Below are 72089 nucleotides of genomic sequence, written 5' to 3' on the forward strand. Positions count from 1 at the left end.
GAACGTCTCCTACCCCCCCCCCCCCCCAGTGCAACACAATAAAACAGATACACAGAAAAAATAGTGCAAGTCAATACAAAAAGAAAATTAGTAAAATAGTAAAAAGTGAAATAGTGCAATAAGAGTCTATACAAGGGATTGGAATATGATATATTAAACAAATCATTTCTAAGTAGCAGCCAGATTAATGCTATGGATGTTATTTCAAAGTTCAGGTGTTTAATAGGTTTATGGCCTGTGGGATGAAACTGTCCCTGAGTCTGGTGGTTTTAGTCCGGATGTAAGATACAATAAGATAAGATAAGATGGGGTCAAAGGGGTCCAGCTTGATGCCGATGACAGACCCAGCTTTCCTGATCACTTTATTGATCCTGCTGGTGTCACCGTCTCTGATGCTTTCTTTAAGGTTAACCTGGTATTTTTACTCCACTACATTTATTTTAGTTACTTTACAGATTCTGATTAATGATGTGAAATATAAACAACCCTTAAAGCAGACTTTAGTTACACCTGAGTAAAATTCAGGGAAGGTGATTGTCAAGTGCCAACAATCAGGAGAGATATTTGATTGGAGGACTGGCTTATCTAAAGCCAGTTGAGTAGCACTTGAAATGTTTTTGCTCTATGAAGCCTGATGTACTTTATGATTCTGTTTTCTTCAAGGTTGTATTTTGTTGGTCGAACGCACTTATTGTAAGTCGCTTTGGATAAAAGCGTCAGCTAAATGCAATGTAATGTAATGTAATGATTGTTGGTGCTTGAGAAGACTACATATTTATCTGCAGATCCCTATAAAGTATATACATTACTCGTTATTCTCTACAAATTAATTAGTTAATTAAAAACTGTATATAATTGCTATTTTGGACATCCCTTTTCAAGATTTCAATATGACTCTAAACGTGTAATAACGTGCTTTAACCAGTAGGTGGTTTGGGTTAAAAAACTGTCAAGTTTACAGTGTTAACAAAATAAAATATACTGCTGTTTCTGGTTTAGTTTACGACGGATATATTTAGTTATTGTTTTGATATTTGTAACACAAAAGCGATGGAAAAACCCCACAGCAACACAGAAAAGATAGTCTTAACATGAGTAGTTAATAAAAAACAATAATATCAAACAAATTATTACTACTAACTTTATTGTGAAATTAAAACAAAACGGTAAAAGAATAGTTTCCGGTCTATTTTGAGGCCAGATCTCTGTAGATCAGGGGTGGGGAACCTTTTTCCTCTCAAGGGCCATTTACATTTTTTCAACATCCTCCGAGGGCCGTACAAATGATTGACCTCTGCTTAAAAATACTAAAATCACAGCCCATTCATTTGGCCTTTCTTTCATGCTGAAAAAAAAAAAAGCAACCTCTTAATCCAGATATTTTACCATGACTTTCCTATCAATGTAAACATGATTTAAGTGGGGGGGGGAGATTTTTTTTTTTAAATGTTGAAGTTAAAAGCACCAATCTGGTGCACTTTGAGAGCAAAATTAAGAGATCTATGGATACATCTCTCAACACCCATATGAATCAGAACTGGAAGCAGATTTCTTTTTCTTTATGGATATTTTACAAATCACTCCCCTTTCAAACTGTATTCTTGTTCATTTATAAGAACTTTTTTTTTACTGTCATATAGTATTTTATACCTGTTTTTCCTTTAGTCTCTTATTTTTTTAGAACTATAATGATCATATAAAGATGTGCCTTTACCTCACTGGTTGTAGAAAAAGCTTCTTATATTCGTTAGCATAGCTAGCTAACCAGATGCTAATAACAACAAAGTTATTGACTGTATGATCAGTGTGACAGATGAACAGATCGCCACTGGGCTTTCAACTAAAGACACAGACACGCAGAAACTGCGGCATGTGTACGGCTCCTTATGGATACTGCGATTTGTGAAGTCCCGGCCCGGAGCCGCGTTCTGGTGCTCTCCGTCAGAACTGCATCCCTGTCAGACGAGACATATATCACGTGATGACACGTTAGGCTCGTGTTGTGTTCAAGGACCCTGACCGTGGCCAGGAAAAACAGGTACTCGCTTGTTTATTTTTTTTTGCGGTCTAGATTTCTTTAATTTTTTTCTTTTTTCGTGTGTTTAGAAATTACCTCGAGGGCCGTACCAAACGGTCTCGCGGGCCGTATACGCCCCGGGGGCCGGAGGTTCCCCACCCCTGCTGTAGATAAAGAAAGAACTACGACAGGTGTACTATTTACAATGCATTCATGTGATGACTTTCAAAGAGTAAAGCAAGCACTGCTGAATAAAGTATGATTTATCTTTTACGAAACGTTTTTTTTCATATGGAATGCAGTTGGAGGTCAACCAATCACAGAGCTTGAGGCAACGCCGGAACAATAGCTGAGGATTCTGGGTAGTGTAGTGTCTTCGGCCATCCTAAACTGAACAAATCTTTGTTTCTCCGAATCGAAGGGGAAAATTACAAAAGTATTGTACACAACTTAAACCAATCAATGTTGTGTAATCAACAAGGATAATCTGGTGTTTTTTAGTTGATGAGTCGTGCAGATATCACTGTGACATCAATCGACAGTAAGGATAATACTTACTTCCGGGGTAAAATTCTCCGTTATCCAATGGGAATGGATGCTCACATTGCTCTCCGTAATACAATAAAGGGGACATGATCAAATTGGAATATAATGTTCTTTTAAAAAACGTTAACTAAAGGGAACAATCTATTGGACACGGCTGAAGCTCTGGCCTTCCTTAAAAACTAACTAATTTAATAAAAATCACAGTTGTATTACACACAATGCACTGTTTTTTTAGAACAAAAAATCGTAACTAATGCACCATAATACATTCTGACGAAAAATAAAAATTATTATGAATACAAATAAAATAAAAGAAGCCTCCCGCGAGTTACTACAAGCTATAAAGTATATATTAAAAACGTTTTATAGAATAAAAGCTCCCGAAGGACGTTGTAGAAATGCGTGTGTGCACCAGGAGCCTCATTCACTTTACATTGGGCTTGTTTGCGTGGTGCTGACACGCAAATGTAACAAAGTTCGTGAGTCCACCACGCATTGTGGTGTTAAGGAGTCGTGGTGGAGTCACGCATTCTGGTGAGATCAGGTTGGTTTTAAATGTGTGTTTCCTATCGCCTAAACCTCTAGGGATGTACACAGTTTAATACTGGCAACTTCTTATTATGGGAAATACGAAAACGTCTTTTAAAACTACAACTCCCAGTAGAGACGTGCCATAGATAGAGAACATGTTGCGAAACAGAATAGCCAGCATGTGTAGTCCTGGGGACGGGGTGGGGGAGGGGGGGACGCGGTGGACCCGTTCAAATCCAGTTTTGGACAGTCTGCCATGGTTCCATCCCATTTCAAGTGCTGTTCGAAGCTCGGTGTAACCCTCCACACTCTCCAATCACAGAGCTTGAGGACTATCACGGGGTTTGTAAAACAGAGCACATGGTGTAGTCCAAACGATAGCTGGGGATTCTGGGTAGTGTAGTGTCTTCTGCCATCCTTTACTCCGAAAAAATATTTGTTTCTCCGAATCGAAGGGGAAAAATACAAAAGCATTGCACACAATTTAAACCAATCAATGTTGTGTAATTAACAAGGATAATCTGGTGTTTTTTAGTCGATGAATAGTGCAGATATCACTGTAAAATCAATCGACAGTAAGGGGAATACTTACTTCCGGGTGTACAATTCTCCGTTATCCAATGAGAATGGACACTCACATTGCCTTTAAGGGCAGCTGACACAAATGAATGCCGTGCTTCCATGAGCGTCCATAGAAGCATATGGACATCCCGGAAAGCTGAAAATGGACGCTAAGGGCCCCCCCCCTTGCGTTTAAAATGGACGCTAAGGCCCCCCCCCCTTGCGTTGGAAAAAGCCGACACAGGGGACTTGACATAACGTCAACATAGGCCGACCTGGGAGTGAGAATGTGTTGGCCATTCATAATAAATTAAATGTTCACAAAAAACGCATTTGTGACTTTTCCTGCATATATCATGACATTGGAAATACATTAATATGTCACAAAAACAAATGTATCAATGTAAAAATTACTTACGGCACACTATGGACAAGATATTTTAATTGTAATCTCTTTTACACCAATTCTCATTGTGGACATCATTGACCTTGACAGACGAATCTGATTGTTAACTATTATGATACTAAGCTTCTCAACATTATAAAATAGACCTTACATAAAACAATGATATTTACAGGGTAAAGCGAATGCCCACAAAATACATTGAAAGATTCCTTATTATTCCTTATTATACTGACAACATTAAAGTTACGAGTATTATGAGTAATTACAGACATTACAATTAGAAAACTGTAACACATTACCATGTAAATTAACTTTAAAATGAAAACGTATACATGTGCATCTACTGTGTTTACGTAATCCAGTTTTCTGCTGTTATTACATCACAATCCAGTGATGTCTTAATAGATCAGTCATGCATTTCTCATCTTTGTGATCCTTGATATTTAAAGACAATTACTTTACCTGCTTCACCTTTGCTCACTTAACCACTGGAACCATCCACTGCCACATGTCTTACGTCACCTTATCTGATTATTATGTTAACAGTAACAGTGAATACCAGTCTCTCCACTTATTATTACCAACAGTCCATTGCGCTGACTTTCAACACAACACATGCACATACATACACTCAAAACGTCCACACTTATTTTCCTCATGCATCCAACACAGCTGTTCGTCTCAGTCTCTCTTTGACTCGGAGGAACTCTGGGCCCTCTCGCTGTTGTCCCTTGTCTCTCTCGAACTATGGAGATATTAAAATACATTATGCAACATATTAGTTAAAAAGCACTGTGTAGCCTATGCTTGTTTATGAGTACGATACATCTTAATATTTCATATAACAGTTCATATCGTTCATATAACTAGAGCCTGGCGCCAGGGCTGGACTGGGACAGCAAATCGGCCCTGGCTTTTAGACCCAGACCGGCCCAAATCCATAAAACAAACGAATAGTAGCGGTTCCTGACAAGAAGAATAACTCAGTATAATTAAAAAAAACGCTATTATTATCCTTTTTACGTACCAGGGGCAAACTAAACTAATACATACAACAAGTATGTGTAACTATCAATCATTAGAAATTAGACCTTCAAACCCTCTCACAAAGCGAACAGTGACCGAGCACTAATAGGAGGGTCTGATGGTGGTGGAGGCGGGGAGGGAGCGGATCAACAGCTTGAGCAGCTGTCAACTCAACATTGTAAATAACCAACCAAAAACGATCACCGGTTCATCTTGTTTTTCGCGTGTGGCAGCGTGAGAGCGTGAGATTGAGAGCGTGTGGGTGAGAGTTGGCAACCTTGGTTTACCTGCTGCAGGTGCGGCCGACCAGTTATACAAGAGGGAGATAATAGATGTACTTATTTTTTAGTGAGCCACATGCCATGATGCACCAACTTCAGACTTCCTTACAGAGCCTCTCCTCCAACACACACGAACGCGCACATGACCAATGAGGGCACGAGATAAGTTTGTGCACAGATGGAAGGCTGACAGGCAGGTAGGCCAACCCAAGTTCCCATCAGCAAAAACACGTGGGTTTGCTATCCTGGCTCCAAAATGGTGGAATGAGCTCCCCATTGAAATCAGGACAGCAGAAAGCCTACACATCTTCCAGACTGAAAACTCACCTCTTTCGACTCCACTTCGAGCGATAAAATTACCAACAAAGCACTTATATACTAATAAAGGACTGGCTTATCTAAAGTCAGTTGAGTAGCACTTGAAATGTTTGGCTCTATGAAACCTGATGTACTTATATGATTCTGTTTTCTTCAAGGTTGTGTCTTCCTGGTGGAACGCACTTATTGTAAGTCGCTTTGGATAAAAGCCTCAGCTAAATGCAATGTAATGTCTGGGGGGTATGCCTCCCCCCAGAAGAAAAGTTTAAAAAATAACCCCTTAAATGATGATTGGGGGGGGGGGGGGGGGCCCTATAGTGCCCTGCCTCCCCTTTCTATGACAACACAATAGAGATAGGACCAGATGAGTCTACAGGGTGAGTCGACGGCATCTTTACTTGGGCTTGTTTCTCCCACAGATTGACCCTCTGATATGACTCCCTGATAAACACTGCTATGTCATTGATTAGGTTGAAAAGTGTTCCACATTCGATGACAGTTTGGGTAGTTTCAGCCAGGACAAGATTAAGAACATGAGCATAGCACCACACATGGACATGAGTGGGTGACTGGGAGGTCATCAGTGCAGAAAATCCTTTGTACCGGCCTTGCATATTGGATGCTCCATCTGTTGCATTACCTATACACATACCCTTGTCCAGTTTCAGATGCTCTAAGACCTCTGAGAGCAAGTTCACAAAGTATTGTCCGGTGGATGCATGGCACTTCACTAAACCCACAAGCCTCTCTTGTACAGTCTCATTGACATATTTTAAGATGACTGAACACTGATCCTGAGAAGTTATGTCTTGTGTTGTGTCCAGCTGAACAGAAAACATTCTTCTGGACATCACTGGAGATACTTTCTTTGATTAGACTACCAACAGTTTCTATTATGGAGTTAACAGTAGTTTTGGAGAGTAGGGTGATGAGAGACCCTCTACCCTTTGTTCCACTGGATTGGTGCAATGTCTTGCTCTTCTCTACGCAATCATCCAGATGCTCTTTTAAGCAGACATCATACTTTCCTAATAAAAGGATGAGCTCCAGAAAGTTACCGTGGTCCACGGTGTTGTCAGCTAGCATATATCAGGGTTCTTACACCTTTTCCAAAGTCAAATTCAAGCACTTTTCAAGCATTTTCAAGGTGCATTTTCCAGCTTTTCAAGCAGCTTACAGCTGTTGTAAATTACATATTTATATACACATAGTCAAATGATTATTTCTCTACCTCACATTAAATCAGATGTTCTTTATGCTATAAACAACCAAATGTGTGTTTCGTGATAGCATTCTACACGAGGATGAAAAATTAAAGAAAATAAAATAAAGTTTAATATTTCAAAATGAGTGACCTGTACGTAGACTGGGCATCCCATTTAACCTGTCTGAGCCAATATAAAACAATCAGCCAAATAACTTTTCAATACATTATTGATTACTATTTTTGAGGTACTTTTAGGTTGGAAGTGAACATAAGTCAGAGGTAAATGGTGTAATTTTACTCCACTACATGTATTTAATACCTTTAGTTACTTCACAGATGTGGATGAATGATGTGAAATATAATCAAGTGTTAAATCAGACTTTAGTTCCACCTGGAGTAAATCCACCAGCTACCCTGCAGCATACAAAGTCATTCAATAGCTGCACCTTTACCAGCTTTGAGAACACTTTCATGATCAATCTTTATAAAACATATCATATATATTATTCTGAAATGGACCAATCTGCACAACGACTACTTTTACTGTCGCTACTTTCACTATGTTTTGATGAGAATACATTTCTACTTTCACTTGAGGAACATTTTGAATGCAGGACTTTTACTGTAACAGAGTATTCCTACACTCTGGAACTAGATCTGAGTATTTATAATTTCACTACAAGATCTGAGTACTTGTACCTTTACTCAAGTACAAGATCTGAGTACTTATTCCAACTCTAGTAGCGTATTAGTCTGAATTGTAGCCACAAAATCACACAGAGCTGAATAAAAATAGACTCACAATGGTAACAAGTGGAAAATAATATTTACAAATGTGTACAATGATTTGTAGGTAATTTTGACTACTCAAGACACCTGACTTATACATCTTCAAAGGAAGACTGTGTTCATTCTACAATCACATGGGATTAAAGCAAAATGTAGTTTTACTTGTATAATACTTACATTTTATATAAAAGACAGTTTGTTTTCATCTGTTTTCAAATAAACAAAGTATTAGCTTTCAGAATATTAAACTTGTTTCGGCAAATTCAGATGATAAATACAACTTTGAAGCTTCGGCATAATTACAAGCAGAGAACGGACTAATGTAACGTCACAGCAAGCATAACAACAGCCGGTGTTTTTTGTGAGTGTTTCCCCGGTACGCAAACGCAAAAATACACAAACACACTCGCGAGCTTCCCCGAGACAGGGCTGGACTGGGACAGCAAATCGGCCCTGGCATTTAGACCCAGACCGGCCCAAATCCATAAAACAAACGAATAGTAGCGGTTCCTGACAAGAAGAATAACTCAGTATAATTAAAAAAAACGCTATTATTATCCTTTTTACGTACCAGGGGCAAACTAAACTAATACATACAACAAGTATGTGTAACTATCAATCATTAGAAATTAGACCTTCAAACCCTCTCACAAAGCGAACAGTGACCGAGCACTAATAGGAGGGTCTGATGGTGGTGGAGGCGGGGAGGGAGTGGATCAACAGCTTGAGCAGCTGTCAACTCAACATTGTAAATAACCAACCAAAAACGATCACCGGTTCATCTTGTTTTTCGCGTGTGGCAGCGTGAGAGCGTGAGATTGAGAGCGTGTGGGTGAGAGTTGGCAACCCTGGTTTACCTGCTGCAGGTGCGGCCGACCAGTTATACAAGAGGGAGATAATAGATGTACTTATTTTTTAGTGAGCCACATGCCATGATGCACCAACTTCAGACTTCCTTACAGAGCCTCTCCTCCAACACACACGAACGCGCACATGACCAATGAGGGCACGAGATAAGTTTGTGCACAGATGGAAGGCTGACAGGCAGGTAGGCCAACCCAAGTTCCCATCAGCAAAAACACGTGGGTTTGCTATCCTGGCTCCAAAATGGTGGAATGAGCTCCCCATTGAAATCAGGACAGCAGAAAGCCTACACATCTTCCAGACTGAAAACTCATCTCTTTCGACTCCACTTCGAGCAATAGAATTACTATCAAAGCACTTATATACTAATAAAGGACTGGCTTACCTAAAGCCAGTTGAGTAGCACTTGAAATGCTTGGCTCTATGAAACCTGATGTACTTATATGATTCTGTTTTCTTCAAGGTTGTGTCTTCCTGGTGGAACGCACTTATTGTAAGTCGCTTTGGATAAAAGCCTCAGCTAAATGCAATGTAATGTCTGGGGGGGTATGCCCGGACAAGATTAAGAACATGAGCATAGCACCACACATGGACATGAGTGGGTGACTGGGAGGTCATCAGTGCAGAAAATCCTTTGTACCGGCCTTGCATATTGGATGCTCCATCTGTTGCATTACCTATACACATACCCTTGTCCAGTTTCAGATGCTCTAAGACCTCTGAGAGCAAGTTCACAAAGTATTGTCCGGTGGATGCATGGCACTTCACTAAAGCCACAAGCCTCTCTTGCACAGTCTCATTGACATATTTTAAGATTACTGAACACTGATCCTGAGAAGTTATGTCTTGTGTCCAGCTGAACAGAAAACATTCTTCTGGACATCACTGGAGATACTTTCTTTGATTAGACTACCAACAGTTTCTATTATGGAGTTAACAGTAGTTTTGGAGAGTAGGGTGATGAGAGACCCTCTACCCTTTGTTCCACTGGATTGGTGCAATGTCTTGCTCTTCTCTACGCAATCATCCAGATGCTCTTTTAAGCAGACATCATACTTTCCTAATCGCTTACCGCGAGTTCTCCTCCCTCTCCCCACTCGCGCTGATCTCTCTCCCTCTCATCATCTTCCTCACCACCAATAACGGCCACGGGTTAGAAGAAGATGGACCTGCACCTGTACTAAACATGTCGGTTATTTTGACACAAGCGGCAGCATCAGCACGAAGGGCCTGCTTTTTTCTTGCCCGCAATCTTGCCCGAACTTTTTTTTCTCTCGAAAAAAAGGCAGTTTGGCTTCAACGGCCGGCTCACCTCCTGGGGGCGTGATTTAATGATGCACACCGAGCGGCCAAAGGGGGAGGTGATTACAGATTTGATTGGACCGGCCCAGTGTCAATTACTAAAAACATTTAAACAGAGGGCCAATCTACCCGTCTTATGGGCCGGGACTTCAGAAAAAAAAAAAATGACGTGTCGGCCCAAAAGGCACGTCGGCCCACCGGGAAAATGCCCGGTATGCCAGATGGCCAGTCCAGCCCTGCCTGGCGCTGACTAGAGCATTATGAAGTCATGATCAATGTTTTTTTTCTTGTAGAAGCTCAGGCTGGACTTCTGCAGTGTCTGAGACAATGCCTGCACTGCCCCCCACTGCAGAACTACATGATGCTCTTATCAATGTACTATCTTCTGTGAGGAAATACTGAAAATGTAATATATGACACTCTCATGTTTGGTTTCAGAATATGTAAAGAAATTCAAAGTGAATTCAAAATGTAATTGATATATTATGATGTTGAAAGAGTGTTAGGAAAATGAGAAGAACAAGTTAGAGGAGGAAGAGGAAGTTTAGAATTTGAAGAATAATGTTGAGAATACAATGACAATGTTTGAGAAAAAGGTTGAATAAAGTTGACATGAGAATAAGGTTACAGTATTAGTGCCAGCTAGGACAACAAAAACAAGCTTTTTAAGAATAGAGTTGAGAACTCGAGAAACTATACTCAAACATGTTTTTTAAACAAAACAAGAAAATGCTAAATCAATAAAAAAACGTCCTTGACCCATTTGCTTCACCTTGTGCCTGGCCCTACTGTATACTCTTCCTTGGATTTGATTGATAGATCTTGACAAGATATTTGTTTAAACTGTTAACTGCGGTGTGCAAACCTTTTCTAGCCTCTGTTGTCTTTTGAGCAGTTCCTGATGAAATGGTGATCTGCTCCTCTTCGCTTCTTCCTGATCCCTGCTCGCTTTCACCCTTTGTTCCCATCTTCTCTTTTCTAAAGCCCTCTGGAGTTCAGTCTTTCCTTCTTGGTGCACTCTGCTGACAGGAACACAGAAGGACTTTATGATTCATAAAACAAATGAAGGTGAAGTGTGAGTGTTTTTACTAGAGTCTGTGTTACTTTAACAACCTGTTGTGGGTCATCCGCAGTTCATTGTGGAGCTCCTGGTGGCTCTTGGAGGCTGTTAAAGGATTGAGAGGTTTTTGGGGTCTGATGAGATTACTGTTCTCCTCCTCACTCTGTAGTTGGGACAGAGAAGCCTGGAGCTCCCAGTATCTGTTTTGCTGTTCAAGTTTTTGTATCTGCATTACTGAGGCAAAAGAGAAAAAAACATACAGACTATATATTTTCCAGTACGATATAGGAATAAAGGACATTTGACACCATGCAGAGACCATATTTGATAACAACCATGCTGAATAAATAACCCCTTACATTGTATTAAAATCACATGGCAAGTATCTCCTCAAGGACCTACCAAATTTTATTATTGATACCACCAGATGAAATAAACATTTGATCAGCTCACCTGTCTGACTAAAACCTGATTGCCTGATTGCTTCTCTCCAAGCCTCATGTATTGACAGAGGGAGGGACACAGGTATTTACAGTGCTCTTCCTGATATCAAGACCTCTGGAAATACCACAAACTGCAGCCTCACATAGTTATGAAATGACATGGAAACTTGCCTTGGGAACTGTACAGTTAAAGGTCACCTGGCTATTATGCAACATCAACTTTTTCATGTATTTTCTACATAAACATGTGTCCCCTCTGTGTAAAGAGATTCTGAAAGTTTCAGGAAAAAATATTTGCTCACTTTTTGTCCTGATCCATTTATATAAAAACCTGTCTGAAGATGAGCTGATCAGATTTTGTCATGACGATGTTTTGGGTTGTGTAAGCATTAGCCAATCACCAACCAAGGTAACCCCAGCCCACCTTATCACCTGAATCTCCTCCTAGAGCACCATTGTGTTATCACATTGGGGGCGTGGGGAGTGGCTCCTTATTTTCATCTAAAGTAACAGACAGAGAATCAGCACTTTTGAAACAGGACTGAAACAGAGGGGATTATGGGTAATGCTGCAATGCATGATCTGTTTGGTATTTGGAGCAAAACACTTCAGAGACATGTTTGTATATATCTGAGACCTATAATATATTGAGGAAAAACTGTATAATAGGGGACCTTTAAAGTGCAAACTTTGTGGGTATATGCACTGGTAACTTACTTCTTGCCTGCTGTAGGGCATTCCATCACTGTAATCTTACTTTATGTCCTTTGTGTGCATGTGTGTTCAAATATAATAACAATGACGAAACTGTAAAAAGTGTAAAGTAGTTAGCAAACATTAGCCGCCAAAAGCTATTGGTCATGCCAGACCAAGTAACAGAAAATCTGTGTTTTGTCGATAAAGGATTCATATATTCATTTGGTTAAGTCACATTGTGTTATTATTATAATCAAAATGTACGTAGTCTTGCTTTAAAACACATTTTACAAACATTACTTAAACTCTGGTTGACACTTTTACTCTTTAATGACGCTTAGAATAAAGAAAATTACTTCTAAAGATACTACTGTGACTACAGATCCACCTTTATCTGTGCCACCTCTGCCCAGTTGTTATTCCCATAAAGTCACAGTTTACCCATCCTTTTATGACAATGATAATAATCTTAACAGACAGATCTCTCACCAGACACGTTCAGGTGCGTCTCTGGAGGATGTTGAAGATCTCTCTGTCAACAGAAGATGCCATGTCAAATAGAATAAAATATTGAAATGTGTTAGTAGTTATTACCAATTTATCTGGGATTGTTTTTTTTTTAAATATAAAAGTGTGTACATAGTGTGACACACAATTGCAGATAAATGATACACATCTCTCAGTCTGTCTCCAATGCAGCTTCATGCAAATGACAGAGAGTTGAAAGCATCACAAAGCCGTTTTATGCGACGGACAAATGAAGTGACATCTCTTGTTCCACATGTCCAGTGAAGCGAGAGCCCTGACGGTGGAGGGCTGCCACCTCATTAATGACAAGGATCAAACAAAACACAGTCTGATTCCCACTGAAACTCTCCTTTGCTGGAGTTTGAGCAGAAATAATAGTCGAGACAAGAGTGATTCGTTTGTTTGGTCTCGGACAGGACTGCTGAAATAAGTCATTCATTTGGTTTCTGTTGTTGGATAAACGACTGTAGACAAATTATGGAAAACTTCTTTTTTGCTCTGAGCACAATCTACTGGTTATATTTTCATTGATCAATGTACGTGTTACATAATGTTTGTTGTGGCTTTGGCATTAGTTGCCATTCAGCTGCAACTTGGCTGAATGTGTTCCAAAACCTGCTTGAATTATTCAGATAAAGTAAAGTTTAAATCTTCAGAATGAGAATAAGGTGCAATCTTGCTGAGGCATTTTAATGACAAGTTTGCAGCAGTTCGGTTGAAGAGGGAAGAGTCATGCTGATTGGCCAAGGTTTAGACAGTGTATATTTTGTGGCGAGAATTAATTGGACATGACGGGGTAAACACTCTCCAGGGCTTACATTCCAGTGTTGGCAAGGCTTGTTTTACAGGATAAAAATCTGTATTTGGTTTAAGCCCTTGCTTTCTTTGGGAAATAAAAAGTAGAGATAACAATAACAGATCAGGAAACTGTCAACAAAAAAAAGAAGCTTAAAGGTGATCAAGAACACACATTTAAAACATAGTTTTGGTTTTTCAGGATCTGTTAGTGTCTTCTCGAACACACAAGAAAGTATTTTGACACATGGATGCTTCTGCTGGATTATTTTAACAGCACACGTGTTATGTTTTAAAGAGAAAGACAGAGAAAATAAATGAAGAATATACATTTACAAACGTACCTTCTTTCCATGTGTGACCCCCATGTTGTCGGTCTGAATCCAGATTCAGTTTCTGCACAGTGAACTCACAATGGACAGAGTTGTGATAATAATTTGAGGTTGCTCTCCCTCTCCCTCTCTACTCCGTCAGCCAATAGCGCCAGAGAGAGCAAACTGTTCTGTGTTTTGACCAATGTCGGTGCTACCAGGGAAGCAGCGACCGAGTGGAAGACACACCCTGGAGAACAGGCCAAAAGTGCTGGAAGAATATTCAATGAACAAGTACTTCATTTTAAAGTAAACTGCTATTGTTAAACATTAAGCTGGTTTAAATATGTCTGGTTTAACTTCTTCAGCTCCAGAGAGGTCAAAGTATCCAACATTGCATGAATAAAATAAGCTTTGGTGAAATGCTAATTCATTATACAAATTTGTTTATCAGAATCTTATTTTAAATAATTGTTGGTCTCTCAATCATTATCTCAAGACCCTTCACATTGTTGATTTGCCCCTTTGGAGGTGGCTGGACCCCGATGTGGGACAATAAGATGAGCTTTACATACACAGACTAGCGGCACCTTGACCAGCTCTGCTGAAATTCAGTTTGTTCTTTTCTTTTTTCTTGAAACTGTTCATTTTTAGACTACGGCTGTATATGTTCCCTGCTCCTTCATTCCTCTAGTTCCCCTGCCCAGGTGTGCTGCCAGGTGCACCTGGAAGTCTTAAAGCTCCAGTGCAAGCAGAAGGGGGGGGGGGGGGGGGGGACTGCTGTGTTTCTGGATATTTGTGCACGTCACATGTTTGATTATAATAAATCCTATGGATTTGATCATTTTAAAGGTGTCTGTGTTGTATTTGGGTCAGTGGTGGGATTGTGTTATCCCCATAGGGCCACCTAAGGGTGGGGCGTAACACACTGCATATGTATCCAAACTAAAGATAAGGTTCTGAACCTCCTTCTCCTCTGGTGTACAGATTGAAATGGAAAACTAATACATGTGTTTCCATTTTAAGACCAATGCTGTAGCACATATTTGTTCTGCCTTTTCTTTAGCAGAACAAATATTATCCATGCCAAAACTCTTGGGATATTCCTCATTCCTCCATAGATAGTTTCAAAATATCCAGTCTCCTTTGTCGATATTGAACTTTGTCAATGGGTCAATTTTGCACAACTTTCCATTCCTTGAATGTTTACTCTGCATGTTATATTAGAATAAACAGCGCTAGTCAAGTCCAGTCAATTTTATTTAGATAACCCAGAATTATTAATGACAAATTTGGCTCAGACGTCTTAATACTAACTCTAACTAAAGCCACAAGTAAACTATAATGCAGTTACTCAATCCATCAAAAACATTGTGAACAAGTCATATTGGATTTCCACAGTAAAGTCCTAAATAAGTCATGTTCTCCTTTTCATCACAACACTTTTCCATCGGTAAGGGTCCTTGGGTAGCAGCCAGACAGCTCCACAATATCCGGCCAATCTCCATAACGGTTGGTGCTCACATCATTAACAGCTTTCTGATGGGTGGACAGGGAAGAAGACATTGCTTTTTCCATCAATTATCTTACCTTTACTTGTTTTTTACTTTAAGTGTTCTTTAAAATAGATGTCTTTTCTGACACAAATGGAGCAGGCTCACTAACCTTCTCAAAGAAGCTTGTGTTGTCTCTCCCTGCTCCTCCAGCAAACACCCAGTTATCTCTGCGCTTCACAGACGTGATCAAAGTGCTTCCCATTCCGACAAACACCTCCCTTATCTTGTCTGTCATTCTGCCACAAAGTAGTAAAAGAGGGTCATGTTGTGTGATATGAAACCGTGTCAACTGTTGAATCATTGAGATGTGGACTTACTTTGCTGTCACATCCTCAAACGAGGCCACCAAGACAATCATTCCAGGATCTATGTTCTTCAGGTATTCCAGGATGGCATCTGAATCTTTTGATATTAAAAAACATCATCTGAAGGTTTCAATTCAACTTTTTTATTTAAAACAAGAACAAAAAAAAACGAAAAACTCTTACTTCCACTGTTCATATTAAGGTAGGCAAATGTTTCCACATCTCCATTTTCACCTGAGGTGGAAGAAAAACACGTTATTTCATATGATAACGGACCAAAGTAGATCCTCAACTCTTCTGAAGCTTTTGATCATATCACATGATCTTCATCAGCAGATGGCATTTACCCAATTGTTATGGAAGTAAAGAAGTTATATTATCCTATTTTAGGAGCACTTCAAGGTTTTTTCCCATTTCATGTGTGATGAAAATCATAGAATAGGACCAGAAGCTCCAGTACAGCTGAATTTAACCTCAGACAAGATTGTTTTAAAAACTGCTGCGTCCAAGTTCAAAACTCAAATATAATCATAAAAGAGCTCTGAAGATGTTATCAACATATATATTGTTGGCTACAATTCTGTAGCCCCGGACAATTCTACCTCAATAATATAATACATTAACCGTGCTTTACGTCAACCTCATCAAGACACTAGAGAGGACGGCAGGACTGTAATTTGCAGTGTTCAGTGAATGCAACAGAGGCAAGACACCAGACCAATCAGAGAGTTGCATGGAAATAAAAGTGTGCTTGTGTCATTCAAGCTCGGCTCGTGTGTGTGTGTGTGTGCGCAGTGCGCACTATATGGCAGTGAAACAATAATACAGTTTGAAAGGGGAGTGAATCAGCAAAATCTGAAATTTCACTCACCATTTACAACCACAATGTTCAATCCTGATCCCACATTATTCTTCACATTGCTCATAATGCTGTTGAGATACAAATAAGGTTGAGATACAACACATTGCAATCCTTTGTCAATTCATGTACTAACCATAACATAACGCACATTTCACCCTCAAAACATATCTTTGGTCCGATTACATTAGCTGCTCCGCTGACGATGTAAAAAGAAAAATGGTCGGGCGGACAGACTCTGGAGAGGCCGCACTTTGCCTTGGGTGCTGTTGTAACTGAAAATGCACATGGAAAAATTACTTCTGATTTTGCAGGAAGTTAAACATAGTTAATGTGTAGGGGCCGGGCATATGATGTCAAAAATCTATCATGATTAACTGTAGCTGTTTTGAATTTTGTCTTGGTAACCTTAACTCTATTGAACCCTAAAATAAAAGATCGGTAATATTAAGATGTGGCAAATACAAATGAGGAGAGGTAGTTCAAGATTTGTGATGTAATAAATAAAAGTTAGCTCACTGAGAATATTCCTTGCTTTCTTCTGTACATCGAATGAATTGAAGGAGACTGTCCAGGTTATTAGGAGGACAACTATTACAACAGCAAGGGGCAGAACAGCTGAAACCACAAAGAGAAGATAGATGAAGATTGGCAGACATAAAACCTTGACTACTTGTTTTGGAAGTAAAGTGAAATCTTACCTTTATTTCTCATATCTGAGATCAAAAGAACTTTCGGTTCCCAAAAGAGCTGAGACTTTTAAAATGTACGTCAAGTATTTCCAGTCAGCAGCAAAGTATTGTATATACAGGAGAGCTTCTGAATCTCTGAACACTCCCTGACTACCACGCCTTCGAGGAAAGGTGTTTAAAAAAAATGTGATACATTAAAACCAGGATGTGGAATTATAGACCCAGCCACTGTTTACTATATGATCAGGTTTCTCTCTTCTCCAATGTCAAATATAGGACAGTGTCTAACAGTAACAGATACTCTTTGTGGTGAACAATGTGGTTTGCAAACAGAAGACAAGGGAATGTAACAAGAGGGGAAAAAAAGCTTTTAGCTCCGTGTTAAGTGTTGGATGTGTACATTTGAAAGAAAAAATATTTTAAGAATCCCTGTGTCATTTATCCGTTTTCAATTTGAATGTAAATGTTAGGAAATCATATGTGTGTGAAGTTATTTGTGTAAACTAGTATTATACAAAGATTCATACAGACTTTAAAATAAAGCAGAATTCATCTCTCACAAAGGGCAAATAAATAAGCACAATACAGTAGGCAATACAAAAATAAATGTAAATAAACTTAAAACAGGTGAGAAACATTTCACAAAACACCTTTATTTTACCTGTGATACAGGAAAATGTCACTGAGAATAAAACTGTTTTTCTGGCCAACAGGAAGTGCCAATTCTGGTATTTCAGTAAACACAACTTACATAGAACAAAACAGTGTGTGTCAAGGCATTTTAGTCCCTACTTCTAATGGATGGAAAACACTGTTTACACAAGAATTAGGGGTCATGGACTGTTAAAATTGTGAAAGGCATAATTAGGCCGAGCCCTGGTGTCAGTAAGCATCTGCAGCGCTGATCCTCCAACAGAAGCTCAGGCCGAGCTTTCACCTGCCTCGGGGGGTCCAAACTAAAAAAGCATTTCCCTGCAGGCAGTAATGAACTGATGTTATGACTGTTATTAAAGTCCAATCATAACAAGGTCATAATTTATCCATCATAAAACAGTAGCTGATCGGGGGAATTAAAGCCTCTGTGTGGCCATGTTTTGACAGACATCGGGCTGAAAAAGGAACGAACTAACTCAATGTTTGAACAGCTCCAGAGCTCGAGAACAAAACCAACTGGAAGCAAATTATTTACACAGACGATACGAGGCAAGAGCTCAAGATATTTTAAGCTATTCATATTTTAATGTATTTAATTACTCAAAAAGTAGTTGCCACACATTGAACACGGTGCCATCCGAGGGCCGAGGAGAGCAACCAGTCTGTTATACAGCTTTGACAAGAATAAATTACTTTGAGAATTAAAAAACTTAAATTGAAAACATGTTTCAAATGTACAATAAGTATGTGCATTAGATTTTGAGTTTATAAATACCATGAAGTATTTTTCCGTCACACGTGGTTCAATAGAGGGCTGTTAGTGCCACATATGAAGGAATTTACATTATAAAAACGTCAAATTCCCAACATGGTGTAATACTTAATGAAACCAATAGAGGGTCTATGTGTACCACGTTTTACTGATAAGCATTATGCATTCAGAGAGTGACTATAACACTGTAGGACCAAAATATGCATATTTTGTTCTTTTAAAAATAGAAGAATTTCCTGTCCGCTTAAGCAGGAATAATAAACAGTTCCTTTTTGATAAAGCACAGATGCTCTTCAAAGAAGAGACAGAAAGAGTGAATTATGCAGGACATGAGTTGGACAGAACAAGGACAATCCAAGCAGATGGCGAACACATCAGCCACTCCTCTGCATGAATACATTTAATAACCCAACATAAATATTTCTAAAATGAACACCAGAGTATAAATTACATGCAGAAGTCAGCGTTGACATAATTCACACTATCATCAGTAATTCTAGAGGACAACATAAATATCTCCAACATGAACACCAAAATATAAATGATATGCAGTCGCCCTCACTGACATAATTCACACCATTCCTATCAGTAACTTTAGAGCAAACCCTTTCTTAAGATATTTGCAAAAATCTGCAAGAATAAAAGGAACTTTAAACTCTTTAGGGGGCAACAGATTGATTTCATTGCTTAATTGTTTATCATACCAAATCTAATTCAAAAGAGAAGCTTTAGTGAGATGATTTTCTGATTAATTATTTATCAGTATAAGCTGTCGCCACATAATAATGTCACTCGGGACTCCCTAGCAGGTGGGGTTGGGGTTGTGGCAAATGCAGCTTTCAAAAAATCAGCCGAGAAGTCAAATTAAAAGAGTCTGTGATCTCTGAAGGAAAATCATGCACTTAATTAAGAAGTGTTCTGTATTTTGATTTGTTTTTAACATGGCAATTACTGTGATTTGTTTACATTTTGATATGTTATTTCAAAAATTTGATTTTAATTTTTGTGTCAGTGGCACAGCCTTTAGTCAACCATTCAGGAGAATGTATTTCCAGTGCGATCAGCAGCACTGGTCTTCTAATATAACATCTGATCGAGGGGCCATAAAGGTTTCAGAAGGGAGGGAGCAGAACAAGTGAGAGATACTTCAAGGTGAGCTGAGGTATAAGCTACACTGACAACAATATTGATGGAAGTACAACACATCAACATCTTAATGACTTTTTTCTCACAAACTGATATACACAGTTGGACAGTAAGAGGATGTGAGCACAATTAGCTGACACTAAAATGATGTTGGAGCGGCTGAAATACCACAACCTTTACTCCTAACCTACTAATAAAACTGTAGGCACAGACGGAGTACGACCTTGATGTTTAAAACTGGGGAAGTGATGCTTGAAAAGATCTAGTAAACCCATTAATGGGGCGAAGCCTGCGAGCTAGTTCAGGCAGTCAACTCGAGCACTTATGCTGCATTCATACATAACGCCCCTTGCCACTCTACAACCAACCAAACAGAGTCTCCTTAATATGCCGCTCTATTTAACCTGCCAGATATCTCTCTATGCTTTGCTTGCTGCTGCTATCGCTGCAGCTACTTCCACGTGGCTGCTGCTCGCTGCCCCACCACCACCCCAGCTTCCACCTCTAGGCTCAGGGTTAGTTATTTAATCATCACTCATCGTGCTATGTATATCTGTGGAGTGATGAGGCCCGAGCCTAGTCGCCAAACTCAACTATATGCTACTTCTAATAAACATGTTAAAGAGACACGTGAGTTGTCTGACTGAACTGGCATTAAACATAAGGAAATAACACTCTCATAAGAAATCGAGCCAGATGAAGAATACAAATCCAGAAACATAATCCACAGGTGCAACAAATCCATTATTGAATTAGTCAGTCGTCTGAAAATTAAATCATCTCTTTTATAGGAGATTCAGTCTTTATATTATTGTTCAGTGAATAAAAAATCCAAACATTTTGTAAAAAACAAGACGTTTTCAATTCCTCGATATATAATAGGTTTAAGATTTTTTTTTTTTTTAGACTTGACAAGAAAACACATTTGAGCTTGAAGAAAAAGATGAAGGGTATTTTCTTACTTTTTTCTGATGTTGACTGGATCAAAGGATTCATCTACAAGGAAAACAATCTTTTGCTGAAGTCCTTAAGCACACAATTCATCCAAAACTAACTCAGCCGGTCCTGCAGCATCCCCCTCGGACACTTATTCCAGAAGATCCTGTCATGAGAAAAAAAGACATGACGTGTGAAGAGAAGGAAAGTAACAGCTGTGTTTCTGTGGGATACACAACGGTGAAAAGTGAAAAATATAGTCAGGGTAGCCATGAAGCACTGACCTCATCCGACTCCTCTCCCACTGTGCAGGGCCCCGTGTCCCCCCCCTCTGTCATGGCTGAACCCTGTTCCTCCATTCCCCTCAGCGTGGAGTATCTGTAACTCGCCTCACTGAAAACAAGTGACAGACCAGGGTGATGAGTCCATACTGCACTGAGGATTTGAAATACTCTCATACACGCTCATTTATAAAGTCTGCTTACTTGACTGGGTAGCAGTATTTTCGGATGATCAATAGAGCAGCAAGTATTGCCGCCACAGAGACGAAGACCACCGATGCAATAACCCCAGGGTGAATTCGACCTAACCCTGCCTAAAAAGACAAATTAATTCAATCCAATGAGATCTAACAGTGGGGTAGTTAAAGAGCCCATAAACCTAACAGCTCAGTTCATGATGTGTGGCTCAGATAAAAAAGGAAATACGGGCAGGAGACATGACAGCTGAACAGCGTGTGTGTTATGGATCACACTGGTGTACGACCCAAAAGCTCAACAGCAGGAGTGTGAATCACAGGCCCAGCAGGGAAACGGAAGCAATTTTGACAATAAATGATCACACACGTCAGCACTAGGATCACAAACCAATATCTTTAAAGTCAGAGCTACGCATAAGATCATACACTCTGTAATGTTAGGATTAGAGTGTGAAAACTTTAATCTTTAAGTGTTAATTATGATTCACAAGACCAGAAGGTTACAATTCAACAATTAATCACACATCAGGAGGTGTCTGAGCTGAAAAACAATGAAGCTGTGATGAGATATCACTTCACTTATATTCACGTTATTATTTAGTATCAATATAAATGTGGCCTATCACTTTCTTATTATACTTTTTTAATTTAAGGTGCTGAATTGAAGTTGAAAGCTTAATATTCATCTTTTACAGACTATGGCTGAACGACATCTTTGATTTGTAGCTTCCTATACAGTTAATCAAGTGCATACAGTCTGAGTGGAGACACAAAGTCTGCTAAACGTAATATTATCATTATTATTTTTTAGAGTAATATGAATCTTGATGGATGTGTATGTTTAGTTAGTTCACTTTGCTAGAACTTCAATGATTCCGAAAGTTCTGTAAAACAGTGAGTATTGTGCATGAAAAAACAGAATGTAGCCTAACAATAGGTGTACTTCTTAGCGTTTTTAGTGCATATTGTAATAACTTGAATTAAATCAGCCTGTATGGTTCTTCAACGAATAAGGTAAACATACCCATATTTAAATTTCCCAAAACTCTTTGCCTTTTTGTACAAAAGGTTAAAAGTCACGGCAAACAATATACACGGAGTTACTTTTGATATGTTCCTGATAATTACATGACTCGCCATTGTAACACCACGGTCATAATAAACTGTTTGTATTTTGGCATGTCCAGGGCTATGTCTTTCAAACTATAGATAGACCATTACCGGAAGATATCAGCGGATTTGTCAGACTTTTTCACATATTTACCTTTTCTGCTGACATCCTCGTGACTTATCAAGCCCCAAATAGTTTTGGGGAATTGTAATAAGTTAATACTAAATGTTTTCTGTAAGTTATCGCGCTGGGTCAAACCATGGTTGTTTACTTCCTGGTTGCTCAAACCTGTTGCAAGCAGTCGACGCCCCCTTTCAGGACACGTCACTCGACATTTGGTGTATGGTTTTGTGTCACGTGGCTTTTATGAGGAGATGCAGTCTATGGATGAAATACATGTATAACAGTATCGAGGTTTGTAGTTTTTAATGCACACAATGCATTTTTTTTTTATTATTGAAAAAACACCCAAGCCTCAAATTCCTCTACAGTATCTTCTAGAAAAGGGAACACATTTCTGTGGAACATCCATTTTGGCAAAATTCCTGAGTCATACATCATAATATTATGCATAAAGATTATATTTAAAATATTTAAAAGACTATGAAACGTATGAGAGGTGCTCGGAAACCGCATGTGTTCCCCTTCAGGCACATCATAATATGCTAATGTTCAACCATGTGTCTATTCTATTTATTTCCTCATTTCTAAGTTCTTGTTTTGGTGTGTCCGTTACATACTACACATAAGCTGGTTGTAAAAAAGGGTTTTGCAAATAAGAGAAAACTTCTCAGACTGATCATAAAATGTAATTGTGTGAATATCAGTATTTGACATAGAAAAGTGCAGACCTGGGTCCAGCATGCTGGATGGGCCGACTGAGTTGTCAGCCACTGATCCAGTGTGGGGTAATGTTTGATTAAAACTACTAGGAATCGCAATGTGATGAATGCATATTAGTTTTCCTCTTCTTTTCATTTAATTTGTTTCCTGTCACTGTCAAGCGGCAATTCATCTCAGGCTGAAAATGATTAATTAAACTTGTATAAGCCGTTCATCAGGTTTGATCAGTGTTTTGGAAAGATTAAATGACCTGCCAGCCCCATGAGCTCCCCATCTGTTGGTGCAGGTTCACCTGTGAACACGGTTATTACAACAAGGGATTATTGTGACTATTATATACATCTTTATATATATATCTATATATACACACAGTATACACCTACACACACCCTCACACAGTATGTATCATTTAGTAAGGCTTAATAGGTGAATAGCTTTGCCACAGCAGTTTCATTAAATTCACACATGGAATCAGCAACACTGTCTTCTCAAATCATATTTAATTCAAACAATATATATATATATATATATATATATATATATATATATATATATATACACACACACACCTTATTTTCAATTACATTACAAATTATAATAAATATAGAACAAAATAACGCAATCTGCAATGTAGAAATCCAGGCAAAAGTTAAATGTCAGAAATCTTCTGCGTAAATAGAAGCTCTAGGATGTTATCTAAAAAAAAGTTAACATATTATTTTGGTAGCCAAGACTTCTGTAAAGACTCTTTCTACCATCAGATGTGCTACTGAATGGGCCACCACCCAATGTCTTACTTATTGAGTCAGTCCCACTCCCTTACACACTGACATGAGTATCGATGGAGACACAAAGCCCCGGTTAGTTTCACATGGAAAGATGTTTGTGAATGGGTTATTCAGTACTGATCAATAAGCTAGGCCTCAAAAACTTGATGAAGCCATTCACCCACCGTCAATAACTTATGATTTATTAATTTAGATTCTCTTGAGCTTTGAGTCAAGCTAGTTCATAGTACTTCCCCGTCTTTGGATCGAAATAGCAGTTCAGGCAAGGATCATAGAGCAGATTCAAATATTCATCCTCCTTTTCCTGTTCATTCAGCGACTCATCCCGTCCTGTTATAAAGAAAATCACTTGATATTAATTGTGCAATACATATATAACAATACATACATATAACGATGCAATTGTAATTCAAATCAATGACGTTTGCGAGGGTACCATATTTTTTGTTCATGCATGTCAAATGTAAATTGTATTTTCTATGTACAGTAGCATAGTCATGCCAGAGATAAGTAAGGGCCTCCTCTATCAGCTGTTACTGAAATGAAATAAGAAGCCCGGATGGCGAGGTGACCTTCAGACTCAGGTGGATTTAAAAGTTTTGTCGCTGCCATTCTTTCCTTCATCAATCAAGTCCTAAAACAGTCCCCGTACCACATTATGATGCAGTAAAGAGATTCCCTGTAATCCCCGCTACTTTAAAGTGGGAGCATTTCGCTGTTAAATTGACAGGCAGTTAAATGCTAAAAAGGTTATGGAATACTCCAGGAGGAACATTTTTATCTTATCAGAACTTTGGCGACGATAATGAAAACTAATTATAAGACACATTGTGTAAGAGCTTTAAAAATGATGTTGTAAACTCAAAAGGTTTCATCAATTAACCTTGCCGATGTGTCTTGGGGGTGCAGACCTGTAATGAGCCTGTCTCTTTTGACCTATGGAGTTATGTGGAGGACAGAGAGCTCCACTCTCATGGGTTTTTACTCTTAATTAGATACAGTTTCACATGCTTTCTCACAGTGTTGAGAGCGGTCTTTGGGTGGAAGCTCTGACACCAGTGAATGTTTCCATTAGTACTACGCTTTTACATAATTACAGTGGTAAATGTTAAGGCATTGTATTGTTTGCCGTCTGACTTTAAAAAAGGACATCAAAGGGTGTTTGGGGGCAAAAGTACCAAATTAACATTACTGTACCTCCGATTAGATCCAAATTGTTCCATGTGTTGGCTGACCTTCTCCCATGGCTGAGAGGGATTAAGGGAGGGCTGAGCACGTCCATCCACTCCCTAGGTAAAGGGCCATAAAAGCATACAGTCATGACAACCCATGCCATTACACACACTATCCTACTGTACCATGCCCATCAAATCGACTCCATATGACGTTTTAACAATGAAGCCCCATCATGGTGAGCTCTCAGAAGCCCATCTTAGCCTCTATTGTCCTTGAGCCCCTTCTCCTGCACACTTAGCCTCGCCGCCGCACAGTTTCACCTGAAGGATCATTTATTAGACTCTGACTCAAGCTGTGATTTGCACATGTCTGAATTCTGGCCCAGAGTAAGGGGCCTAACCTTGCCTGTGTCTCTGATGCCCCTTTCACACCAACGCGGTTTCAGCTCCGGCTCGGAGCTGGAGCCTGAAAAGTACCGTTTTTTCCTGTTCACACCGCAGAGGCGCCGCCTCTTAGCTCCGGAATCCGGTTCATTTCCAGCTCCAAAAAATTGTCGGTCTTGAGGCAAGAGCTTCGGAGCTAAGAGGCGGCGACACTTACGTCTCTCTTACATCGAGGCGGGGGCAGGGGCATGTGATGTTTGTAAAGTTCCAAGTAAAGTCGTCCCTTGTAAAGTCGTCCGATGCCTTCCATTTCGTTTCGTAAGAGGATAACCAAAGCGAACAGCGCTTCAATACAATCGTCCATTGTTGTTGTTGTCGATGTGAGGGATTTTCGCGCGGTTTGGATTTTATGAAGCAGGCACGTAAACGGTGACGTCATGACGCAGCAGCGGCAGCTCTGGGCGGTGTGAACAGAGCGGGAGCAGAAATGGGAAACCGGAGCTGAACCAGAAAAGCTCCCGCTCGGAGCTAGAAAGGGAAAAGCGCTGGTGTGAAAGCCGCATGAGAGCAGGGCTGACTTTGTCTCTAAATGAGTTTATCTTCCCCGTCTGAGAGCTACACAGGCTACAACTATACATCAATCATTTTTCAGTAAAGTGCAACACTGCTCTTTTAGTGCGGAGCAACAGATTAGAGGAAGAGAGGAAAAAATGCCACAAGATGAATTATTACATGAAAGCACTGTAGGATTCATTTGTTTAACAGAATCCATAATACGGTTAGGCTATACATCAGTTGCACAATTATCTACTTACATCTTTTGCCTCCATGACTGACTTTTCTAAGGAATCGGATCTCCCGGGGGAATTGATTCCAGGCTCCACAAAGGAACCAAAGCAAGTGGTGAGCCTTTTACTCATCTTCTGCCTCTGGACATAACATCTCAGAAGTGCACATCATAGTACATTTAATTAGGTACTATAAATCCTAAACTGTGCAACATTTAGCTGACATCAGATTATTTAAACATTCATTATTAATGATTGATAATGTCTCTCCCTCTGAAGGGGTACATTCACCAACCACATTATAGAATGGTCACTAAACTAAAATCCTGACCTGTTAATGCAACCAGCACGCTAAGTAGGTAAACATTTACATTTATAGTATATTCCCTGATTATTATGAATTTTGGCGATAAAGAGAATTTGGGTATTAGTGCATGCCAAATAATCCTCCTTTATTGCAGTAAATACTATAATAACATAAGTATAATACTGTTAGTGATGTGCTATCTGGAACTTAATGCACATGCAAAACTGTTAGATAGTATGTTAAACTAAAACTGTATGAATCAGTAAAAAGTAAAATGCACAGTTTGAAATAGAATTTACATACATAAAAACTATTGTTACCATAGATTCATCCCGATGAAATACAAAACCAATGCAATGATTTACACCCACATACAGGCCATTCATTCATATCTCATCTCAGCATGCATTCAAACCAGAATAATTTCTTTATTCCTTATCTCTTGCCTTTAAAGTGATAAAGTACATTATCTCTGTCGAGGCTCTGATTTTGCTTTCTAACAAAGGCCTTTACCCACTCTAACACCCCTTTGACGTTGTAATAGGCAAGAACATAGCACAAAAGTTAACGAAAGCAATTTTCGAGGACAAAGGCCTCTGCTTCAGAGCTGCAAATTGAACTTTCAATGTTGAAGGAACTTGGTGTGGGTTATTAAAGTCTTCTATTTTCAAGTAATTATAATCGAGATACGGTGGAATCTGTGATAAAGGGAATAAATTAGTTTGATTTCATTCGAGTGAGCACACTGTTTTTACACAGCAGTGAAGTTTATTGAAATCAAGCTTTCCAAAAACCTCCCAGCTAAACGGTGTCAAAGCAACTCTGTTTGTCTGACACTGCAATTGAACAGAATTCAACAATTGTCTTTATTGTGAGAACAATTTAAATCCTACTCTTGGGTCCTGTGACAGCCTGATTTGTGGTTTTAACATTTGGTATTCCAGCCAGAGGCAGACGCAAGTAACAAGCAAAGAAACATGTTAAAAATGCTAATGCCCTGGCACCATTAAGCACAGCAACAGGAGCATTTCAGCTGTTAAGAAAACTGTAGCCCTCAAAAGCGAGGAAGCCTTGCAGTGATGCCAAGATCCTCAAATAATACCATGATAGAATTCACTGGAAGGGTGTCTCAGAATGCAATTCCTGAAAGAAAAGGAGCAATAACAACGACAAATCCTGTGCAGCTGCTCTTCCAATATGTAAATCAAAGCTTCAGAGTCTTAATTCAGTACAGCTGCGGATGCTGTGTGAGGGAGAATGCTTAAGGTCTATAGCAATATTCATTTCAGTGGACATTCAATCAAACATAACCTCACTGAATATTTCAACCAAAAACATGTAAGCATTGAAATAAGAAAGTATTTCATCTGAGTTTACACATGTTCATGACAAGCTGCTTCGCTTTTCATCAATACATCAGAAGTGTTAGAGAGGAGGTGGTAGCATATTTGAGTTTCAGACCTATGATGCAATCCCTTTGTCTGGTCTTGTAACATGCAGCAGGATTGTGTACATCCACAAAGAGATGGAGAGGTGCAGACAACGGGCTCAGTGGTGTGAGGCGGGGTCTCCATAGCCCTCCGAGAGGAACTGAGAGATCCATCAATCTGCTGCCATGGTCGGGCCTGGTGTGTGTGAGCCTTTAGATTCAGCCCAGATGGTCATGTGAGATAGTGTATTACGTACCAAAGAATGTTTTATACCTCATCCTGTGATTTAACATTTTAAAATCTGCCTCAGAGAGTGTCCCTTCCAGGAATAGAACAAAAACACAGATCCAACTAAAATGTCAATATGGGTTGCACTTTAGTTCTTTTTCATCTTGTATTGAAAAAAAAGCCCGTTTAAAAGAACTTAAAAAATACGTTCTCTTCTGCTGTTAAAATAATCTGTCATTTTTGACAGAGCACATTTTTGATGTCCCCACTTAATCTGATTGTCAACTTCTACTTAATTGAGTGGTTCCTGGGCTACATAATATGCCTGTAGTTGATATTGGATTCCAAAAATAATAGTGGTACTTGTAAATTATGCTGCCTTCCCCAGTAATATAGCCCATTCATCAATATGTTTTCCTTTTGAGGTTAGACTTAAACTTTACTCTGCTTTAACCTCTGGGCAGCTACAGCGAGGCTTGTGGCTGCTGAGCATTGTGAACTACTGAGGCTCCTTCCATGCAGAAGAAGGCGTTTGCTTTATTAAGGACAGATTTGTTCTTGACAACAGCAGTGATAAATTATGCCGTTGGATTTTTCGAAAAGACTTGAACCAAAAACTGTGAGTGTCGAAAATTAATGATCTAGATATAAAAGTGTAATAAAAAGCTGCCAGTTATAAATCTGACAAGCATAATAATAAGTCAGTAACCAGAGGGCAATTTCTGAAGAATGAAAGATTTGTTGAAAGGCTGAGGCAGGGGCGCCGTAAGGGGGTGAAAAGTTAGGACGATTCTAAGGGCCCGTGACTGACGGGGGCCCCAAAATATTTAGAACATTAAGAAAAAAAAATGTAAGTAACCTTTTATCAATCCTCAATAATTAACATTAATAGAACGTTATATTGATAACGTACTCACTAAAAAACTTACGATTCATTTAACTTATTTTCTTCCAAAAGTTAATTATCCAAAGCCTATGTACACCCCCTTCTATTTACATGTAATGGTTTGGTCCTGCCTCCAAAGCGGTTCGGGCACCGGCACTTGCAGAGAGTGAAAGCATGTGAGGAGGGATGCTAGTACTTAGCCTACGTACGTGTGTTGTTGTACCATGTCTCTCAACGACTCAAAAAGTCAGGCTTTAAGAAAAGAAGAGAAAGGAGAGAAAGACAAGAGAGAGGGACTAAAGGGCGACAGCATGTCACCCAGTTTTTCACAAGAAAAGGTGTGGTCCATGAGTGGTGGAAATTAGTCTGTTAGCTAATATTTATTTTTACTAAGCTGACATTAAGTACTGTTAATATCTTTAGAGACAATTCAGAGGTTTTTCATTCACTGCTCTTTTAGCTGACATTTAAAAAGGTATGGTAGGTAATTCACTTCAGAAACACGTTTTGTTATATTCCATGGAATGCTCTTAACATCCCGATAGCAATGAATATATTAAATGCTTTGACAATAAATACATACAAAAATGTCATCTGTGGAAACCCTGGCGCTGTAAAAAGCACGACCAATCATCTGAGCCGGCCCGGCTAAAATAATTGGATGGCCTACCTGCCGGTCAGCCTTCCAACTGTGCACAAATCTCGTGCCCTCATTGGTCATGTGCGCGTTTGTGTGTGTTGGAGGAGGGGCTCTGTGAGGAAGTCTGAAGGAAGGGGCAGATATTTTTTTGGTTGTGTACTTTCAGATTCTAGCGCACTCGAGCTGGTTTCTCCATTCTTACCTACCTACCTTTAATAAATGCAGGCACATTTTTAGCGCCTATTCATACTAAATCAGTTGTCCCCCCCCTGATGCCAGGACCAACAGATCCATCTCGAGGCTCAGCAGCCCTGTCCCCCCATAAGGCTGAACGTGAACCAGCTTTTCTCCCAACTGAAGGAGGTGAGCAGCATTGTGTTGATTGACATGCTGCTTAACATATTTGAAGGGAGACTGGAATACAAAAAAATAAATATATATATCAAAACAAAAAGCTAACATCTAATTTTAATTATACATTTCAAATACAGTATTTTCCCACATAGCCAATGATCTACATAAAACAAAAAACTGCTTTTAGTCCATTTGGATGATGGACAGTTTGAAGCGTTGAGTGATCAGTCTGTAGTAGGTAAACAAAATGTTAATCACCGACATTTTGGTTATGATATTAATACTAATGTTATTATATTAAAGCAGGGGTGGGGAACCTCCGGCCCCCGGGCCGTATACGGACCGCTAGACAATTTCGTACGGCCCTCGAAGTAATTTATAAACAAAGTGGCCTGTGCCTGGTGGTGGGGCCCAATGTGATATATTTTCATGGGGCCCAAAATCCCTGGCGGCGCCCCTGGGCTGACGCATAACTAAATTGTTGGCTTAAAAGGTTAAATAATGTCTGAAAGATGTGAAGAATTTGAGGGTTTGTTGGAAAGCAGAGACTTAACTGAAATATTGGCTTTTAAAAGATCCCCTTTCATGCTATCTGTAGGCATACATTATGGGTCTCAGATATAAACAAATATAAAAAAACATGTCTATGATGCGTTTTGCTCAAAATACCAAACAGATCATGCATTGTAGACATCCCTCATATCCCTCTATTTCAGCCCTGTAATGGCGCATTTCCACTACACGGCCTCGCTCGGTATGGCTTCGTTAGGACTGGCTCACTTTATGGCGCATTTCCATAACAGTTTAGGAACTGGGGTAGTAACTATAGTAACGCAGTGTAGGCGGAGCCGTGACGTCATCTTCAATGCGAACCACACAAAACCAACATCAGCCGTTAGCTGTTAGCACTCAGAGCTCACAGCTCCTCATATCTGTTCAGAAGCTAGCCAAAAGTTAAACAAGTACAAACCACACACTGCCTGTGTCATGGCGAATACAGTCGCTGGTTTATTTATGTCTGTAGGCCGTTGTTGTGAGTCTGGACGGTCAGAGCATATACTGCGTTAGCTTAGCCGATCTCCATTTAGACAACACGCATTTTAAAAGGTTTTTCGCCTGCCGTCTGTCTGCAGACTTGTCAAAGCATTAATTCATGGTTGTTACTTCGGCATCATTTTGAAACGTGTATTACAATTAAATCACGGTCAAATATGTTCATCTTGTTGTAGTTGTAGCCCCCTTGCCAGCGATTCTCTCTCGAGTTTAGCATACTCAGCCCGACTCAGCCTGGTTGTTGGCCCGGAAAGAACCTCGATTTTATGGGGCCAGAAAAACTGTGAAATAGTACCTGCTAGCCGGTACTACGCCAAGTGGAAACGCAACCAAAAACGGGCCCCGCACGGCTCGGCACGCTTAAAGCGAGCTCCGTGCTGTATTCTCTGCTGGCCCCGCCCCCTTTGGAGCATGCAGGCTGACTGCTCTGCTCAGATGCAGCTAAATGCTGCCAAGATGAAACGCCATATATGTTCCAAACCACTTGAAGGATTATTTCTGAAACAGTATTGAGCTCAAATGCTTATTTTCTTGCGGGTTTACTACAAGGTGAGTACCTTTTTATATCCTGCTTTTTTACACATACTCTCTCCAGTACTGGTTAGCTCTGAGTGTTAGCGATGGCTGCTAATGTAAACAAAGACTATATTACTTCTAAAATACGTTGTGCATTGTTTCTGATAGCAACGTTTCCGATAGGACCGTGGGTGTAAAGCCAGCCCACATTTCCGATATTACGTCATATCCGACGCAAATCTGGGTCAGCTCCGTTGTACCCCCGTTTTTAGAGATGGGGGTAAGGAGGAAAAGTTTATTTTATTCTATGACACTTTGTGAGTTCACTGACCCACCGGGGACACATATTTATGTATAAAAGACATCAAAAAGTGCATTTTGCATGATAGGAGACCTTTAAAGTTAAAGTATTAATAAGTAGGGAAGAATTTAAAAAAACATCTGCATGTTTCAAACTGGATTTATAAACTCATCTTAACCCGCAATTAAATGTTGCCATGGGGACGGTAACTGTCATGTGACTCCTGTCCTTGAAATTCCATTTCACAGTGATTAGACTGAGACCTCTCATCCTACCACTTTCAGCTCAAGACTTTAACCACTATCGCTTAATGTTTGCAAGACAGGAGACCCTACTTTGCACACAGTGTAAAATGCATGCGCCTAGTGCCAACAGTGTGATGATTAGAGCAGGTTAGTGAAGTAACTGTTTATGCTTCCCTCGTGAAATGTCTGGTCTCAGTTAATAAAGGAGGAATCAATTGAGCAGTGTGTTTTTTACTCATGTCATTTAAGGCTAACAGTGCCACGAGATGTCTGTTTCAAAGCATACATGTTTTGATGTATGAAGTAAAGGCTGCATGTTATTGAGGAAACTGAGACTGCAATATTTGTTTCTGGTATGTAATAGTTGAGAAGAACAAAGACTAAATAGACTTTGGTCAATGTGTATACTGGAGCCAAATTATTTAGATTACTGTATACTGATGCTGTTTTAATTGCCACAAAATGTTCCTTTTTTGTGCGTTTCTTCTCTTCATCACTCATTTTCGTGTTGTTGTCAGGAATTAACAAGGCCTGCTTTAGTTGTATAATAAATAAAATGTTCAAGCAAGCTCTAAACTTATGTAGAAATCCCCCAAGTTCTGAAATGGCATAAACCTGAACTGAGATAGTGTGAAAAGTATAGAAACATTTGAACAAGTTTAATTTATCAGAGGAAGTCCAAAATACTTTCAAAGTCTGAGTGGAGTTTCTATGTGAATGTGGTAATGATTTAGAAGAAGTTAAAGAGGAGTTGGTTTGAGGGTTTTTCTAATTGACTGTATAGGGATGTCCCGATCACCTTTTTTTGCTCCCGATCTGATTCCGATCATTTGATTTTGACAATCTGCCGATACCGATTTTTCCCGATCCGATCTTTATGCAATGCATTAAGAGAAAAAAAAGGTAACAGATAACGGCTGGTCATCCAACGCGATGAATTCAGCTATCTTGGCTGTTTTTTGGCCTTTTCACTGTTCTGGGGCAGTTTCTCTTTCCTAAAAGTCTCTGAAAGTGTCGGTTGTTTCAGTGCCGTTACCTGAGTGGCCGCTGTGTACTCGTCGTGTTGTTGTTGGTGTTTGTTTCTCAGGTAGCGTATTAGATTGGTCGTGTTGAACGTAGCTCTATTCTTTCCACCACGCGGAACCTCTGCCTTGCAAACATTGCATCTGGCTGTTACACTGCCTTCGCTTTTAATTTTATAATACTTCCAAACTCCTGACATTTTCTCTGTCCCGACTCCCGAGTCACCAGCTGAACGTAGCCTCTCGTTAGCTTACTGCTACTATTAGACACTGCGCCCACTCTGTTGCCAGATAATAAGCAACCAGGTCTGAAAACAAGCCCAAAGAAAGCAACACATACATGATGTTGTGTAATTTTAAACCAAAACTAAGTCCTCAGGATGACTTTAAGATGTGAACATGGTCATTTTTGTTTTGTAACATTAAATAATAAAACAAAAAAATTCCGATCCCCGATTTTTTTCTCCCGATTCCGATCTTTTGAAAATCACGTGATCGGCTCCGATCCCCGATCACGTGATCGGATCATCTCTAGACTGTATAAACCCAGACTTTTTGAAAGATGTGGTACATTTAGAAGCTTGAATGAGGTTTCTACATCTTTGTATGTATGAGAAGATAAGAGTGGACAAATTAATGAAAAAAATGAAAATGTGTCAAATTTGAACATTCATTTGAATAAAAAAAGGAAAAATCATGGAAAAGATGAACGTATCAAGGATATGCATAATAAAGATTTATAGCAATGTTTCCGATTTCCTAATTTGTTTCACTGTTCATATCAACTTCAAAAGTATGAAAATGACAACAGCAGTTAAGGGAAAAGAAATACAACACGCTCAATTTATTCATACTAATCTGTGAGCCAGAAAGCCTTGATTTGCATATCTATCTGACAGTTGACATTTAGCCTTAATTCTGCAGTGACTGGTTATTATCTGATTGTGATCGTCAGGGAGTTTCATGTAAATGCAAGCAAAGACAGACTACATAAGGCAATATATAAAATACACTAGTCTTTTGTCACGTGTTCTCAACAAGACCTGGTTACAAACAACCCAGTTCCTTGGGACCACATGTCAGTTATTTTTAAAGATCTCTTCTGTATCAATACACAAGTACTGTTGTGTCAGCCTTTTCTTGTATTGCTGATTTTATTATATTTTTAGACATACACAGCTCAGCAGATTATTTATGCTACAAATGTGTGTGTGTGTGTGTGTGTGTGTGTCACATGCTTACCTAGGGTTTGATTGACAGAGTGGGTTCATTTCCTTCTGATAGTGGTGACCCTGATTAACTGGCTAGATCAGAAATATAAGAAAAAATGTAAATGTTTGGTTAAAAGATGTCCTCAAATACTCATAATTTAAGTACACATCCACCACTATCAGACTACGTTTTAAGTGTATTACTGAACATATTATCATTGCCTTACATCAGAAATAGTTCTGATGGACAAACTATTACAGGGAACAACCTATATTTTGTGAAGGGACCAATGTCCATAACATTAGCCTAGGTGCCCAATATCACAACAATGCCCTATCTATAGGCAAGCATCATCAAAACTGCCCCACCTACACCTGTGTATGCCCCACAGAGATCAAGAACCAACATCAAGAAATGCAAGGAACATTCTCTCTAAAACAAACACAAATATATGTGTGTGTCATGTCAAAAACAAACCTGAAGTCCACAGCAAGAAGTAGAAAAACAAAGGGGAGAACAATGTAGGGTAAACAAACCAAGATCAAGGGATCATTCAAATCTGTAATGTGTTCACAAATGTATTGCACACTAACTATTGTTTGGTGAGAAAGAATTGGAGCTGGGTTGTATTTGTTAGTTGGGCTTTTTAAAACATGAAAAGGTACATTCTGTGTGAGCTGTATGAAATAAGATAATAAATATTTCACATTCAGTGCGAGGTGGTATTCAGTGCATTACCCTCTCCATCTTGTCAAAGCTAAAGACCATATTATAGCCTCAGGAGGCTATTTAAATCTAGTGCCTGTTTAAAGGCTATTACATTACATGACGTTGATCAAGATGCAGTCATGCTGAAGCTGAAGTCCGTGCATTGCTTAAGTAAATGTAGCTATCTGCGTGCTCCAGTCCCTTCTTTATCTAATCCTCTTCTAAAAATAAGGCCGCACCTAAAATTGTACCCAGTGGAATTGTGCATGTAATGTGTACTGATGATGATGATGAGTCACCTGTCAGGTGATGGGAACAAATCGTTTGGTGAAGTAGGAGCTGAACCATTTCTGTACTCTATCTGTAATGTAAATCCCAGAGCCTCAAATGGTCAGTTAAAGTTGCCTGGACTACAGAATAAAAGAGAACGCTTGGGTCCAGAAGTCTTAAAAATACATTTGCTGCTAACAGAAATACATTACTTATTTTGATCACCTCTTAATAGAAGAAAATGTGGTCTGTGTGTGAACACAGCAGCACTGGCTGTCTGGAGCGGCAGAGTCTATGTGAAGACTTGGAACAAAATCTTCAGTATGACATCTCAGAAAAAAACCTTTAAAAAGTCTAAGCTTAAAGTTTGCTATACACAGAGGTGGGAAGTAACTACATGTAAGTACATTTACTCAAGTATTGTACTTAAGTAACATTTTGAGATACTTGTACTTTAAGAATTTCTGTTTATGCTACGTTGTACTTCTACTCCACTACAATTCAGAGGTAAATCATGTACTTTTAATCCACTCCATTTATTTAATATCTTTAGTTACTTTGCAGAATCAAAACATATAATATATATTATTCTGAAATAGGTCAATCTGCATAATAAGTCCCACTTCGGTAAGTATATGTTGATGCTAATACTTTTGTACTTTTACTTGAGTAACATTTTGAACGCAGGACTTTTACTTTACAGAGTATTCCTACACTCTGGTACTTATTTTACTCAAGTACAAGATCTGAGTACTTCTCCCACCTCTGGCTATACACCAACTTTGCCTACGCCTTTTTCCTTAAAACCGTAAAGAAAATGTAGTCAGAGGCCGTTTCTCAATGTCGAGTAAACCTGCTGCAGAGCCACTATTTCAAGTATACTACGTCATCGAGTGGCGCCGAAGGACTGTTTAAATGCATGTTAAATGCCCAGCATTCGGCGCCGCACTCGATGACGTAGTATACTTGAAATAATGGCTCTGCAGCAGGTATACTCGACATTGAGAAATGGCCCCAGTCTTGACCTCTAACGTTTGACCATTAACCACTCCTGAGCATCATCTGCTACCCTGCATGCTCAGTCAAATGACGCTATAAACGAAAGAGCTCCGCTGGTCTCTGATCAGCATTGTAGTAGACTGAATCATTTCTGGCTCTTTGCCTGCCCTCTGTTATGGAGACATAAACTCAGCAGGTACCTTTGAATCAGAACATTTGTTTTTGCTGCACTGCATTTCTGCGCTGCACAGACTTGTTTGGCAATATCCAACCAAACTGTTCTGGAGCCAGATAATTTATTTTTAACATCCATCTTACAGCCTTTTTTATCAAGTCAGTTTCCAGGTGATTGCTGTTGGATATGCCCCACTTTATTATTTGTTGTCTATATATGCTATTCCTATTACTAACCCCCGCATTGTAGACCTGCCACTCCTCTCCCATCTAAAATGTATTCCTCTCCCAACACATCTAATATGAATTATCCTCCTTTGATTTAAGAACTATCTAGGACTCATCCTTGCACACCTAAATTAAGAAGCTTGCTTCCAGAATTGTAATTTCTTACATGTTATTTAGTGAAGCGACAGCAGACACTTTTCTCCGCAAAGGAACCTGGCTGAATGCCAATGTAGGTGTTTCAGGATATAACTTATTTATATGTGACGGAAAAGGTAAAGGACATGTAGTGGTTTAGGTAAAGAGTTGTTTTACTGTACGATTACTGAACTCGTCTTCTGAACATTGACTATGTTGCTCTAAATGTTTAAGCCATGGCTTAATGAGCTTCTGGCACAGACACCGACAGGCAGGATGTTAGAAGAAGAGGCATCTCATCATCTTTATATTGAAAGCTAAATCTGATCATTATCTAGTGTCATTTTTAGGGTGTAGATTCTAAAAACTAGATAAAAACTAGACACATAGAACAGTCACACCCACAAGGCGGGGTTACAACAAACAGGATCAGTGTTTTAATACGAATCGGGTGGGTTGTTGACTTTGCACTGAGGGGGCAAGGTCCAAGCCATGTGAAGCTCTTAGACTCTTTCACCCCAAGCCTTTTTCACAGCAACCTACTCAAACCTATAGCCAGCTGTGGCTGACAAAAAGAAAACCAGGCATGGATATGCCAGAACTGGTAGAGGAACCTCCGACCAAGGGTGGCCATCTTTGACCCAACTCATGAAAAGATCAAAAATATATACGCTCTATTATTAAAAACGGACAAACCCAGACTGTAGGTAATTAATGGGAAACATTGCATTGGATTGGATTGCTCAAGGAAAGTGAGAACCATGGCAGTTGTCTTTTGGCATCATCAACCAGTAAAACAGTTGTAGCAAAAATATGTTTGATTTCATTAGACGACATTGCAAGTCCTCCAATTGGAATAATGTGCATGCACACTTAATGTTAATGCTGATGAAATATAGCGTTAAGCCCTAAAAGAAGCTGACATTTTCCAAGCTAAGACCGGGTGAGTATTTGCCTTGGTACAGACCTTTGAATGGACCCACCTTCTGTCTGATATCAGGGGGAGTATTAAACTCAAAAAGGATTTTGGTCATCTTTTTTCATACTGCCATATAGCTTTAACCAGACGTCATGGTCCATCAGAAGAACCTCTGATTTGGCAGTTCTTACCTCAGTCATGTGCCCACAGGGAGAATGTGCATCAAATACATATTAAGGTGTCTAAGTGGACACACCACTAAAGACGGCAACAGCAGGCACTTGAATCACAGCATCTAGAGGCAAGACATGGCTTGTGACTATTCACTTCCAAGGCCCCCAAACCTTTTCTTGTTTTTATCTTTGACAGACACCTGTTAGGTTTTTATTTATAGGTATATTATATTATATTTGTAGGTAATTCACTTCAGAAACACTTTGTTATATTCCATGGAATGCTCTTAACATCCCGACAGCCATGAATACATGAAATGCTTTGACAATAAATACATTCAAAAATGTCATCTGTGGAAGCCGTAGTACTGTAAAAAGCACGACCAATCATGTGAGCCGGCCCGGGTCAAATAACTGGATGGCCTACCTGCCTGTCAGCCTTCCATCTCGTGCACAAACTTATCTCGTGCCCTCATTGGTCATGTGCGCGTTCGTGTGTGTTTGAGGAGGGGCTCTGTGAGGAAGTGGCAGATTTTTTCCGGTTGTGTATTTTCAAATTCTAGCGCACTCGAGCTGGTTTCTCCATTCTTACCTACCCCACCTTTAAGTTTTATTTTTCAAAACTTTTCATCAAATAAGAACAATATTTGTGATAAATAAATTACTTTTCTGTGTTCTCTCATTTTGGCAAAGCATTTTCTTAATATGCTGATGGTGGTGCTGTTGCCATATTTATTTGAATAGTAAACCACTGTGACTGATTTGGAAAGGATCACATCGGGGTTTGTTCAAGTCGAGTGGAAACGTAACCTGTCACCGTGGAAAACTGTTCTGAGGGTACAGTACGAAGATACAACATTTGATTTGACACCCCATCACTGTGTCCATGAGAAGATAATCCCTGCATGAAGTCACAGTTCTGCTTGAATCTCAGTATATTAATGGATACCTGCATGTAGAGAAATAGTAACAGGGCTATGACCCCAGCATTTGTAATCATTCTATTCACTGGGGATCGTGCAGTGGACCCAGCAGGGCAGTGTTCTCTCTTCATAAGCGCAATGTGCTTATGTTAATTGCCCATAGATATAAATGACCTTCAATAGCCAAGAGCAAACCGCGCCATCCTTGAATTCTAAAAGGATTTGTGTGGATCATTTCAAATGACCTAAATATTTCCTAGTCACTGGGGGAAACTGTGGATATTATGCCAGTGTGCTTTTAAGAGCTATAAGAGGCCAATCAATGCGTTTCCATCTCCATAATCTTTTGTAATGCAGAAAATACACCGGAGAAAAAGGTGCATTAGCACTTTACGTTTGCATAAGTCCGGGGCTTGATATGTAAATTAACAAGGGTGAGGATCAACCGGGGTCAAAATAATTATTCCACAGGGTGATAGAGAGAAGGACAACGTGCTAATGATTGTAAATAGTGAGACGAGCTGCACATGAGTGCTAGTAGAAGAGGATGATGGTACAGACCTTGGAGATGTGGGTCCAGGTAGAAGCGTCGTCACTGCTCATGCTAACGCTGACATTACAGTGTTGGATCTGAGATGCACTGAGGCCTGAGGCTTTCCATTCATCTTCCTCATGCTCTCTTTTGAGACTTGCCAGCATTCGAAGCTCTTCTTCATCTTCCCCATGTGTTCGTAGACTGCTAAGCGGGTGTAAGTTGTAAACACTGGAGTCATTAGGGTGTACGGTGTTGGCTCCTTCTTCCTTTAAACTGATCACCTGGACACAAATACATAACTTATTTGAAGGAAATCCCAAAAAGAATGTCTTTCAATTAGTCAGAAGCACAGATACACTCTCCACATAGTCGATACAATGCTTTGTGCAAACAACAAAATAGAGAAAAACAGCAGACTGTGGTCTCAGACAGAGCTCAAGGCGGCTTTGGACACTACTCCTTACCCTCTAAATAAAATGTGTTTTAACAGTGGATCAATTGATTTAAGAGAGTGCTCTGCTAACTGGATTTGTGCAAGGAAGCCTAGTGTTTCCCTGCTGTCGAATCAATGGCAGTCAATAAACCAGGGCTGTAGGGAGGGAAACAAAATCCTTGTCATATTTTTCTGACAACCTTTCAGTCAAAGCTTTCACTGCATGCTGCCTGCCGGAGTCGGCACAAATCATCAGCTAGGAGCTGTACCGTAGAAGGATGCTGGGACTTGTCTCAGCAGTGAGTCGCGTAAATGCAGAAAGCAACAGCCAAGTGACTGATCTCCCCTCAGGCCTTGTGATCGCTCCAGTTGACAATCCTCTGATCCTGGATCTTTCAACTGGAGCAGTGGCCAACCTCAATTTGCAACAGTCCGTAGTCTGATCCGTCTCAGCACGGTGTAACAAACTTTTGCAAGAGTCCCTCTTAGCTCTGCCTCTCTGTCACAAACAAATAGAGCCATAGCCTGTTGCGTATATATAAGCAGTACCTTGTTCTGTGCGGAGGCATTTAATTTGACTTCATGCAGGAGACTTCTGGAAAGCGTGACACTGCTGTTCTCATCCGCAAACTGGTTCAGTGCGTCTGATCCACGCGGGCCACACTTGTGTTCCTGCCTTCTGGGTGTCACACTGGGTGAGAGGCAGCGTGTGGGGGCCATCTCAGCTGCCTCCGCCCCCCCACTGGATGGAGACTGCATGCCGGTGGAAGCTGGAGTGAGCTCCGTTGGTGCTGTTTGGTCCATGTTTTGAGATTCAGGGTGGACTTCAAGTTGACCATCCAAATATGGACTAGGAGATCTTGAAGTAGCATGGTTGATTTTGGTGAAGCTGTTATCCTTAAAGAAATACAGAGAAATACAATTGTTGATTTTTAAATGATTGTAAAACCCACTGTAAAAACGGATGATTAGTAATGACCTAAGAGTAGGCTGCTTCTAGTGTTACCTAAACAACTTTAATGTTGTGTTCTGTCCTTTAGATTGATGTTGGCTTAATTAAATATGATAATGAGATGTCTAACAGTCATTGGGATTGATCGGGTGTTGGTGGCTTAGCTTTAAATTAACCTTACATTTCAAAAAGGGTAATGGCATTCTCTTTAAGTGTGCTAATCTCCCCCCCCCCTTTAAACTGTGATGCACTTCACGATGTGTCACCTACCAATAAGGTTATATTTATTTTCAATATTTCAGGAACACTCGCCATCGAAAGACATGTGATTCAGAGAAGTTTGCTCATTTACTGGCAGCTGGATTCACAACAGCAACAATAGATTCCAAGTGTGACCCAGTTTCACAGTAAGAAAAGTTAAAAAAGCAAAAGCGCGAAAACTTTCACAAAAAACAAAATCCTACACTAAAAACCACCTCACCAAACACAGGTACACCGTATGAACAGGCCGCCACAGTGACGCACGTTTACATTCAAAGCAGTTATATTTTAAATGTTAACACCAGCCTTTGCATTTCTCCCTAAAATACAGAAGATTACAATTGTATAATACTTACACCCAGACAGCAAGCACACTTTTTCAGTTCATAATATAGACATTGTTTCTCGTCAATTACACAGTTTGAAGCGTCCCTCAAAATGACACTGTCTCTTCATTTCTTCCTCCAGCCGTCTCTTTTTGAGGCGTTTTCTTTCATCTCTGAGCTTTGTTTTTTTCGGGGCGAAAGGTTATCATAAGCACCTCGAGGTTCTTATCTCACTCGCTCCAGAGTTATTTGTTTTCTCTTTTCTGTCTATGCTTTATCATTGTAACAAGTGCAAGTGAATAAACAATGAATGAGTATGAGTATCATGAAAGTAGTCGCTGCACTACTGCATCTGTTCGGGTTTCATTATTGCATTTTCCTGAATGTATATATATATTATTTTTTTTACATTGGTTCTATTGTCTCTTATCCATTTCAAAATAGTTCATAATGCACACTGAAGGTTCATTGCGTTGTTTTGCCGTTAATATTTCTCTTTGAACAAATGTTAGCTCAAAAGAATTGCATGAAACTGATGCAACTACTTGAAAGATGATATTGCTCCAAGAAATGAGCAAGCTATCATAAATGAATAGAGATCAAAATCAGGCCAACTTCTGCGAGATGGCTAACCACAGTCACAGTCTGTTATTACTTCGGACAGGATGGATCAAGCCTTTAGTTGTGTCACTACACTGAGCTAGTGAATTGGACCTGAGATTAGGAAGCTTTTACAAATGTCTCTAGAATGTGCATAACACTTCGATCCACTGATTAAAAAGGTCATTTTGGGGGTGTATAGACTTTGTGGAAGTCACTCACCTTTACCATGAGCCGTTGATAAAGAGTAATGCTAATACAAAGCTAACTACTGTAAAACCAACAGGATTTCATAAACATTAGGGCTTCCATCAGGGCTCACAGAGGAAACCAGGACGGAGCCATTTAAGCTGCTGCCTGAAGACAGAATTTGGGACAAACCAAGAAAGAAAGTCTTCACCCAACATACCAAATACCACCAGTGGGGATTCATTTAATTGAAACCCAGAAATCCATCCAGTTCTCCTTCCTTACTGGTCACTCTCTCCCCCTGCTCTCCACTCCTAGGGTTCACTGACCAAATGAAAAGCTGGTCACTGTGAGAACCAACATTACCTCTTGTCCCTTTCTTCTCCCTACTACCATTTTCTTCTGAATATCTTTGCACAGTGTTGAAAAGGTAAAGAAAAATCCTGCTGTTAATAATTTACAGAACAAGTGTTGATAGATTTCGGTAATAACTTCGCGGCTTTTCTGATATCTCAGCAGATTTTGCAATTATTCAATTCACATTCATAACCCCAAAGACAAAGGGAGCGAGGGGATTCTGTAGTCCGTTTGAAACGTCTGATCTGGGCGACAGAGCCAAGGGCACACACTGGATTAGTTTATTCACAATAGTGTTGATATTTTAACAGCAATTTCAACAATATTCATGCTTTATTGACAGCTGTTTAGAAGTGTACTAATCCCTAATTATGAGTAGCCCCTAATTTCCTCAATACGTTTAATGGGTATATATTTTAAGTGAAACAATTGGTGCCTTAACGCTTACATTTTGCAGAACCCGATAGCAGTGGCTATCCTTGAGTTTTCCTGGAAAAACCAATAAATAAAAGTCTTGGATAAATTGAGATTTTAAAAGTGTGCTGACGGATCATTTGCTTTCCATCACAGCCCTGCTGATTGCCATTTGGTATGCTTGATCTTTCCTGAGAAACAACCAATCAAGAAAAAGTAATATTGAGGATATTTTTGAAACAAGCACACTGCATTTGCTTAAAAGTATCTGAAAGACCTACACATAGATAAACAGCTCCATAATGGGACTATAGTTCAAAAACAAATCTTTGCTCAATGGGAATAAGTAACAATAACTCTAGTTATTCCACATGTTTCCACCTTCTGGGGCAATGTGCAATTTTCAGCTTCGCGCTTCACCACAAACAGCCTTGCTTTAACAGCCTTCGTACACATATACGACAGAAACACATTACTCCATGCTCCAGCCTGTTGGAGAGCAGTCTATATTTGAAGAAGTTGTGGTTATCCAATATATGATCTTTGGGGATATCAAAAAAAGAAGCCATTGTGTCCTTTTAGATAAACTGTGTTTATTTTGGATATTACAGAAGCGTGGCTCATTTTCGCCTCTGAAGAATAGTCACTTCCAAACTGACCATCTCACAGAAAAGTTGTACGTGAGAAGCATAACACTTCAAATGCCCTTCTTCCTGCTGGTAGTTTCAAAACACTGAGCATTTTACTAGATCCAATGTCTTACTCTTTTTTTTTTAACAGTATTGAAAGTGCATGCTTTATTCTTCACCTTTTAACTATACTTCATGCAGAGTGATGGGAGCTGATTTTAATGTGTTAATTTGAAAAAGTGCTCCTTTAATCACCCCCCTTAGACACACTTTTAGTGTTATTTCATTGTGAAATGTTGTAATTAAAAAAGTCATCCGATTCCCTTCAACCTCAGCTGTTTAACGTCAGTAGTAACATTCTACCAAAGAAAACCCAAGCTCTGGTTGTTTGTTAATTTTGGAAGTGTTTGGGTGGCTCATTTTAGGACAACATTTCAAATCAGTTTTGGAACACTGTGTGCAGTATGACTTCTCTCTTGCATCACACTGTATATTTTCCTCTTTTTTCGTTAGTTTTTCTTGGAAGTAGTACAATGAAACACTGTTGGTTATAAGCTAATAACAATCTATTTGTGGCTTGTAAGCAATGAACACTGGCAGAAAACCAGCCGTAATGAAAATGTTTCAACAGAGGTACAGACATAAAGCCCTTCTTCAAAAACAAAAGTGCAAATTCTAAATGTCAACTCTGGTTAGGGCTGAAAAGAAACTTCAGGGAAAGTGTTCAAATGTCACCGTAAAACGAGCACACAGAACCTGTGTACTGTTGTTCTTACCAGATCCACCTGATGTGAGCTCTATAGATGTTTATCTGCACATGCACACATAGCAATGGAAGAGGGGCATTTCCCCAGGCTTCCTGTTGACTCCATTTCAAATGACCAGGAAATAAACTGATACTTTCTGGATGTTATCACAAGTTAAAAAAAAGCATATTGAAACCATAGACTGTATATATAAAGATTGAAACATGAGATGTTACACATGCATGCAACAGAGATTTCCAGAATCAGTTTCTGGTAAGGTTTCTTTTGTTTAAGCAGTGGATTTTCTTCTTTAACATTCAAAGGTCACATTACATGTAATGCAACACCTTTTTTTAAACTAATCAGCTTCACAACTACATTATAACATTCTAAATAAGTGAAAGCAATTAGCATTTCTTTGAAGGTCTTTGCACTTCGTTCAACACTTTATATTTCTGTGCTCAGCAATAGAAAAACTACTTATCTTAATTATAAGTCTCAGAACCATTATTAAATATTCTGACAATAAATGACCGCCCTGACCTTTGAAGTTAAGGTATTCTGCAGGTAACTGCCACTGATCAATGAATCCAATCAAACTGAATGGAATCAAAATGTGGATATAATGCGAAATATTATAACAACATTGAATATTTGATGATTCATTGAGATTATATTAGATCAGATGACATTGCTAAGAGACAAATCATGTGTTTTTCAAATGTGCACATTAAGTACTGGCAGTGTGCACGTGCCCCTATAAAGATCAGACATACCTCATCACTCTCACTGCCGATGAAGTCGTCCTCGGGCTGGGCCTCATACCGCCTTCCACTCTGAACCGGATCATCTCCCATCTCCATCTTCTCCTGCTCACCCTGGCCTTGCCCTCGTTTGGGTGAGTGTGGCTGGGATGAGAAAGTGAACACCTCTTCCTGCAGAGTGAGCTGGGGCTCGGACCTGTCATTATTCTCCCAGCTGCTCCCGACCTGCAGGTCACGACAAAGACCTGGACCGATGGAGCCGCGCAGGGGCTCTGCTGGTGAGGGGGCAGATCCTGAACTCTCCCTGAGGCTACAATCTTCCGAAATAAAAGAACAAAAGTAAAAATCCTCACGTTTAAAACTGAAGCAGGAGACAATTCTTTTTTGAAAAGTCAACCTTGAGTGTACAAATCGTTGGATTCATGAATAAGTCTTTTAGAAAAACACATGAAGGTCTTAGCCAGGTGGAGTAAAGAATAATGATAGGAATCTAACTACAGTGAATGATTTGAGGTTTTTCATCGTGTGACTAATATCCGTCTAGTTTCATTTAATTATATGCACATAAAAATACTTAATAAAAATATGCAAAGTTGTAATGAATTTGATTGCCTGCCAGAAAAAGGCCATTCATCTCTCCAGCACTGATGTGATGGATTAGGGTTTTTTATAGCCCTGCTACGCTGATTCCGTAATGATAATATGAACAACATAATCAGTAGTGAGGACAGCAGTTTACTGCAACGTTGTCACTCAAACAATGAAAGCTCTGTACAAACACTCTTTAAAACTGACATATTTTCCAGGTAAATGTTGCTGCCGTTCCGCTTTATCTTTGGCTTTCAATCTTTTGTTACAGAACAAAGAGAAACTGTTACAGTATGTTCCTGAATATCTGGGTACAATATTCTCTTCAAGCCTTAAATGAAAGATGCATGACACACTGACTCCTTAACCTCCTCCATAGGCCTGAGATCAAAGGGAGTGGCACCACTATCTGAATGAGCACATCTGAACCTCTCGACAGTATAATCACTTTCTCTAATTGCCCACTGTGTGGCAAACCCTGAGCTCAGGAGATGCCCCTCTGACTTTTATTTAATGTGCCACATTACCATTAATGAACTAACTGCTTTCAGTCTGTGGGCAGGGCTGCAGCCAAGGAGCTTATTGCTGTGGAGAAACATCCATAGATGAGCTTTCAGAGCACGTGCACACGTTTTCTGAGGACAATGCCGGTGTAGGTGGGTGTGTGGCGTGTGTGCGCCTGTGTGTGGAGGGGGGTTTATTGGGCTAAGATAGAAGTAGGTACGCCTACACAAATCCTGAAATGGCCTTGACGTGGGCTATGCACAATTAAAAAGGGGGAACAAAAGCGATGGTGTGTGCAGCACTGAATGTGGCACATTAAAATGCATGTAATATTTTTGAAGTGATTTCAATTAAAACTGGAAACAGGTATTTTTATCAAGTATAAAAAAGCTCCGTGGTCAAATGAGAACAGGCAAAGTAGAAACCAATATCACTCAGTATGCATATTATTCTCCTTTGTCCCATCACTCACTATCTTTTTAGACTCTTCAAACCATCACTCAGTATGAAAGTGCACACATCTCCCTGCTGCTCCATCTGCTGCTACGCTCCCTGCCTATTCACAGCAGACGATCGCCTCACCTGCTGTTAGGGGCTTTGTAGTTTCTGTTAGGGTCAGGGGTTGTTGCTCGCTCTTTTGCCTACTGGCTGTGGAATTGCCTTTCTCCCTGGTTTTACTTCTCTTTCTGTGGCCACAAGGAACAGCATCTGGAGAGGCTGTTAATCAGAATTAAATAACCTACGGTGTTGAACCTGTAAACACGTTAAAACTGTGTATTCCAACATACACAGTGAACACGCGGTGAAGTGATCTCACCTCTTCCTGCACTGGACACCCGGAGCTTCTTAGATCCCTGCTTGTCAAACACTCTGTCTTTCGGGGGATGAGGCTGTAAACTGCCAAGTGTTCCTACAGAGTCCTTTCAACATTAGAACAGCTTTATAACACAAAACAGTCAAACAATGTTATTATAGCTTGCCAGAAGCATATCTGTGAAATGATTATGCACTGTGAAAGTCCTTATTAATGAAGGCATTTCAGTAACTGAGCTTCTTACATTCATTCAGTGCAGGGAGAATACATCCTGCTACATTATGTTCAGCTGATTAAGGAATTGTAATCATGGGTTTTTGCATTCAGTCATGCTCAAAGGATGGTGCATTACCAACGGAAAAAGCTGTTATTAGGTGCTTGGGAGAATACACTGTGCCAGAGCTGGGATCTTGTTTTGTTGGTTGATATGTAATGCTTTAACTGATGCACAAGAATAATCAGATGCATTCTTAAAGCCAAGAAGATATGATTAGAGGAATGCAGTGTGCGCTTCTACAGCAAGAAGCACACTTTAAGTCATGCAGCCATACACCGGATCTGCATCGGTGCACATCACATTCACAAGCCTTACAATAAAACCAACGGAGTGATTTCCATCGATGATGTTTCTCCGTCACCCAGGGTACAAGATATTAGGAGGTACCAAGTCAAAGCCTACGTCATGTCCCTTGATCAGTTTATAACATTTTCACTGCAAGACAAACAAGTAGAGCTTGGTTGATATGCTTTGTTTGCATACGAGAAAAAGGGATATTTAAGTCTGGTTCTTTCAAATTATAATGTTGGACGTTTTTGCGTTATGAATTAATGAGGGTAGTCGCAATGATATTGGTATCTTCTCTATAAGCCAATGCTGAGCAGTGAAAAAGTAAGCCTTGCTTTTCCAAAAAAACACTTTCTAGCTACAGGAATAAACTTTAATTCTCTGGAATTTTCTAAAAACTTGTCGGCTATGTTTCTGTGCTGGGTTCAGCCTCCCATTTTAGTTCAATTTCAAATGCTCTGCTCCTTATTACTGCCTATCAGTCACTTAAAAACAGGTCGCTCTCTTTGGCAAATGTTGTCATGTGCGTTATTTATGCATCGCTGCCAGCTCCCTTTCTGACTCCGTCGGTCTCGCTGATTGCTTACCTATTAATGACTGAGCTTTTGAACAAAGGCCAAATAATCTGCCTTTTGCGATAACTGCTCTACCTCTGCATTCTGCTTCTTGGTCCACATTACAACTAAGACTGTAAATATATCCATTTATTTCTTCTTTCCAATGATCTGTTTGCATGTTTGCTGCTTCCTATTGGGTCTAGAGACCTACAACTACATACAAAAAGATGGCCAGTGTGGGATTTAACATCCATTCCGAGATGGATTATCATCTGTCGATCATGGGCTTTGTAAGGAAACACTCACTGGCTTCAAAAAGAAAAACCGCTCTGGTTGGTAATGTGTGCACACATTAGGAAAAACAATAGCCAAAGCTGACATTGAACAATCTCCATTTTTTTTAAACCTCGAAGCTGATCTGAGGAAAAGGAATACAATACACTTAAAGACTAACAAACCTCCTTTCACTTAATATTTTCATTACTTTACAGCATTTTCTTGTTATCGGTGTTTATTGTTCTGTATTTAACACTGGCCACCCCCCTAAACTCTAAACCATGTTGTGATTCAGTGAGTGAGCGTAATGGCTGCTTTATTCTACAGTATCCTACAGTAAGTGTGATATACAGATGTGCTTGTTTAACACTGCATATTTATATATAAATATAATTAATACATATATTTATATACGAGGTATATACTTATATACTGTAGGTGTTAAGCATTATAGTTAATCTGATTATTTTTAACCAACTTAATGTTTTGTGTGTGTGTGTGTGTGTGTATGTATATATATATATATATACACACACACAGTATATTTTTATTATTAATAATAAAGTTTAGTCTTTTATCCACAGAAAAACAGGTAGAAGAAAATGAAACGTCAGCTTCTTCCTACACAGATTTTCATGTAAGTAAGTCTGTATACAACGCCTTAAACAAATAAAGATACAAATATATCTGGTGATATAATAGCTGACGAGGGCATGTATAGTTGTAGTGCAGGAAGCATGCAGCTGAGATAAAACAACACATCGAACTCTTATTCGATTCTACCCTGGAGAAGAATTTGGGAAGGTTCTCCGTGTGATAAGTGATCCCTCAGTTTGGCACTGCTCTCACTTTCTGCAGCAACTTTTTGGTTCATTTTACTAGACGGGGATGCCTGCAGGGAACAACAAGAGAAGGAAAACAAGTTCAAAAACAACATGATCTATTTTGTATTTATAGTCATGTATGACATATAGTAATGTTTGATATTATGGGATTCATGAGCTTACCACATTTGATACAAAGAGAAGACTTTTATCCATTTCTTCTGAGGCTGCACTGCTTTTTCTTCCAGTTTGAGGGGGTGGCCCTGAAACCCTGGAGCCTGAGGCTGTGTGTAAAACACCCTGAGGCCTGGGTCTTCTATAACCGGTAGATCTGGCAGTGGTAGACTGATCAGGAACTGAAACAAAATTTCAATCATAGACCTAATTAAGATTTCCATTTTTCTCATACATAATCTAACCTTTGCTTTACCTCAGCCACAACGCGGGCTCTATGCATTACATTAATGCACACAATGTTGATAATATCTGTTTTTTTTACTGCACATATTTTATATCATCCTATTTCAATGTAAATACTGCTTTATTTGATTTTACTATATTTTGTATTATTATTATTATTTTTTAATGTTATTATAGTGTTCTTAAAATAGTTCGCTATCGGTGTTTTTGTGTCATTAGGACCACGTCCGCTGGTGCTAACAGAAAAACACACTCTGTCTGATCGTCATCAGAGCAAAAAGCAGACACAAAACACATAGGATTGCCAAGCTGATACAGACAGAGCCAAGCTGATGCACTCGTCACGCTCATTTGATACAGCAGATTTGACTCGAAAGTGACCATGGTTTCAGAGTTTTGTTGTGCATTTTCAATCTGCAGAATCCCAGAAATCAAAAAACATACGATGAATTGATGATCATTATTTATTTTGAGCATGGAATTCATGGATTCATTGACCTGGAAACAGAATGTCTTAGATATCTATAAGATAATCACGTTTTGTTTGCTGCTGCGCGTTAAATACGGCCGCCGCTTACTTTTAACAGTTTGACAGAATGGGTGGTGAAGCAACACTATTCACCAAGCAACTTTGTCACAGTTAAATCGGATGCCTAGTTAAATAGCAATCGTTTTAATTATGATTAGAAATGTCATGCTAATAATGCTGATGCTAATTAGGAAAAGCTATTTGTTGTGTGTGGTTACTGCTCTCTTCCATGGGCATTGCCAGTTGACTCAACATGACTTTGACAGCTGTCAGAACAAACAAATAAGCGCTGATAAGAAAGGCCACAGAGGCGGCAGAGCTGGATTACTGGTGCATGTCTTTTTATATGAGGAGATAATTGCAGCTCTCCGAGTACAGGTGAGGTGCACACGAACATAAAAATGAGGACTAAAGGCATTTCATGGGAGGAAAATAAAAAGATTAAAATCCCAGTCTGAAATCGTAGGAAGCTGTTTATTTATGTGCATCAATTTCTACACCATCTCTGTGTATATGAACTGTTTCATTGATAACGGCAGATATCTTGTGTTGTAAATATATAATAGCAAACCTTCAGTATACAGTACTTGTTATACATTTAAACATGTTATGATGCATTAAAGATTACATTTGTGTAAATGGAGCAGTGTGTATGAATAAAGGGGATCTATTGGCGAAAGTATAATATTCATCACTATTTTATTTTTAAAGATATTTTTTCTTGCGTTCGCCTTTATTGGAGATGCAGAGTTGAAGGGGGAGACAGAGGGAATAACTTTGCCTGAAACCTTCTGAAGGCTCTGGAGTCAAACCCGCGTACTGGGCAGAAGACAGCCAGCTCACAACTGAGCTACCCAGGGTCCCGTGTGACACTCATTTGTATTCGTTTATAACCACATGAAGCTAAGAATTGTTATTTTTTTCATCAGCCTAAAATGAGCCCTTCACATGTACATTAGCAGCGGGTCAATGTCTCCATGTTTCTACAGTAGCTCAGAGCGGTGAAACTCTGGATAATTGAGCTGTATTCAGTCACTTCATCGTATGCACTAGCCCTTTGAATGAAAAGTAAAAAAAGGATAAGGGAGCTTAATTTCCAAGCTTATATTTGATTAAAACACGGGGGGTTTGATGCTGTTGTTATAGCTGAAATATTATTGCTGTCTGAAAAATCTATTAAAAAATACAATCTTTTCTTTCAAATGTAGTGGAATATAAAATGGAAAATCTGAAGAATAAAGGTACCACAAAAATGTTAATATAGTGCTTGAGTAAATGTACTTAAGATATTATCCACCAATGTTTAGCATTTTACAATCATGTGATTTTCTCTTACCCACCACAGTCAGAGCTCAACAGTCCAGCTCTCAGTACATTCTCCATGTTCAACACTTGGGTAACGTAGTTTACATCAGACGGGAACTGGCAGCTGCGAGGGACCGAGTCCATGAGACCGGCTCCACTGAGAAACATATCTTGATACAAAAAAAAGAGAACATGCTCAGATTAAGTCAAATCAGACAATAAACCCAAACACTTATGTCAACAGAAAAATACAAATGACAAGCTGTCTTATATGGCAAGTAACGTATGTGTGCAGTAAGCAGCCAGTGCTGAGTGCAGCTGTTTGCTCTGCTGAGCCATTTTAGAGTTAAACAAAAACCACCGCTCTCAGCCAACTACCATAGAAACAGCCAACTTGTTCTCTCTCTCTCTCTCCCAACACACATACACACAGTTCCAAATAAGGACAGACTAAACCTATTTAAAGTGAAGAGCATTGATTAGAAGTTTCAGTGCAAAGCCATTATCTCTTAAATAACGAGTCAGGGAGGGCACTTTACGGATTAAACATTTGTTTAATCAGCCTACCTGTTTTGTTTAAAGCATTACCATCGCCTGAGAGTTCGGTAGGCACTGTTTTCATGGTGAAGATTCTGCGGACTTTACAGGTTGCAAACAAAGTGATGCCATCCAATGTCAAAAACCCCTTGAACAGTTCACTGGTGAATGATATAAGGTCGATGCACAAAGTAGACCACTGAGACAAAAGAAACAATACGATACTATAGTTATAAGGTTCTCTTAGAGCAGCTCACGAGATATAAAACAAACAAGCACATATCTGAAAGAACTCTGAGAATAGAACATGTCAAGGATGTAAAAGATACTCACGACACTGCGTTTCAATCCTACGAGAGGTATCTTTGCATGCAAATGTGTGGCAGACAACTCTTTATGTACTGTTGATAAGTAAAGTCTTCTTTTCAAGTGCTCTAAATCGGTTATCCTGTAAATAACAGAGAAGAAAATATAAATAATCATCAGCATAAATGATGTCATAAGGAAGTACTGAGCAGAAAATACAACAAGCTTTTATTAGTCTATATAAGGTTAGCTCTTAAAAAGGAGCTTTTACTTTAATGTAGCCTCGTGAAATCAGCTGTCATGGCACTCTCTAATGGAACAGCAACGCCAGCAATATTACCCCATATTCTTAAAATGATTTAGTGTGCGTGTAAAATAGTAGGTTAGCAACTTTGTAGTGTAGAAATGATTTAAAGTTCTGACGGTATCTCCTCCTTGTTTTATAGAGGGCCTGCATGCCATATCACTTTCTAAACAGCAGCATCGATACTGTAAACCAGAGCCTGAGACCGTAATGAATTATATTTTACTATGAAGAGAATACACATCAGGAGTTTTGAGCATAGGGAGATACTTTATATCTGTAGGCATTTGTAGAGTGCACAAACAGTGTTTTATTGATCATGAGAACACTGGTAAAGCGCAGTGGCATTCTTATTTCTATCAACAAACATCCATGCAGATCATTTTATGTTTCACAATAACATCTTAATCATAAATGATTATTTAAGCAAATTAGAGTACATAATAGGCATTGCTGATAAAGTCATTATCCCAGGAGGCTCAAGGGCTTTCAACAAACTGTTTATATTTATTTATTTAGGTAGTCTGAGGGGTATGCACTCAAGTTACATTCATACTTTTTAGATTTCACATTATATTATAATATTTTGTTCCTTGTGTAACAAAGTCTGTATTCACTCCATTAGAGATTGATGTCTCTACCATATTGAGCCACAGTTGCAGTTATGAAATTCATTTATCAACCACAGAATAAAAGATTTACTGAGATGTTGTTCATGCAATAAAAAAGTAAGTATTTTGAACAGAACACTTTTTAGCTTGCTGTACTTACAAAAGCTCAATGGAAAAATCATTGCACTGTTCAATATGCACTTGAAGGACCAAGAATCTTTGAAGAAGTCCAACTAACAAAAGTATAGGCAAATAAATAAATAAATTACTATTAAGATGTGGGAAGCCAAAATGTCATGTACTATTAGGTGCAAGTGTGTTTACTTACGAGACATTTTCCCATTCTCTGGCATTTGCATCTTGACTGTCTGGCTGCTGCCCTCCAGACAGTAAACAAAGCCTCTGACTTCTTTATTGTACTCCTAAAAGGAGAACATAATACATCAGAGAGCTTGCCAAGTACAAGGCCTCGCTCAGTGAAGTGACCATTGTTGTGTACTAACAGAGGGCTACAGCCATCATTGTGAGCAGACTTTTTTTATGTAAGCATGAGTTTTGAAATTTAAAAAAAGGCTACGGGTCAAGAACAGAATTTTAATATAAAATGTAAGCCAGATTCTACTCTGAATTGAACCCATAAGGACCCACCGTCCTTATACAGCTTTAGCTTTTTTGTTGCTACTGTAAAAGGTCAAATTCAAGCCATTTAAGAATTAAAATGCTTACATAACATGCCCTTTATTACATTTAACCTGTTGTAGAAACATTTCTTGATCAAATTGATATGAAACAAATGAGACAAACATTGCTGTGACACTGGTGTCACATCGGGACTTTAACCCAAAACGTTCACAGTAAACCCAAAGTGACATATATGCACAATTAGAAATATTATTATGATCTGATCAGTTAATTTAGCTGATTCAATTATATTGGAGTTGATATGTTCTTATTCTTCATTTCAAAGAATGTTCAAACTCATTTAAACCAAAAAAATCATCATCATGGGTTAAGGTTGTAAAGGATATAACCCATGGAAACTTGTACAATGTAAAACAGTGTAGGTTTACAGCCTAAATGTATTGTTTCAATGCAGCATGTTATCGAGGGGGGTTAGTTAAACCCTGTGGTAACTATTCAGACTTTGTGAACTGTAGGCATCAGGCAGGTACTCAGATCTTGTAGAAGTAGAAGTACCCGAGTGTAGGAATACTCTGTTACAAGTAAAAGTTCTGCATTCATAATGTTACTCAAGTAGAAGTACACAATTATTAGCATCAAAACATACTCAAAGCACCACACGTTAAAGTACTTATTAAGCAAATTGGTCCATTACAGAATATAACTTAATAAAGCTAATAATAGTATTCTAATAGTATTTCACATCATTAGTCCACATCTGCAAAGAAACTTAAGGTATTAAATAAATGTAGTGGGGTATAAATACACGATTTATCTATGAATTGAAGTGGAATAGAAGTGCAAAGTTGCATAAACATAGATATTCAAGTAAAGTACAAGTATATCAAAATTGTACTCAAGTTCAGTACTTGAGTAAATGTACTTAGTTACTTCCAACCACTGACTTTATGATATGTATTGTACCTTATCAGATTATATGTGTTGTAGTATAGGGCCTGTGAGCTAGCTTGACGTAGAGCACATGTGGGCTAGTAAAATCACCATGTGAATGTGTTAGGGTGAACTAGCAACTCTGAAAACTCACCTTGTGTATGAAGGACGGACCTCCACAAAGTTTCCATTTTGCTACAGGATCTGTTCCTTGTCCACTGAATATCTCAACCACAGGTCCACCCTGCGAGGATACACGATGGGTTGTGAGTAAAAGCCTCCAGCTAATGTCATGCTACACATTAAGCTAATTAGCCTAAAGATACAGGTGTTTACAAAGAGCGTTGCGTTCAAAGATGGCCAAAAACAGTTGGGTTAAAATAAACGTACCTGATAATTATTCCTGAACATTTTACGTGACGACACACCAATGGTTGAACGTTTAGAATATACAATGTATAGATAGCTTACTACATGTCTGTTACAGTTCACGGAAAAGTAACGTTTGGCATACTTAAGTACGAGCAGCAAGTTAAAAAAGTAAGACGCATTTGTAGGACAGCCAAACACATTATCTCCATGGTTACTGTAGCTACGACGTCACTTAACAACCGTAGTCAGGTAGACAACGGGTTTACGACGTAATTTTGATCTGAGCTGTAGAAATAAGATTGGTCTCAGACTCTCAGGTCTCTCAACCAGTCTATGGTCTCACCCCGGCAGCAGCAGAGGTGAGACGAGTGCGAACGAAGGGACTGTATATAAAGTGCAAACCCGAAAAAAGATTGGCATACAAAAAAAACAACATTAAATTCCCTGTCAGATACAGTGAAGTAAGTACAATCTCACGTCAGACATTATTGTTTGTGTCACTTGTGTGTGTTATACTGCAACAGTTGTTTTGAAGAAACATAGCCTACGTTTGGATAATTTCGGTGAAAATGTATTGTGGAAAATATTCAAAAACGTCACTACATGTGCTACTAAAATCATCACCTATAGGCCAGATACGGTATACAACTTGTTAACCATTAATGTTTGATGGGATTTCTAAACTGTTGATGTTCTCACATTTTATTGGTAGAAGTCTTTATTGACAAACTGAATTTTTAAGCTCACAACTTTCTTTTTCAAATGTAATTAAATTATAATGTATGTCTTTATTTAAAGATGTTCAGCTACGTTTCATTCTTCTTTTTTTTTTTTTCTTTCTTTTTTTTTTTTACAAATTTAGAATATTCATTTGTCTCTCATGGTTTCTTGTGATTTTCATTCATTTTTTTTGTTTTATGTACTCTCTTTGTTGTCAGCTCTATGTATGGGTGCTGTACTTGAATGTGCAATACTGATTGAATGTACTTATTTTAAATTAAGTTTTGGGTAAAAAAAAGAGGTGCCTATTGCCTAACGATACATACTTCACCAACATTACTTGTTGCCATAGTGAGGTTACTGTAACTTGCATGTGCAATTTCGTATACTTCACTTTGCCAAGATTTGTAGATCCAAGGTGTTGTATAATATAAATATTCAAATGTATAAATACTGACAAAAACAATGAAAAATCCATGAGATTTACACTCAGCTTGACTTTATCTGTCAATCAAGACCGAAAGGACAAAGTGATATGTGACTCGCTGAATGCGAGGACAGGGCCGTCTACTCTTGTGTACAATGACTTTCATTTTTCGAAATGTTGATTGGAAATGTGTTTTTCTCTCTTAACTTCACTCCCCAATCTCATCACTGGACTCCTCAAGGACGAAAAATAGTTTATCATACCAAACAATCACTATAGATTCATAGAGGGCTTGGGATGTTTTGATTAATATTATACCCAAAGATGTTGCAAAAAAATGGATAAATAATGAACCTGTATTTAAGTATCTTCTGTTAGAATGCTAAAATCCATTATTGTGTCATTATCGCTTGCTTTGTTTACCCTGGCAGCAAGGCTATTATGAGATCAAAAAGATGTCTTTTTAATTAGCTACTGAGGGAGACCACATCCGGAAGTACATCGGTATGATACTGCTACAACATTTGTGCATGTCTCTGACTTCAAACACAAGGTGGTCTCAGTTATTTATGGATATAGAACAAAAGACACTGCAAAAAAAGAAATCTGTCCCATCACAGCTATGAATACTGTGAGTTGTATTGTTTTTGAAGAAGTCATACAACCATTTAATAAAACTGTCTTCATTTGCATTTTCATGGATTTCTTTGAGTTCAGGCTTGCAGGCGCCCAAAGAAAAATCTTCTGATGTATTAGCAAATACTAAACAGTTCTGTCCTTAAAACAATTTCCGAATGAATATCGAGAATGCATCATAGAAAAAGGAATTGGATGCCAAGTCTTACAACATTTCCATGAGTTGGCCATCCTGTCTCAACCTTTGCTGTTTGTCTCAAACAACTAAAACATAAAAGAATATGTAACAGATAGGTCAAATGGAGCACATTTGACCTATCTGATATACCTGTTTCAAGAAAGTTTCAACTCCCAAATATTATTCATGTTAGATAGTTTGTTTTATTCAGATGAATAGTTTGAGGGTTTTTTGGCTGATTCTCCTTACACAAGTTTGACATTCAATGAATTTTAAATGCATGAGCTTATTTCTTATATATTGCTTCTGAAAAAGTGAAGTCTATTAGTATCATCATACCTGTCATTTCCACATGTGAAATTATACTTCTGTACAATGGATGTATAAATGTACCCCGAAACGTAATCACTGTATAGGCTCTTGATACACTTAACCATGATTAATTATTAAGAGTAATGAAGAGCACTTAGGTAAAGTACTTCTACTAGTAATTCCTTTAGCTGCATCACCCCAGGGCTTATCATCACTGTGCAGAGTATCCCCTCCTTATTACTGCTTTATTATGACACTCAATGCAGAAATATGTTAGATAGAAAGAGCGTCAACAGAGCATGGCACGGAGAAAGTTTCATAATTAACTTTTTTTTCTCTACAGGAAAGGCTTGACACTGATTGGGACAGACAGTATCATTAAAATAAAGCCTGGCATGCAGTGAACACTGACGAAGCCGGTATGGAGAAATCAGTTAATAAATCAGTGCTTGTTAGCATACTTAATTATGACTAATTATTCAGTCATTATTTTGAAAATAATCTATTCATTTGCATCAGTCAAAACACAACAATTACTATTGACAATGTTAGTTTTGAGATACTTTAGACTAGTGACAGTAACATAAAGCTGTTTTCCCAAACGATTAAGTTCATAATAAAAGTATGAATGCAATTAAGGCGTCCAGAATTAAAATCACCCTTATACCTGAACCGATAACTAGCGTTGCATTCAAATAGCACTTGGTTCCAGCTTTCCTTAAAAGAGCTTTTTTCTTGGGGGAAAAGGGACTAAGGGAAGAAGGGAGTGACCCACACAGATTAGTTGCCAGACCAAAATGCATCTCATCAAAAATCACGCATCAGCTGCCTTAAACTATAAACCTCTTTGTATTGAACCAGTCTGTGTTTCTTTTCCTTATGCTAATCATAATTGAAGCATAAGCTTCTTTTGAAGTAAAATAATGTAATCCTTACAAAATAGTGTAGAGGCCATACTGTGTATTATTAGAAAAGCCACTTACATCCAAAGCTAAAACATGTTTGGTTAGCAGGTGCATTTCATATTTGTCAACATTTAGCCAAGTATATTTTCACTAGGTATGATGATACAAATATAATTTCTATCCTTTAATTGCATAAGAAAAAAACGGAAAATAAGCTTCATGTGTGTTTCAAGCATCTATCTGTAAGGTTGTTTTCAATCACCGTTGCAAAATAACAAATAAAGCTGTGGCGAAATATTATATTGTTGCAGCATTTGTCAGCCCCTTATTGTTCCGTCAAATCCGCCATGGTTTTTTATATTAGCGATGCAGTTTGTCTGATTTTAACATGTCATGATTTTTTAATTGTTGTTATGTTAAATACTTTCACAATTTTGTTGAATGCCTACAAATCAATGACAGTGAAGCAAACATCATTTTACTTATTTTGAACTGTGTTTTAAGTCGGCAACATACATACTATGAACCGTTTTTGTAGCAGTGCCTCTGTGCCTGTGAAGGGTAAGATCACTAAGACAAACGAACAACGTGTGGAGTGAGTAATCAGGGTCATTACCATCCTTCATATTCTCACTCCCTGCTCTTGCTGGTAGTAAGTGGGACACATTATCTCCTACTATGACCTCTTTTTGTATTCCACAAAGCCATAATTATAACCATAAAACAGAAAATATCCGAGTTGATTCTAAAGCTTCTCTAACATTGTCTCAAAGTCTTCCAAAAGTGCATTTTTACATTGTGGGTTTATTGTTAATGTTGACTATAATTTTCATTAAAACTTTATCCATTTTTGGGGTTCATTTGGTTACTTTTCACATATCTTGAATTACTTTCCACTACGTTGTATATACACTGTGTCAGATTTAACAGGGCAGTGTCACCTTACTAGTCAATTCCTTAATACGATTCAATGGACGTATGCTTAATTTAAGATCATTTGTAAATAATAAAGTAATATAAATTATATATGCAGTTACCTGGAGAATCAGACTCCATTCGTAAAAATAAAACGTTTCTAAACTCCAATACACAATCCCTCTGCTAAAATAAAAGTTGTAACTAAAATTCTAAAGTGATTACATTAAAAATGTATATTCATCATGCCTTAATTCCCCACTTGAATTATGAGCTATGAAATTATATATCTTCAACTCTCTACAAAGGGTTTTATTTTATCTTCTTCCACTTCGTTGCTATTTTAGATTACAACCTATCTTATTAAAGATCACCCTAGAAGGGCGCACCTGCACTGGAAAGTGAGCTGAGCAGATAATGATCAAGTCAAATTAGCCTGAGGCATATCTGCCAAAGTCAGTAAAGTATCTGACAAGAGGGAGACTGTTGATTAATTTGTCAAAGTATGAGGTTTCCAAATTACATTTCCTTGCTACTCTGAAACAAGGGGACACCTCTATGATGGGCAATCATTCAGCATGGTTGCAGAGAAACAGGCTGCCTTCAGTATTTAGGGGGCTGAATTTGGATAATTATGTTAGTCGTGACAAGGGTTTATTGCTCGGCTGTAGGGTAGCAGATAAAGGTACAGCACACACACAGCAGTATCAGTAGTGCCTCATATGTGTTTCATCTTGAACACAACTGTGCTAAAGTGTGTGTCTGTAAAATGTCGACACTAAGCTCGTGATCTTTAAATGGGCTAAGACAACAAGGAACATGATGAAAATACATTGCCTTAGTGATCTTTGTGGAGATAACTTGAGAGCTCTGCAGCAGGTAACGGTGGCTTTGCTGCGACGAGGAAATTATGAAATATGAACTACATGTATGCCACATTAAGTCACCCATGCTGAACTAACATCCAGTCTAATGTTATGTTCTACCTAGGAAGAGGAAAATGTTGCAGCATGAGCCACACAGTCAGTTACCATGCACGCACAGGACCTCAATTCCAACAAGGGCCAGGACTGCAGTCTGTTGTAATATCATATTTGTCTGGCCAATTTGCTATTCTAAACATCTGCAACCACAAATTGAAACTTGCATTTCAGAAGATGTCTCTTGCCTCTTTGTCACTCATTTCCCTATGGATGGGGGAGAGCGGTACTAACGTAATCTCTGCACTTGATTCAAATCCACCTGACTGTTTTTGATACAAAACTTCTTATAAAGTGCATGCATCCAATGTTGACAAGGTGAATGCTTCTCAAGGTAGAAAATAGGACATGTTTACTCTTTCACCCTCTCTCTCTGTCTCTCTGCTCCTTAAACATAACCTGTCAAAAAGTCACACAAGGTAAATAAAATATATAAAATCTGAATTCTAACCTTTGCTGTCAGATCTGTGTTAATGTATGCTACCTGTCATACATGCATATGCACATTTATGCAAAGGATACAGACTTTAGAATGTCTACTCATCCACATTAGAAGGATTTGATTTAATGTAAATTATGTTGAATGCTTTGCGTTAGTTAGTTAGTCAATTTATTGAACATGTCAGAAACAAAACAAATATATAACAATAATATATATATATTCTCCTTTCTTTTTTTTTTTTTTCCTTTTCACTCAGATTAATAATTATAACAAAGTACCAAAAAAAAAACAAAAAAAAAAACAATAATAATAATTTTCAGATAGTCTCTGTTCATGTTCAACAGGGGCAAGAAGAAGCTTAAAAAACTTTTCTGGTCCTACCCCCTCTAACATATATTTTTCTTATAAAACATTAGGTCATCGTCATCAGCGACATGTTTGTCTTGTTAATCTTTTCTTTTTTTTTTTACAAAACAATCAGAAAGAAATTACTTTTTACAATTACAAGAAATAACAACAAATGAGATTTTACAGGTCCTGTTCATAACCATTAATGATTAGACTCCTAAATAATACTTTCATTTTAGATAGACTTGTACAATATTTCAGTGCATCGTTACAGTTATTCCACAGACTAACACCTTTTGATGAGATGCAATGAAGTTTGGCATTTGTTCGTACGGGTGGTTTTTTGAAAATGCAGTTTCCTCTCAACATGTGTATGCTTTCTCTCTGTGTGAAAAGTCCCTGGATATTATGAGGTAATTGTTGATTTGCGGCTTTGAACATAATTTGAATAGTTTTATAGTCAACCAGGTCTTGTAGTTTTAGTGTTTTTAGTTTGATGAACAATTTATTTGTTGGTTCTCTGTAGGTAGTTTTATGTATAACTCGTATGGCTCTTTTTTGCAGGATGAAGATAGGATGTGTATTTGTTTTATATGTGTTCCCCCAAACTTCCACACAATACATCATGTATGGAAGTATGAAGGAGCAGTACAGCATAAACAAAGAAGCTTGATTAATTAGGTATTTGGCTTTATTCAGAATTGCTATTGATTTGGATATTTTGGCTTTGATATAGCTTATATGTGGTTTCCAACTTAATTTATTGTCTATGATTACTCCAAGGAACTTTATTTCCGATACTCTTTCTAATTGGACGCCATTTATAGTGAGTTTCTTCTCTGTATTGGTCGATCGATTCCCAAATATAATGAGTTTGGTTTTGCTTGCATTCAATGTTAATTTATTTTGGTCAAACCAGATCTTCATCCTGCTCAGTTCCTTCTCCATTGTGACCAATAGCTGTTCTAAATCGTCCCCACAGCAGAGTAGACTTGTGTCGTCTGCAAAAAGAATGGTTTTAATAATTTTTGATACTTCACATATATTGTTAATATACAGAATTATATTACGCGTTATTACAAGTTAAAGCATCCCACACAATCCAAGCAGGGACCACAGAGTATCTTACCTAGGAATGAAAATGTATCCTGTCTTACATCATTTAGGTGTCCACAAAATTGAGAGATAGCTGGAGTATTTTCAGGGCAATTATTGCAACATCTCTCTCCACAGGACAAGAGCTGGCAACACAAAACGTGTACGCTGGCAAAGCTAATAGCTCATTCTCATCAGGTTCTACTAATGCTTTGGCAAGGTAAGGAGTGGTGAGTGAAAAAATAGGAGATTTACAGGCCTCATTAATTCCCTCTCTGATTAAAAATATTGGTTGTTTTTGCTGAAATTCTTGAATCTGAATCATTTGATTGCTGCTCTTTGTACACACTTCAAATGTATTGAGTTAGTCAGTTAAGTTTAATCAAAAATTGAAAATGTAATGACTATTCATTTGTTTCTGAATGATAGCTGTTTACTTGTCTGTCAAGATGTAATAAACAAAACAATACAGGAAAAGTTAAGCATTATATTTATGCCCACTGGTCTAGTAAACTGCACATTCACAAACAGAACAGCATTGCTGCTCAGTGCAGTGATGGTGTTTTTAGTACAACACACAACAACAATATAAAAACATAATATCTACTTTAAAATGGCACATGAGGGCTCCGTTTTCAACCCAGTGGTGGAGCCGGTCATTCAAAATAGTTTTTCTCAAGTCGACCCAAGTCTTATCGCAAGAATTCAACATCAAGTCCAGATAACGCTGGAGTCTGTGCGCACAGGGGTATTTAAAAAATGGAAATAGTAGGATGCTCATCATATTGATATTATTGATATTTTCTTAATTTACAAGCAAAAAGTATTCTCAAACTGTCACAATAAGGAGGTGTTGTGCTCATTTAATAAGAGGCAGGCTGCTGCTGGACAGTCAAGACAACTGAGAAGCGTTGGAGGAAAGAGACATCTTTTTAACCAGCTCAATTCTTTCATGTTGTTGGACAGCTGTGAATAGATTCAAGACTGGTCTATCGACCCTCCTTTGGGAACATTACAGTTTTGTATATGTGTTTGTGTGTGTACACGTGCATCAGTTGGAAGGAGGGAAAGACAGACAGACAGAATTGGTTATTTTGTGTGTTACTTGGCACAGTATTATTGAGAGCTCAGTGGAGGTTTTGTTAAACCCTGCAATGTCTCAGCAGCACTGACAGCTGCACACCTCACGTCCCGTATACAGCCACTCTACCTGCCAATAAACACTGCTCTGTCATTGTGAACTGATGACAATGTTACCTTTGCCCTGTCACTTTGTTTTTGGTCTATATATAGGCCTACAGTCGTTTTTGATTTAGACTGGAGGCAGCCTTATGGGCTTGATCTCCCTCACAGATGCCAGCTTGTGTGCGTGTGTGTGTGTGTGTGTGTGTGTGTGTGTGTGTGTGTGTGTGTGTGTGTGTGTGTGTGTGTGTGTGTGTGTGTGTGTGTGTGTGTGTGTGTGTGTGTGTGTGTGTGTTCACGTATAGCGCCCTGGAGGTGGGCTTGGCAGTGTGACAATGTTGTGGTTGTTAGAAGCTTCCTGCAGGTTTTCTGCTGATATGAGGTATGTCATATCAGCAGAAAATAAGTCATGCATTTGCATTGCAAGCAATTTGGTTTGTGAGTTTATTTGTTTGCAATGTTATTTTTTAATAAACCTAATTGTATACGAGCAAAAGCAATCACAATATAGAGATTGTGTATAAAACATGTAACATTACAGAGGCACTAACCTAAGTCACTTGTGTGCAGCAGTTACAGATAATACAACTCGTTTTATTATCTGAGGCTCAATGTTGCTAAAGATTAAGTGGATCTAGAGTGAATGGTTGGAGAAAATGTCACTGCATGGAAATAACAAGATGTGTGAATCAAGCAATATTTCACACAAAATGTGTCCTTGTAGTAATGTGCAGCAGCTGTGGACTGCTGAAAGAAATTCTCATAGAGCTTTCTCAAGCTATTCGCTGAATAATTTACTTCCCTGTTGTCCATTATGAATATGTTACAAACATTCCGAGTTTCTAAAAAATATGGGCAAAAAAACACACATTCTGGTCTTATTTTGCATGACGCCTATTGTTTACATGTACGTATGTTCTGAGCCATAATTTAAGATAAGTGTAGTTTTATTTTAAGTATATTAAAAATTAATAAAAAAGCTGGAGGGAGGGAATCAGGGTATTTTGTTTGCGTAATGATGAGAAGACTGGATTGTGTTAGCTATAGGTTTTTACTCACTTTTAATGAGGAGATGCCAAAAAATGCTTCTCACACCTTTGTTTTAACCCCTTCACGAGACCGTAACTGCTGTCATGTTTTCATGAACTCTGACTCACTGAACGCAAATGACATGTTAATCAAAACATGACACATGGGTTGTTCTCATTAGTGCCAAAAACCTTTTTTTTTTACTTGGCTCATGCTATTCTGTATCCCCATTGGCCATTGTAATTTAATTTGCTGCTGAGGCATTTGCTGAAGCAAGCTATATTTTGAACCCATGCCTGCACATAATAATGTCCAGTCCACAGGGGGAATTTATTCACCTGATATGCTTGCATTGCCACAAGCTAAGATTGTCTAATGTAATATAGTTATTCCTAAATGGTGTAAACTCGTGTAAGTAAGAAATAATCCATGACACACAACACAGTGCAGAGTCTGCTGGTTGTTTTAAACACAATATATGAACACAAAGAAGCATTTAGTATGACTCATGGGCAAACAAACAATTAAATAGGCCTTCATGTGCTTTTGTGAAACAACTTGAACCTAGGGGTAAGGTTATAGCAACAAGTAAGTAATTCCATGTTTTGCATGTTTCCATGGTTACAAATCCATGTTTGTTAGCAGCTTTATGAGAATAAATGTAATTATTGCTGCTTTTCATTTGTACATAATGGAGGGGGCAGACTGGCTCAGAAAGGAAACTGGCTGTAAGAAACTTCAATAATATCAGCGTTATGAAGAAACTTGTTTTTAAATGTTTTTGAAATAAAAAAATTCATGGTGTTAGTGGACTTCCCAATGACTCCTAATGAAGTTCTCTAATTGTATCATCTCATTTTCCTTTTTCAACAATAGCAGTGAGCAGTGAAAAATGGTTTCCTCTGAGACATGAAACTCTCAGAATACAGAATCCTGCTCTGGATATGCTTTTTGTGTGATTGGCAGGTCAGTAATCTGCTTGTTAGACCTGAGAGAATTGCCTCTTGCAGACCTACCAAGAAGTCTTGATAAGGAAATGCAGACAGTACCTTCCTAATTGACTGGATTTTTCAACGTAAAACTTACAAGCAAGTCATTCCTAATGATATTTTTGCAGTCTGCATTTCAATAACAACACAATGTAAAAAACTGGGTTTGAACAAAAGTTAGCTTCAGTGGTACCGGCCCGTCCACACTACAGCGTCGACAGCGTCGACAGCTTCAATCTGCCCATTCACTTTGAATGGGGTGACGTCACGTTGCCTCGCTTTTTCGCCGAACTGAATTGTGGGTAGCATAGCGGTCCGTCGTAGCCAGCGCCAGCCAATCAAATCCCGTTTCGGAAAATCGGACAGCTCAAGCCGTAGCCAATCAAACCGCGTCTAAGCTGGGAGAGATATCCCGCCGTTCATTTCTATATTTCAAAAAAAGATTGAGGAGAAACTAACGTTTCAGTTCAGCACGGAGCGTCCACACTACAGCTTCAAAAAAAGCTTGGAGCTGGGCGTGTCTGAAGCTTGGGGATTTTATTCGAGCAACGCGACCAACAACCAATCACATGAATCTCGTGCCCCCGACATACAAAGCAAAAAACCTCGGGGATTTTGTGCGAGCAATATATAAACTCCCCAAACAGGTGAAAACCTACCAGTTTCACCCACTGTCTCTGCCACCTCCCTCCATGACTGGTTCCTCCGGTTTGTATCCCGGTAGGTGAAGAGGGTCTGGTCATACAAAACCGGGTGATTTGCTACGGCGATAATTAGTTTCTCCTCCATATTTTTTTGAAATATAGAAATGAACGGCGGGATATCTCTCCCAGCTTAGACGCGGTTTGATTGGCTAGGGCTTGAGCTGTCAGATTTTCAGAAACGGGATTTGATTGGCTGGCGCAAGCTACGCCGGAGACGCCAGAGACGGACCGCTATGCTACCCACAATTCAGTTCGGCGAAAAGCGAGGCAACGTGACGTCACCCCATTCGGCCGTTAACTTGTAACATTAAAGAGCATGTTGCCACACACACGCACACACACACACACACACACACACACACACACACACACACACACACACACACACACACACACACACACACACACACACACACACACACACACACACACACACACACACACACACACACACACACACACACACACACACACACACACAAACACACAAACACAGTGAAAAACATACCCTTTTGCCATTAATCAATTAGCGCAAATAATATTTTCTTGTGTTGAATGATGCTGGGTTAGGGTTAGCTCCGGCTCGGAGCTGGAGCCTGAAAAGTACCGGTTTTTCCTGTTCACACCGCAGAAGCACCGCCATGCGGCTTTCACACCAGCACTTTTCCCTTTCTAGCTCCGAGCGGGAGCTTTTCTGGTTCAACTCCGGTTTCCCTTTTCTGCTCCCGCTCTGTTCACACCGCCCAGAGCTGCCGCTGCTGCGTCATGACGTCACCGTTTATGTGCCTGCTTCATAAAATCCAAACCGTGCGGAAATCCCTCACATCGACAACAACAACAATGGCCGATTGTATTGAAGCGCTGTTCGCTTTGGTTATCCTCTTACGAAACTAAATGGAAGGCATCGGACGACTTTACAAGGGACGACTTTACTTGGAACTTTACAAACATCACATGCAAAATTAAGACTTCAGTGGTCTTCAGCATCTACTTCAACGACGAATCTGCCCCTGCCCCCGCCTCGACGTAAGATAGACGTAAGCAACGCCACCTCTTAGCTCCGAAGCTCTTGCCTCTTGACCAGTGCTTCTCAAAGTGTGGTCCGCGGACCACTGGTGGTCCGTGAGCGCCCCCTAGTGGTCCGTGAGTATATTGGTAATATTTCACATTTGAAATACATTTATTTATTTAAGTTTTCCGCACTCTCGCCGGAATATCTCCGCAATGGAGCGAGCTTAAGTTTCACTTTCGATTGCATGATATAGCCCAGATAAACACCTTCATCACACATTTTGCCACTTGCTTGTACCATTTTCAAGCGATTTGTAAAAAACGATGTGTTTTTGGATATTTGTGGAGTTAGGTGGTCCGCGAGTGTTTTTTTATTGGTTAAGTGGTCCTTGGTATGAAAAAGTTTGAGAAACACTGCTCTAGACCGACAATTTTTTGGAGCTGGAAGTGAACCGGATTCCGGAGCTAAGAGGCGGCGCCTCTGCGGTGTGAACAGGAAAAAACGGTACTTTCCAGGCTCCGGCTCCGAGCCGGAGCTGAAAACGCGTTGGTGTGAAAGGGGCATTAGCTCCGGAATCCGGTTCACTTCCAGCTCCAAAAAATTGTCGGTCTAGAGGCAAGAGCTTCGGAGCTACGTCTCTCTTACGTCGAGGCGGGGGCAGGGGCGTTGAAGTCAACACACTCTCACTCCCTAAGCGTCCAATAGCGACGTTTGGTCAGTGTCCGTGGCGTCCAATTGTGACGCTCCTAGGCTCCTTCAGCGTCATAAAGGGACGCAAATATCTTTCAACTGATTGCAATGTATTCCCATCTGCGTCGGGATTTGACGCTCATGGAAGCACGGCATTCTTTTATGCCGGCTGCCCTTAAAGGCAATGTGAGCATCCATTCCCATTGGATAACGGAGAAGTGTACACGCGGAAGTAAGTACTCCTCTTACTGTCGATTGATTTTACAGTGATATCTGCATTACTCATCGACTAAAAAACACCAGATTATCCTTGTTAATTACACAACATTGATTGGTTTAAATTGTGTGCAATGCTTTTGTATTTTTCCCCTTCGATTCGGAGAAACAAATATGTTTTCTGAGTAAAGGATGGCAGAAGACACTACCCAGAATCCCCAGCTATCATTTGGCCTACACCATGTGCTCTGTTTGACAAACCCCGTTTTTTTCACCATTCATTCCGATGGCTGGCGTCTATGTCACGTGATCTTCAAATTTCTCCCTGCAGAAAAAGAAAACATGGCCGAAATTCGTTTTATTCTGGGTGTAAAATGCCTTTTAAAGTTAGTTTGGCCATTAAAATGCGTTTTGATGTCATTTGATGCGAGAAATATGAGTTGTTATTTCAGATTATGTGTGCAGTGGATGTACATGATCTTTAGTTTGCTAGTTATTACGAAGATTACTTCAGGAAATCGCGACGTTTTCATTGTTACTGTTACGTTCCCTTGTAGAGCTAGGGATACCAAGGGAAGTAGCGACACACCAGATAGCCGGACGAGAGAAAAAGGAGAGGAAACGGAAGGCTGAAGGAGTTTAAGTGAGGTTTTTAATCCGTCAATACGTAAGGCGGCTCACCAGCCACATTACAACACAATGGTACCATAAACAACACAACTAGGCTGGGTTGTACACAGAGACAGGCTGCACACATGCAGCCAGACGAGAAGGAGAGAAAGAAGGGGCCTCACTGCCGTCCTCTTCCGGTCCTATATGGAATCCTTGATTGCAAAGTAGGAGCACCTGGGAAGAGGCTGCACCTGGGAAGAGGCTGCACCTGGGGACAAATCAGAGGGAGAGAGAGGGAAAACACACACACACACCCACACACACTACGGCACGTAACACTTCCCCCCATAAAACCAAACCAGTGTTTGGCCACAGTTACCAACAACACTCCAACGGTTGGACAGATCGTGAAGTCTCACCCGCGGGACAGTACATCGGCCACAACATTATCTGCTCCTTTCTTGTAGTTGATGACGATGTTGAAGTCTTGTGCCAACAGGGCCCAGCGCATCAACCGCTGGTTGTGGTTGAACATCTCGGACAAAAATACGAGTGGGTTGTGGTCGGTGTACACCACCACTGGCGTTGAACTGGACCCAACATACACTTGAAAATGCTGCAGGGCAAGGAGCATGGCCAGAGTTTCCTTCTCAATGGTGGAATAATTCAGCTGATGTCGCTTGAACTTGGTCGAGAAGTAGCACACAGGATGGCTCACACCCCCATCACCCTCCTGCAGCAGAACAGCACCAGCCCCAGAACCACTAGCATCCACCTCGAGTTGGAAGGGAAGGATGAAGTTAGGCGCACACAACACTGGAGCACTACAGAGGAGAGACTTGGCAGAGCTAAAGGAGCGGCAACACTCCTCAGTCCATAGAAATGGAACATTAGGGCTACACAGTTGAGTTAGCGGTGCCACAACTACCGAAAAGTTCTTGCAAAAACATCGGTAGTACCCAGCCATACCGAGGAACCGCCGGAGTTCACGTCGGGTGGCTGGAGCTGGGTAGGAAAGGATGGCTTCCACTTTAGCATCCACGGGCCTCACATGCCCATGACCCACCTGTTTGCCTAGATAGGTGACAGTGGCCTTGCCAAACTCACACTTTGCCAGATTCACTGTTAGCGAGGCTCCTGCGAGTCGCTGGAACACACATGCGAGAATAGCCATATGGTCAGTCCAGTTATCGGAAAAAACCACCACATCATCAAGATACACATTACAGTTGGGCACATCCCCCAACACTAATTGCATTAACCGCTGAAATGTGGCTGGGGCATTCCTCATGCCAAAAGCCATCACAGTGTATTGCATAAAGTGGTCCGGCGTTACGAATGCAGAGATGTCTGAGGCCCTAGAAGTGAGAGGGACCTGCCAATATCCTTTAAGGAGATCCAACTTCGTGATAAACACACTAGGACCAATACTATCGATGCAATCGTCCATACGGGGTAAAGGAAAAGAGTCTGGAACAGTTAGGGCGTTCACCTTGCGAAAATCGGTGCAGAAACGCGGTGTTCCGTCAGATTTAGGAGCAAGCAAACATGGACTGCTCCAGGGGCTGCAGCTAGGCTTGGCTAAGCCATTTTCCAGCAGATAACACACTTCCTTTTTCATGTTCTCCCTCTTCTCTATGTGGCAACGATACGCATGCTGCTTAACTGGATGAGCATTTCCAACATCAATGTCATGCTTTAACACATTAGTGCTCGATGGCACATCACCAAATAGGGTCGGGTGAGCATGAACCAAACCGACTACGTCGCCTCGCTGGCTTTCTGGAAGATACGCCAGGTTAGACTCTAAGCTCAGCATAAACTCAGAGTTCGATAACCTACCACACTGCTGACCACCAGAGGGCACTATCAAGTCATCCTCAACCACCGACATTGCACAGGCCAGGGAAGTGGCCACGCTGGGAACAGCAGTCACCACAGTACCTTGCTGGTCTCCCTGGGAAGCTTCCCTGGCATGATAGGACTTAAGCATGTTAACATGGCACAACCTTGTTTTTCTCCTACGCTCAGGTGTGTCAATGATATAATTGGTGTCAGACTCTTGCCTTACAACCACATACGGACCTGAGAAACGCGCGTTGAGAGCAGATCCGGGTGTAGGCAGCAACACCAACACCTGCTCACCAGGCTGAAACTGCCGCTTAACTGCTCTCCTATCGTACCTGCCCTTCATGTTTTCCTGCGAAGAGGCAAGAGCTTCCCTTGCTAGCTTCGTCGCCTGTCGTAAATGCTCACGACACTGGGACACAAACTTCTTCACATCAGTTTTCGGAAGGGACTCAGACACCAATTTATCCTTCAGCATCTTTAATGGGCCACGCACATTGTGCCCAAACACTAGTTCAGCTGGGCTAAACCCAGTAGACTCCTGCTTTGCGTCACGAATAGCAAATAACACGAAGGGAACACCCTCATCCCAGTCCCTGCCTGTGTCATGGCAGTATTTACCAAGCATCGATTTCAATGTCTGATGCCAACGCTCAAGTGCCCCTTGTGACTCTGGGTGGTAGGCACTAGACACTGAATGGGAAACACCCAATGACTGCAAGGTTTGTCTAAAAACCTTGGAAAGGAAATTAGTTCCCTGATCAGTCTGCACAACCTTCGGCAACCCAAAGGTGGTAAAAAACTTGGTCAGTGCTTTAATGATGGCGGGTGCAGTGATTTTACGCAAAGGGATGGCCTCAGGGAAACGTGTCGATACACACATCACAGTCAACAGAAACTGGTTACCTGCCTTGGTCTTCGGCAACGGACCGACACAGTCAGCAATGATATGGTCAAAAGGCTCACCAATAGCCGGAACAGGACACAGCGGCGCTGGAGGAACTACTTGATTTGGTTTACCCACCACCTGGCATGTGCTACAAGTTCTACAGAAACACACTACGTCATCTTTCAATCCTGGCCAAAAAAAATGTTGAAGGATCCGGTCATAAGTCTTAGTCACACCTAAGTGGCCAGACCACAGGTGCTCATGGGCTAACACCAGAACCTGCTGCCGACAACTCACAGGAACCACTACTTGATAAACGCTGTTCCAATCACCACCTGAACCAACATCTGCATCACTTGATTGGTCAGCCCACCGGCGCATCAGCACCCCGTCATCCACACAAAACAATTGTTTCTTATTGCCTTCGTTAGGGTTCTCAGCAGCGTTAAAACACTTGATCAAGGTAGGATCATCCCTTTGTGCCGTGATGAGCGCCTCACGGGTCAAAGGCATAGCCACCTCTGGAGCAATAGCGACAGGTTCTATTTCACCATCACACACCGTTGGAGGGCCCTCCACTAATCCATCAACAGAGGTCAACCTGTCGTTAGATAGGGCAGAGACAAGCCAAGAATCAGACAAATCCACATCCTGAGCCTGCTTACGGGCCTGAGCTCTGGTCAAAACACTAACTGCAAATACCTCCGGATGAGTCAGAGCTAGGTTATCATCTACAGCACCAGGAACTGGAATGTCAACAACCTCTGGAGTAGGGTACA

The 72089-nt window shown here is 39.6% G+C and overlaps 3 protein-coding genes across 15 annotated transcripts; all 3 read right to left on the reverse strand.

Annotated features, from left to right (window-relative positions):
- Window positions 1-4085: 4085 nt before the first annotated feature.
- LOC117447099 (actin-associated protein FAM107A) lies at window positions 4086-13939 on the reverse strand. Of its 4 annotated transcripts, none has more exons than XM_071203290.1 (6): window positions 13715-13761; window positions 12537-12579; window positions 11784-11852; window positions 10962-11142; window positions 10714-10870; window positions 4086-4806 (listed from the first exon to the last, which is right to left on the reverse strand). In XM_071203290.1, the coding sequence occupies exons 4-6, from the start codon at window positions 11138-11140 to the stop codon at window positions 4717-4719; spliced, it is 426 nt and encodes a 141-aa protein (XP_071059391.1). In that variant the 5' UTR covers window positions 11141-11142; window positions 11784-11852; window positions 12537-12579; window positions 13715-13761; the 3' UTR covers window positions 4086-4716. The 4 variants fall into 4 exon arrangements, with proteins under 4 accessions (XP_071059391.1, XP_071059392.1, XP_033939595.1 ...); XM_071203291.1 differs by having other exon boundaries at window positions 11776-11852; XM_034083704.1 differs by lacking the exon at window positions 11784-11852 and having other exon boundaries at window positions 10714-10867; window positions 13715-13939.
- Window positions 13940-14933: 994 nt separating this feature from the next.
- On the reverse strand, window positions 14934-23343 carry LOC117447107 (protein FAM3C-like). Of its 4 annotated transcripts, XM_034083716.1 has the most exons (12): window positions 22344-22492; window positions 21087-21196; window positions 20886-20994; window positions 20628-20767; window positions 17103-18065; window positions 16921-17019; window positions 16553-16676; window positions 16414-16472; window positions 15726-15776; window positions 15555-15639; window positions 15347-15473; window positions 14934-15220 (listed from the first exon to the last, which is right to left on the reverse strand). In XM_034083716.1, the coding sequence occupies exons 5-12, from the start codon at window positions 17113-17115 to the stop codon at window positions 15116-15118; spliced, it is 663 nt and encodes a 220-aa protein (XP_033939607.1). In that variant the 5' UTR covers window positions 17116-18065; window positions 20628-20767; window positions 20886-20994; window positions 21087-21196; window positions 22344-22492; the 3' UTR covers window positions 14934-15115. The 4 variants fall into 4 exon arrangements, with proteins under 4 accessions (XP_033939607.1, XP_033939606.1, XP_033939605.1 ...); XM_034083715.1 differs by lacking the exons at window positions 17103-18065; window positions 22344-22492 and adding an exon at window positions 23284-23343; XM_034083714.1 differs by lacking the exon at window positions 17103-18065.
- A 395-nt stretch (window positions 23344-23738) lies between these two features.
- Window positions 23739-55389, reverse strand: cfap20dc (CFAP20 domain containing). Of its 7 annotated transcripts, none has more exons than XM_071203120.1 (17): window positions 55324-55389; window positions 54964-55053; window positions 53566-53659; window positions 53398-53470; window positions 52350-52464; window positions 52047-52215; window positions 51515-51649; window positions 49409-49581; window positions 49185-49293; window positions 47007-47099; window positions 46772-46906; window positions 45110-45414; window positions 40409-40756; window positions 39453-39707; window positions 34393-34454; window positions 25019-25110; window positions 23739-24151 (listed from the first exon to the last, which is right to left on the reverse strand). In XM_071203120.1, exons 3-17 carry the CDS (start codon window positions 53594-53596, stop codon window positions 24033-24035), a joined length of 2214 nt encoding a protein of 737 aa, XP_071059221.1. In that variant the 5' UTR covers window positions 53597-53659; window positions 54964-55053; window positions 55324-55389; the 3' UTR covers window positions 23739-24032. The 7 variants fall into 7 exon arrangements, with proteins under 7 accessions (XP_071059221.1, XP_033940077.1, XP_033940076.1 ...); XM_034084186.2 differs by having other exon boundaries at window positions 52068-52215; window positions 55200-55383; XM_034084185.2 differs by having other exon boundaries at window positions 55200-55383.
- Between the last annotated feature and the right edge of the window lie 16700 nt (window positions 55390-72089).

The sequence above is a fragment of the Pseudochaenichthys georgianus genome, chromosome 5 (assembly GCF_902827115.2).
Source record: "Pseudochaenichthys georgianus chromosome 5, fPseGeo1.2, whole genome shotgun sequence".
Lineage (NCBI taxonomy): Eukaryota > Metazoa > Chordata > Actinopteri > Perciformes > Channichthyidae > Pseudochaenichthys > Pseudochaenichthys georgianus.

Bases quoted from the DNA above. Each gene is read 5' to 3' on its own strand.
- LOC117447099 (XM_034083703.1), bottom strand. From the start codon at position 13,738: ATGGGGGTCACACATGGAAAGAAG. The intron at 11,143-12,536 runs GTGAGAGATCTG...CTTTTGCCTCAG, and splicing joins GACGCACCTGAACGTGTCTG to TAATGCAGATACAAAAACTT. The intron at 4,807-10,713 runs GTTTGCACACCG...ATATCTCCATAG, and splicing joins GACAACAGAGGCTAGAAAAG to TTCGAGAGAGACAAGGGACA.
- LOC117447107 (XM_034083715.1), bottom strand. From the start codon at position 20,661: ATGAATCCTTTGATCCAGTCAACATCAGAAAAAA. The intron at 17,020-20,627 runs GTAAGAAAATAC...TTGTGGTTTCAG, and splicing joins CCAGTCAACATCAGAAAAAA to CTGTTCTGCCCCTTGCTGTT. The intron at 16,677-16,920 runs GTGAGCTAACTT...GTGCATTTTCAG, and splicing joins GAAAGCAAGGAATATTCTCA to TTACAACAGCACCCAAGGCA.
- cfap20dc (XM_034084185.2), bottom strand. From the start codon at position 55,220: ATGTTCAGGAATAATTATCAG. The intron at 49,294-49,408 runs GTAAGCTCATGA...TGTTCCCTGCAG, and splicing joins TTCTCTTTGTATCAAATGTG to GCATCCCCGTCTAGTAAAAT. The intron at 40,757-45,109 runs GTATGTCTGATC...TATTTCTTTAAG, and splicing joins TCGGCAGTGAGAGTGATGAG to GATAACAGCTTCACCAAAAT.